Source organism: Oenanthe melanoleuca, chromosome 1 (genome assembly GCF_029582105.1).
Source record: "Oenanthe melanoleuca isolate GR-GAL-2019-014 chromosome 1, OMel1.0, whole genome shotgun sequence".
In the NCBI taxonomy this organism is placed as follows: Eukaryota; Metazoa; Chordata; class Aves; order Passeriformes; family Muscicapidae; genus Oenanthe; species Oenanthe melanoleuca.
The window spans coordinates 95,770,615-95,837,179 of NC_079333.1; the positions used below are offsets into that span (position 1 = coordinate 95,770,615).

Here is a 66,565-nt window from a genome sequence, read left to right on the forward strand (position 1 = left end):
GAGTATCTCCAGTGAGCCTCCCTGAGTGCAGATATTCCAGAACCGCGTGCTCTGGGACGGCCCTGCTGGAGCAGGTTGGACCAGGTGCCCCGCTGTGATCCCCTCCAGCCTGACGCACTCTGATTCTGCTGACCCTGGCCGTCCCGCCCCCTACCCCGTCAGGGATACGCCGCTGAGTTGGCCGCGACTTCAAAGCCATGACCAAGGCAGGATCGGAGAGGAGGGAGGCGGGATGCAGCGGGGCAGGGAAGGGACCGGCCGCCACCGACGCTGTCCGCCCGGGGCCATGCCGTGCCCCTCTCCTCGACGGCAAGACTACAGCTCCCGACACGCCCCGCGGCAGGGAGGGCGCGGGCCTCCCACGTGAGCTCGACGATTGGCTGGAACCGGGAGGGAGGCGGGCCCCCGGGAGCACTTCCGGTGCCCCGAGCTCGGCACTTGTTTGGATGCTGCCGTCACATCATGGCGACGCGCGGGGGCGGCGGCGCGGCGGGACCGACCCGGCGGAGCCCAAGCCTCAGCGGCGGCGGAGACGAGGCGGCGGAGGCCCCGAGCTGCAGCCCCGAGGTGAGGCGGCGGCCCGGTCGGGCTCGGCGGGAAGGAGGAGCTCCACCCTCCTCACCGGCTCGCGGCGCCGCGTTGCCCGCCCGCCCTGTCCCCACGCGGCCGCCCGGCCCGGGCGCACGGGGTAGGGGCGCGCAGTGCCCGCGCCGCCTGCGCCGCTCGCGGGCGCCTGGATCTCGGGCTGCCCCGAGGCCCGGCCGCCGGGGCACCGCGCCCGTGTGCCGGCGGTGGGTCCCGGCGCGGCCCCGGGAGCCGCGCTCGCCCCGCGGGTCGGGCGGCCCCTCGGCGCTGCCGCTCGGCTCTGCCCGGGGTCGCGGCGCGGTCCTGCCGAGCGCCGCCCGGGGCGGCCGCACGTGGCGGGCCCGGGCCGCGGGGGCGGGAGCGGCGGGGCCGGGGGCTCCCCGCGATCCCCCCGTACCCCTCGGCACGGCCAGGAAAGAGGCGGGAGCGGACGGTGGCTCTGCCCGCGGCGGTGGCGGGAGCCACTATTTCTTAACCTCCGAAATAGTAAGAAAAAAACAAAAGGCATTTTTTTTTCCGTTTTCCACCGAAACCACACTGAAAGCTGGGCTGTTCCCGGTGATTTTACAATAATTTCTGGTTGCAGGTCTGTGTGGGAAAAGCTTAAAATACCTGTGCTTGGTCAGCCAACGGCAAAGACTTAAAATACGCTGTAATTCCGCTCCTATATGTAAAATCAGCAGCTCGGTGTTTTATGTGACAGAGCTGCCTCGCTAATCTCATGTGCTCCTGAAGTATCTCATCCTGTGCCCTTACATAAATATAAGTGGCTTTTTAGTGGTAACTTTTTTCCATGGTGCAAAGGATAACATCTCAGAAATAGTGACTTGGTGGTAGTGGTTTATTTTGGCTGTTAAAAAGGTCTAGGAAGCTATGGAGCTAAGTTTTCTTCACTTAAAAGCACCATCCTCTGCAGTATATTTTTTTTTTTGTCTTTACTAAGAAGTAACTTGTAAGTAACTTCAGTGTCTACTATGAAAGCAGATGATGATGATGTTAAAAAAAAACAAACCTGCATTCCATATTATTTTAAATACAGACAAAAGGAATTTAATTATTTTAAAGAGGTAAAATATGGCAGACAATGTTAAGCAAATTCTACTTTGAACTTTTTTTTTTTTTTTTTTAATTAAAAATTGTTCAGCACTCTCTTGTAGATTTCCCTCCCCCTGCCTGGATATTATTTTTAGATTCCTTGTGACCTGTTTGTGTTGGGAATTCAGAACTTGTCTACCCTGCTTTTTCCAGAATCCTACTGTGGGTGACTACAAAACTATTAAGTTTATAGTAAAGAGGAAGTGAAACCTCATTGGTGGAAGTGATTCATGCTATATTAAATGTTTTCTTAATTAGCACCTGTCTCAGATGCATATATTAAAAAAAGGTCTCATTAGGTGTGCAGCACTTTGTGCTGTGGGTAAATGACCTGAAATCTTTCATGTAAGCGTTGGGTTCCTGCAGTGAATTTTTTGCAAGAATTACAGAAGGTGTTTGTCATGAATTTTTTAGGTTGTTTAAAGAATCACTGGCAAAAGCAGATTTTATATAAAAGCAAAATCATGATTGAGTTGCTTGGCGAGGTTCACTCTGCTACTTACCACGTGGTTAAAGCATGCAGAGAAAGAATTGCAATAAAACCACTCGATCTAAACTAAAATCAACCAAAATGATCAGCGTGGAGGCCGGGATGGGAAAAGGGTAAGGATAGGAAGGGGTAAGGATGAAAAGAAATGAGGGGGAGCCTCCTGTAGAGTCACAGGGTTCAGAGTGAATCCCCCCTGCCAAACTTAGCCCCAGGCTTGCCTGGTAGTTTAGGCACAAAAGCACTTGAATTGATGCCTCCAGTTAACCAATAAGTTAACAAAAGATCCTGTAGAATTTACTGTCAGTACAACAAGTCACTTACAGGCCTCACAAGTGTAAAGCATTTAAAAATCTGGGAGAGCAGCATTCACAGTACATTTGCTGTAGCATATCCACACTGCACAGACACAGACTTGAAGAGTATGCACCAGGTACATACCTGTGAAAAATTCCCCTCAGATCCACGGAAATGCTCATGGAGTACATGAAATTGGGTGCCTTTCTGTCTTCTCAAGGAGCAAAGAGTTGAGCCTTGAGGAGTGGTATCAGCCCAGGCTGCATCACCAGCATTTGGCAGTGGTCCTTCAAGAGCAGCAAATTTGGGGTTTTGCTGGGTCTGAGAGCTGCTCCCCCAGAGAGAGTTGCTGGCCACAGCAACTCCAGGAGAGCTCAAGACTGCTGTCTGAAGGGTTGCAGGAGAGAAGGCTTTAGGCACAATAATTTTTCATCCTGGCTCAAATTTGAGTTGGTAACTTTCCTTAAAAGGCCCTTAACAAATATGTTGTTCTACTTGTGTCGTTATTCATATAAAAAAGAAAGTTTTCAAGGATGTTTGTTAAAAGCCATGAGCTTGTTAACCATCACAGTTTCCTGGGAGCAGGCAGTGTTTCTGATAAGCTCTGGGTGAGCTTATTCCTGGGTGCTGCTTGTCGAGGCCAAGGCCTAACCAGTAGGCCTTGGGATTGTAGTGTGACTTGGGCTGGTGCTGTGAGAGATGCACCACCACTGTTTTAATGTCTTAAGCTAAATGAGGGAAGAAATGGGGCTTTTTTTCCCCCTTGTGTTTAAGGTAAATTAAAAAGCTTTTCTTAAAAGCAGGCATGTCGTCTGTGTCATGAAGCCACTGAAAGAGCAAAAAATCCCAGTGTGGTTAGGGGGATCAGGAAAAAGTAGGAACTATAAGCAGGAGTCATGTGAGAATGTTTCTGAGCCAGTATCGAAGACCAGGTGTTGAATTATATGACCATGAAACTTCATGGTGGAATTCTGCTAACAAAGAGTCTGTCTTGACTTTTAGTGAAGGTAAAGTACAAATTTAGCAAGTAGGTGTTTCTTAGTAGTCATCCTGCTGTGTTGGAACTTCTAACCTTGGAGTGCTTTGAAACTAATGATGAGCAATGCTGCAGGTTCCTCAGTCCGGTGTTTTGAAAGTAGATAAATGAGTGCATAGAACATAGTTGTTAATGTAATGACAGAACATGGTGAAATGTTTGTTGAAATGACTTTCAGATCTCACAGCTAAGATCCTTGTTCGGTGGGGAAGCCACCTCAGTACCCATTAGGTTTGAGAAAGGTGTAATTAGACTGTGTGATCATTCAGGTCAGTGAGCACAGTGTAGAAAAGTATTGCATGGAGAAATAACCGTAATAAGCTTGTCTTGTGGTCAGAAGCATCTGAATAATTGTGTGCAGACCAGTGGATGAATGTGCATCTGCTGTAAAATTCAAACCCAAATTTTGTGGCATCCTAAAACGGTAGTTTTCATGCAGGAGTTGTAAATAAAATTACCAAAAATGATGATTTTATTTTATGTAACGGTTTGTTGAAAAATCAATTTGAGGAAAAGTGTATTACATCCATGTTTTCAAAAGAAGTTTCTCTGTGTTAACAGAAAAAAGTAAATTGCTGGGATGCAGGAAGCTTAATATTGGTTATGAACCATACACATTTGTGATAAATATGACTTAACCTGTTTTGCCACAATATTTTTTTTTGTACTGCAGTGGGTCAGGATAAGGAGTATAAGGCTTTTATGACAGTTGCAGGTGAAGTAAGTTTGAAAATGTAGCCAGCTGAACAGTGTTATTCAAATTATCTCTTTTGGAGTCTCATGTTGAGGACTTGATTATATATTTACTTATATAATTAGATTGTCTTTAAAATTGTGAAAATCTGGTTTATGTACATATGTTTGTTCCAAAGTTTCTCGCATATTTTTTGAAAGTATTGGCAATTCCAAAGGCTGAGGGTGAAAGTCTTTTCACAGCACAGTCCAACTGCTACTATGGGCTATGTAGGAGTTGTTTTCATAGATTAATGCTAGTGCTTATGCTTTGTAGGATAATTAGCTAACATACAAGAGAAAATGGATTCTGGTGCACCCTAATTATGTTTTTTTTTTTTTATTAAAAGGTACAGAGAAGTATTTTCAAGTGATTTAGGGAAAGATTGCTTATGTGTATGCACAGAAGTGTGGAATACAGATAAACATGGTACTGGTAATAAGTACAGTATATTTTAGGCAGCATTGTGTGCTGTAGACTTGTGTAGGTAGTAGAAGAAAAAAATTAGTGGGTTTGTGATAGATTTTGGCGTGGTGATATGACAGGTTCTGTAGGGCAAGTGTCTGTTCTGTCCTTGTGTCCAGTGCATGTTCCTGAAGCCGTACTGTTTGAAGGAGAGCTGTCTTAGGCTCTTGTGATCATAGCCATTTTCACATATGGGATCTCTGTCTTGTATGCTGATGATCTTTTAGGTATGAAATAAGGTATGGTTTTCTTGATGTTCATCTTTTTTTGATTGAGGTATAAGTTGAAAAAACAGAGCAGAAGACTGAATGAAAACTTTGGGATGAGCAGGAGCAGTGTTGCCAGTAATTTTCCTACAGTCATCTTCAAGTGGTTTGTCCTGTAACTCTTAAGTAGCTTGAAGATTACATGCTTATCAGAAATGTCAGTATCTTGTAATAACTGGTTTCACAGCTAGGTGGGTTACACATATCTTAGAGTTTTGATAAATTTGTGGTCTTATGAATTTGCATGTTACCTGTGCAACATACTCTTTTTGCCTCTCTGTAAATCTTTCTAGGCATGTAGTAGTTGACTCTGGGTTGTCAGATCATAAACAACCTGTGGCAGAAGATGGCTGGAAGCTGAGAGGGCATGGTAGCAGCTAGAAAAGGTGGCAGCGATTTGAGTAGAAGGTCTTTGCTGGAGTAGTTGTGTTTTGGTTTTATTCAGCCAGTACTGAATCAGCACTATTATACAATGTGCTGTGGGAAGTACTCTGTTCTGGCTGGAATGTTCAACTGAGAAGTTCACTAGTCTGATGAGCACACATTTGAAAAGATGAGAAGTAAGAGTTAGGATTGTTCTCACCATTGCCTCAGTGAGGATGGAGTAAGTTCAGTGATTAATATGGGTTAGCACTTAATGTTCTCAATGAATTCCTTATTATTCCTATACTCCAGCTTGATACAGGCCAAATCTGAAACTACCCGTAGTTAAAGTGTTTTAAGAATGGCATTGAGTATATAAAGGCTGTTAAGACTTTTGGCTAATGTTTTTAATATCTAAAGTTACAGCTAATGTAGAAAATCCTTTGTTAGTCATAATCAAGAAATCATCTAGATATTTGTGTTTGTGGCCTCTGTCAGGCAATAGCGGACCTGTGGTTTTTAAAATGAAAACACTTTCTATTTTAGGTTAAATAAGTTAGAATTTTAATATATCATGCCAATACTGTCAGATTTGCTAGAACTTACAAGCTACAACTTGACAGTCTTAACTAAGAAGGGGTTTTGTTTTGGGGATTTTTTCTGTGTGTATGCTGTCAGATTGTTCTAGCTGCTGGTAGAACCACTTTTTTGAACACAGTATTTTAGTCTGTGGTCAACAATTTGTAATTGTATTTAAGATAAGAAAACTGGATATTTTACAAAGCCTGCCTACTGCTGCATCGAGCTTTGATTTTGCAGGGAGCATACTTGCTTGTCAATAAGCTTGGATTTGTTCCATGTTCACTGGAAAACCAAAAGAAGGTTGACAAGTTTTGTGTATTTTCACCATCTTTATAATCTTCAAATGTGTTGGAGACATACAGGACACTTGTACACAAACCTTTTTCTTCAATTCAGTATTCTGATAAGTTATTTCTGCCTTTTCTGTTAGAGTTTGGAGAATTACTCTGAAATTCTAAAAGTCCTTGTGGCTTTTTTGACAAAGAATAGCGAATAGTCAGAGTTTAGAAATTATTATTGTCAGTAAAAAATTGAACTGACACCTAATTTGACTTCAACAAAAAGCTCTGCTGAATTAATGAGGTGGTGATGTTCACTTCGTGAAACTTCCAGATGCTTTAGAATATGCATGTGAATTGCCAGCTCTGAATTGATGTTTAGGTTACTATGATGGTTTGCTCAAAAAGAGATTGTCATTTCATGACTTACTGGTCACATATATGCCCCTGCTAGTAGCTGTTCTTTTTATCACTGGAAACTACAGAATTTTCTCAGATATAAGCCAGTGAAAAATTTTCAGATGACTAGGTTTGAAGCAGTCACAAACTTATACAGACTGCTCACAAACATGGCCTTGTTGACGTTCCAGTCCTTCAGTATCCACTGTTAAGTGTGTACCTGTGGTGGGAATAAGGTATTGTGTGTTTAGTTCCTTGTGCTCTGACTTCAATTAGATTGACTTTTATTTTTTAGAGCCTCTTGTGCTTTGGCTCCTTTCCAGTCATCCTGCTTCCACTTCTGTTGGCAGGATTGCCTATTGGTGTGCAGTGAAGTGGGTTGAGGAACCGATCTGGCTGTAAACTGTGTTAGAACAAGTTGCACAAATGTTATTGCTAGCCTGGGAAGCTTGGGCACTTCTGCTGTTCAATATGTGACTGCAGCTAGTCCGCCCTTCCCAGCTCCTGTTGGAGCTGCTGGCAATTTTACGCTCTGCTTCCAAGAAACCCCTCCAAAGTCTCTTTATGGATATCAGACAGTCTGGAAATGCTTAATGCTTTTGAGCGCCAAACCCATGAGTTTAAAGCAGACTCTCTGTTTTGCAAGACTACTTGGGTACAAGTATCTGAATCAGAAGTTCATGTTCTATACAAATAAAAAACTGCAAGTTTCAGCTGTTCTGTTGGTACTGCAGGTACTCTTATTATTGTGTTAGAATAATCTGACCTTTCTTGTCTTGTCAGTTTAATGTGACACAGTGTCTTCAGCTTCTGTATGAATCCTGGGTTTTAGACAGCATCTGTGCCATGGTTTCAGCCATTGGTACATACAGAGAGGTGACATGAGTTGTTCTTTTGTGTTTATTTGGCTGAGCCTAGAGGTGTAAACCTTTGCTGGAAGACCCGAAATTTAAGTCAAGCCAAGGGGAAAAAATGCGCATTTTACAGATGACTTTAGAGGTGTAAAATGTTATAATTGGTTGGTTGGTCCAGCAATTCAGTTACTGCATGACCTTTGTAGGCATTTATCAGTATGTTGTCTGACATGGTTGGAGAATAAAACTGCAGTGCATTTATATTTGTTTATAAAGCATGTGCATCATTTCCACACTTATAAAGAGCTGTGCAATGTCAATCTTCCTTGGTGAGTCAAAAGTTGCTTCTTAATGTCTATAGAGATTATTTGCAGTTAAAAAGCTTATTATCCTTTGAGAAAGACACTGTGTGAATTTCATCTCCTTAAGAATGAATCTACCTTGAGATAAGGTCTAAACAAAGGGACTTGCTTTAAGAATAGAGAGCAGCAAAGCTGTTATGCATGAATATTGAAAAAAAAAAAGATATATTTGTTTAATGATTTTTAAATAACCTTTTCAAGCGTGCTGAACAAATTTGGAGTTGAAATACTCTCACAATATATTATTAGTGTTGGCTGCATTCCTTTGATGTTGGCTAATTCCTTTTGAAGAGGAAAAACAGTCCTGTGCAGAATATCAAACCCGGTGCAAACCCCTGGCTTTAAGAATTAGCACATTTTTTAATATGAAAATGTAAGGTAATCTGAAATTAATTTGTACTTTAACAGCATAACTGTGTATAAACAAGCTCTGTTTTTGTAATTCCTTGTGATTTTAAGGAAACTTACCTTCAGTTCACTGAAAATAAATCAGCAAGAATTTTGGCAGTGAGTTCAGCTCTGCTTGTCCTGCTTCTAACTATCCATGCATGCTGTGTAGTGGGATTGCAAATAGACAGCAAAAAAGCACCCAACCACCTTCAGGTATTGTCCTGAGTCCCAGCCTTTGCAGGATAACGAAATGACCAAAACAAGAACACCACCTGACCAAACACCTTCAATTCTCACAGCCTGAAATGCTTCTAGAAATTGAGAATGTTGTTCAGGTGATGGAGAGAGAAGTCTGGAGTTGCTTAATGAGCTATAGAGTGTTATATAGAGAACATTGGGTATTCTGCTCTAAAATATGACCATGTCACAGGAGTGTTATAGAACAACTGGTGATGTTTAACGTTTTGGTTGTGATTAAACATTTAGCATTTTAGGATCTCTTTAGAGAAAGTTCTGTTTAATTGAGCAGAAAGAATGTATTCTTAAAAAATCACAGGCAGTAGGAGTCCAAGCCTGAAGCCAGTTAATAATCAGTTTTTTGGATAATTTCATTGATCTGAATTTTACCATTGCAAAAGCGCTTCTGGTCCTGTTTATCATTCTTGTTACAACAACCAGTCTTCTCCAGTTAGGAGCTGACAGTTATGTTTGGCATTTTGATTGAAGTAGTTCAAGCTCTTGCTCTATGCCATTGAAACAATGTATTTATGTAGATTTGATTTGATGTCTTGCCAGGTTTTCTATTTTGTATTTTGCCCTTATTTCTTCATGCGAAGAAGGGGTGGAAGTTGTAATTTTAAAGACATTTGCTTGACTGTTTACATCACTTCTTGCTTTCCATTCTGAAGGTGGTTGGTGGTGCCATGGGAGAAGCAGCTGGATCTGGTGAGATGGGAATGAATAACCAGGATCAGCTGGTGAGGAGCAAGTGCACTGAGTTGTCGGATACAGCGTTGCAGTATCCGCAGTCCAACTGTTGCAGCCTGGAGAACGCCAGCCCCTTGGAAGAAGGCGAGTGTATCGCAAAGAGCAGAAAGCAGCCGGGCTCCTCGTGCTGTGCCCAGGAGTCCCGGGAGGAGACTCCTGGCAGAGAAGCCCGTACTGATCCACCTGATGGCCAGCAAGATCCAGAGAGTGAAAAACACAAGGAGAAAACTTTGGGTGTGTTCTCTTTGACGTTTTAATTTTTAAATGGCTTTAATATTTTTATAGATTTGTTCTTTGTCTCAAATTTACTCTGTAGCCAAAAACTTGTCACCCGTTACAGGATATTTTGAGAAGCTGTGTGTGCACTTCTACTTGGGAAAGGCAGTTCTTAATGCATATGTAAGACTCCTTCAGCTGGCAATGCTATTTTTACATGAACTTTAATAATAATAACGTGGTAATTGCTAATCAACTTTTTTAACTTTCTAGTTTAAATCTGGGATTGCAGTGTTCAATGCTGCCAAAGCACGGCTGATAATTAAATTCTAAATGCTTATTAAGAATATATCTGCCAATACTTAATCTAGCTGTCATGTTTTCAGATTTTTCTTTTTATCTATGTAATTATAAAACAAAAATATTTGTGTTTTTATATTAAAGTAATTTTTTGCTATCCTAGCTGTTGAATGGCACATAGGGCAAGACAAATATATTCTTGCTGATGACATCTTGTGATGACTTCCCATTTATCATCTGTTAGGATTATGCAGCTGTCAAACCAGGAACAGCTTAGGCTAATTTCTCATGGATCTATATTTTATTTCTAAAGACAGGCTGCTTTTTTGGTATATGATTTTTCTTCCTCAGTATCATTGTCTATCATCCATTTCATAGGAAAAGAAGTGTTGTTATTAATGCAAGCCTTGAACACACTTTCTACCCCAGAAGAAAAGCTGGCAGCCTTGTGCAAGAAGTATGCTGATCTGGTAAGTAATTTGTAAAGATAGCAGAAGTTATTAATGTGTTAATTATGGAATGCAAGAATAACTAATGAAGGGCAGTTAATGATTTTGAGTATTTTACAGTGTTGGTAAAAAAGACACTCAGGCTGACTAAGTATTGCTCCAGCCAAACTTTCTTATAGTCATTTCACTTCTACATGACTGCCCAAATCCAAAGAAAAAACAGGTTTTGATAACTTGGTGTTGAAGCATAATACTAGGATTAACAGAAAAGTTGAGTTCTTTTGGGAGTAATTATTTTCCTAGCTCTTGATAATGCTTTTGTGCTAGTGTTTTATCATTGTAGGATAAAGAATATACTGTCATACAGAGATTCAAAGAGGGGGAGTGTTAAGTTATATTTAACTCTTTAGTGATTTTGGGAAATGTGCAAAGTTGGAACGATCTGGATTTAATTTTGCTTTCTGATCATGTAAAGGAACAGAAAGGAAGGGTTGCATTTCTTCAGTAGCAAACCAAAAAGAAGCAGTTTGTGAAGTGCATTCCTGCCTCAAGTAGGCTAAATGGTAATTTATACTCTAAAATAATGGGTCACAAAATTGGGGGGTTAGAGAAGAGGGTTCATAAGTTCATTTACTTTCCAGAGTGTTCCTGGAGATAACAACACTTGACTAATATTTTTTTTAGACAGGGACAGACAGGAATGGAAGGACTGGAAACCTTGTGTGTATGTCTTCCCACTGTATTTGTAGGAATAAAACAAATGCAAACTAAAGAGATTACAAAAGCATAAGTTTACTCTCTATAGCTGTCAAGTGTATCATTTGCAAATATTTCTGAAAATGACATAATGGCTGCACGACGTGGCATAACTCTTCTGAAATTTTTTTTCCTTTGAAATTTTTACTGTCTCCAGAACTTTGAGGATGATCTAGCAGGTGGTCTTTTTGCTCAGAGGCAATGTTGATTACTTAACAGGCTTAGATTAGTTCTGCTATGGAAATCCTGAGTCCTCTCTGGAGGTCTGTTATATTTTTGCTTTTTTTTTTCTTGCTGTCTCTCAAGTGCTCTTGGTTCATGTGAGCGCATTTCCTTTAAAACCAGCAGCTTCTCTCGGAAGTCACTTTCATTGAAATGAGAAACAATAATAGTTTTGAATTGTAACTCAAGGATGGGGAACCTAAAAATGAGCTTTGATATTGTGAGAGAAAAATGCAGTCAGCTAATTGTTCCTTATGAGCAATTGCTCATGCATGTGATGCCTTTTCTGTTTAAGCAAACAGCTCCCATGTCACATCACAGGGTGGTGAGGGCCTGCATGAGGAGCTAGGCCAGTATGAATCCCTCAATTCTGCAGAAAGAAAAGAGTCTTCCCTATTTCACTTTGAGTTTTATTATTGATGGAAAGATCTCAGAACAATTAAGGAGCAGCTAGACCAAATAAACTGTAATCTCCTTCAAGAAGCTTGGTAGTCAGAAGAGATGTGTCCTTCTTAATGGTTTTTGTCCTCTTGGGAGGGGATCAATAGCCTGTAGGCAGAGTAAGCATTCAGAGTTGCCTTCCTAGAAAACCACTTGCTTTCCTCATGGTGCTCAGAATGGCTGAAGAGTTGGGTGGGAGCTTGTCTGGGTGTAACAATAGGTCTGTTTCAGCTAAATGAGTTTGAGGGATGCTCCTGTTCCACGTAAAATGTTTAGGTTGGATCTGATTGTGTTCCCTTTAAGATGCATTCTTTTCTTCATGATAGTGGTGGAGAACCACTGGCATAGGTGTCAGCTTTAATGCCAGCAGAGGTTTGAACTGTTATGACAGTGCACCTACAATGCTTTTTTTCTTTTTTTAAAGATTCATCATCTTTAAAGCTCACTGTCAGGTTTTTCAGTGGTGTCTCATGAAAAGGACTGTACAATGAAGGTAGGAATGCCTCTCTCCTGACAAAAGATCTTCCACAATTTTTTTTTCCATAATTTGGAATCTATCAGGAGATCAGCCTGTGATGCAGGAAGGTTTGCATCCTTGGTAATATGTCTCACAGTGGCACAGTTTTACAGGCCTGAAGTTTCATAGGTGTGCAGACAGCACAACCACTTGAAGTGGTTTTCTGACCATGCAAGGAAAGGGCTTTTTATATTTGGATGTGAAAATACTCCCTTAATATTCCATTTCCCTAAATTGCATTAAATACATGTTTAATTTACTGTTGTCATGGAGGTCCTTAACTTTTTTCTTTCTTTTGTGCTTCAGCATTATTTTGAGCTCTTTCAGAAAACCAGCATTGTATTATTTTCCTGTCACGGCAGTGTTCTTCATTGCCAGCCCTCTTTTCCTGTGGTGTCCCAAGGCTGAGGCAACATTTAATAAGGAGCAGTGTAACACTTAACATTGTTGCCTTCTTTGCAAAGAAGCAGCCTCTACATAAGATGGTTTCTCAGGGAGCCCAAAAACCACGTACAATAGAACATACTCTGAGATATTAATGCCATACATTTCTCTTCACTGGATATTCACAGAATAGATTTTTAAATATGTATACGGAGCTTAAGTGTGTCATCTACCATGTAAACAGCCTAAAGGAAATAGAATAACAAATTTGCTTCCAATGGTTGAGTCTGCAGATCTCTTAAGTCTGGATTAAGTAGTTGTAATAGTAACTGACCTGATTTGTCAGGGCTGCTAGTTTTGTCTGTTCTTTTCTGAAATACCACAGCATTTTACAAACTTGTGTCAATTATTGCTTCCCTTGGTAGGAGCTCCTGCTGACAAAGAGCTCTATACAGTTGTGTGGTTTTTCTTTTTGATAGCAAAAACAAGACCTGTTGGATAAACGGTTGTGTGTACTTTCAAGATAAGAGTGGGAAAAGTTGTGACTTGTTGAAAAGCCAGTCTCAGTTGGCTTTTAATTGTATCTGCCACATCTTCCTTGCAGAGGGCTACTCTTACCCCTGTAGATGAAAGCAGGCTGATAGCTCATAGTCAACGACAGGTCCATCCATGCTGCCTGCTCCTCGAAGATAAATGTTAAGTTGGAGTTTGTATATTTTCATTTTCTGTCCTTATACATTTAGAATTGTCTGGATGCATGATGGCAGTTTCTCTTTAAGATCAGCTTGGGGTTTTAATGAAAGTTTACTTCCTTGTTTTCATCCAAAATGTTCAAAAGTTTCTTCAAGTGTGCTCATCTACTTGCATAAAGATAGTTTCACCTATGTTTATTTAACAAATTTACTCTTTAACTATAGTTGGAGGAGAGCCGGAATGTTCAAAAGCAAATGAAAATACTGCAGAAGAAGCAAGCACAAGTTGTGAAGGAGAAAGTGCACTTGCAGAGTGAGCATAGCAAGGCCATTTTGGCACGTAGCAAACTGGAATCTCTCTGTCGGGAGCTTCAGCGTCATAACAAAACTTTGAAGGTTAGTTTATGTAAATAAGTTACAGTGCTGCTGGTGATGGAAATCTTGCAGATCACTGCTTAAAATTGGGACTGCTGCTTTTTTCCTTGTCACTTTGCCCGTTACCTGGATGTGTAGGAGATGAGTGGCATATAGTGTAAGTGTAGCTGATTTTAAGGTAAGGAATACAGGGATAGTTAACTTGCTTCCCCTTTCCCCCCTCAAACCAATTCATATTACTTGCTGTATTTGATCTTGTCATATTTGTTTCTAGAAGCAGTGCTGGTAACTGCTGGAAAAATAGCACAAGTGAAATAATAGCAGCATGTAATGGCAGGGTAACCAAAAAGCTTAATTCTGTCAGAATATACTTGATGGGAGTGAAATGGAAGAGAGCCAAGATAAAACAAGAATCTGTGATTGCTGTAGAAAATTGAATTATAGTGTCAGTGCTGGTTTTCACATCTGGATAATGCTGACACTTGCAAAAGTACTTGTGTAGCATCTTAATACCAGCCTTTAGGCAATTTTGGTAGTGGTAAAGACAAAAGTTTCTAAAAGTTGTACAGTGTCTAGATTCCTTTTTCTGCACACTTCCCATGGGTAGTCAGCATGGCATATTATGACTGTGGCTTATGTTAGTTCTAGCACTCCAGAAATTAAAACTGTACAGAATTGAGTTGCTGCCATTGTTTCTGACTCAAAAAGGGCATGGTTTGACCTGAACACTTTTAATATTTTATATTTAAATATTTTATTAATATCTTTTCATAAAAGGAAGAAAACATGCAACAAGCACGTGAAGAAGAAGAAAGACGGAAAGAGGCAACTGCACACTTCCAGATCACACTGAATGAAATTCAGGCTCAACTGGAACAGCATGATATACATAATGCCAAGCTCCGGCAGGAAAATATTGAACTGGGGGAAAAGCTGAAGAAACTCATTGAACAGTATGCATTGCGAGAAGAGGTGATTACAGTACACTTCTGGTGGGATTTTATTAGTTCCTTGGCTATAAGGGTCAGATAATTACTGAAAAGGGAGAAAAACCCCTCATGATTTACAGCCATTTTATATATAATTTTTTAAATTATTCTTTTTACTTCGCTATTGAGAGAAATTTAGTAGCTATTTGGCTCACTGTCTGCCCTTCCTGACTGGTTTTGAATATCTAAGTTCAAGATGTGTTGGAGAGTCTTTCACTCTCCAGTAATCAAATAGAAATAAGTTGTCCAGACATTGTCAAACCTCTGCTTTTAGACATCTTCAGAGCTCAGCTGGGCAAGGTGTGAGTAACCAGATCAGGCTTTGAAGTTGACCCTGGTCTGAGTGAATTGAATGGCCTCCAAAGATTAAATATGTATTAATAGTTGAAGTTGTTCAGAATTATAGTTTCACATTATAATGGGAGGGGATATAAGAGTTATTCTGTCTTATTTCTTCTGTTTCATTAAGGTTGGGGTCTTTTGGGGAAGCTCCTTTGTGTACATAGCTGCTCTTTTTGGCACAGAATCGAAGTAAGCAATCATGCTTTAAGAACATATTTGGCAGGGTGTCATGGAAATGTCTCTACTGTAGGGCTAACTGAGCTCTCTTTAATTGGCACCAGGATGTGAGCTAGCTGCTCCAAGCTACAGTGATGGAAAACAGCCAATTCTCCTTGTCCAAGAAAGAACTGAGCTGCATAGAGTTCTACAGCTAAGATTAGTTGTCTAGGCACAGGAGGTTTGGAGTATAATTTCTCAGCTGTTTCTTGAAGGGTATTTTTTTGTTTTGTTTTTAAACTGGATCAGTTAATTAGAAAGCTCTCTGTGAGGTAATTCCCTAACTTTTTCACTCATGGAATATTTGTATCTACCTTGAGACTATATGGAGAAAAGATAGTAAGTTGCCTTGTGCTACTTTATGGCTTGCAAAATGCAATGATTTGTGGGATTTCATGAGCTGAATAAAACTTGTTGCAAACTTTGCTCATTTTGATCTTTTTAATTATGAAGACTAGAGCTTTTAGAAGTAACACAATGAGGATTAGAAGTAGATAAACCAACTTTAGAAGCAATGATGTATGAATGCTTATTACAGGATTTTTGAAATGTCTGGTGTGAAGTGACTGGCAGTATTGTACCAACTTAGTGAAACAGACACCTGGTTTCCATGAAAAACAAAAAAGGATAATTACTGTGTATGTAGATAAAGGGGGAAAAAGAAGGCATGTAAAACAGTCTTTCATCACTTTCTCTTTTGCATGAAACTTTTAACAATGTGCATCTCCCTGAACAGCACCTTGTCTTCACTGACCAGCAGACTATCTGTGTTTGACTATTAAGATTTTCTTTTTTCCTTTAGCATATTGATCAAGTGTTCAAACATAAGGAACTGCAGCAGCAACTTGTGGATGCCAAACTTCAGCAAACTACCCAGCTTATTAAAGAAGCAGAGGAAAAACATCAGCGAGAGCGGGAGTTTGTAAGTGAGCTCTATATGTGTTAAGAGAAATAAAATCTGCCAAACCAAACTTTGCCTGATTTAAAGCAGATACAGCAGGTTGAGAGGGCTGTCTTTTGAAAGTTAGAGTAGATTTCAACAAGTAGACTGAGATTTAAGTTTTGTATATGATGTCTAAAATATTTATATGGATGCTAAAAAGCATGTAATGTTACTTGTTTGCATTTCCACAACAAATACACTACGTATCATTTAAATTTCTATTAGGCTGGGGAACATGCTGTTAAACACCAAAGGTACTTTCTGCAGTCAAGAGTGTAACCTCTGGTTGTATGCTATAAGAAATAACAAATACAGAATAAAACACATATGATTCCTCACTATTTGCTCCCCAAATTGTGTGTGATGTTTTATTTGTATGTTGATAGTCAGCAATATACTTGCATTCCTCTGAGAAGTTTTCTTCCTATGAAACTGTACTTTGACTGAACTTCTAGACCAAACCCCTTGTTTTTTTCTGTATAATCTTAAAATTAACATCTAGTGTTGGATTCTTCTGGGTTTTTTGAACATAATTTCTGAGTTGTAAGCAGGTGAAAATTTCTTCAAACATGAACCTACAAAATGGTGTCAAATTGAAGTAAAATTGGTTTGAGCTAGTCTGCAGAGATAATATGATGACTGGAGAAATTTAAGTGGAAAATAAATTAGAGAGGTTACAAACCAGTTATAAATTACATAAAGTTTGTTAATTAATGATTTATAATTTAACAGTTCAAACTTGCTAGAGAAATAGAAATATTGATTTATGTTACCAGTTAGAGAAATGTGTCAATAAAACTGTCTGCATGCCATTTCATGCTTTAAATTGTATATATGAAAATACAGTGTAGTAATAAAAAAAGCCTGTGTGAGAAAACGTGGTTGAGTAGCCCTTAGGTGATGTTAATGTTTGTTTATTTTTAATCATAGGTTGAGTTAAGCCTTTTTTGGGAGTACTTTTTTTTTAATTATATGGCTTTTTGCATTGGTTTTTAGCTGCTAAAAGAAGCTACAGAATCCAGACACAAATGTGAACAGATGAAGCAACAGGAAGCTCAGCTGAAGCAGCAGGTATCTTTTTATTTAATGGAGAGATCTTCAGTAACAGTTTCAAAAAGAAAATACCAAGAGATTTGTGACTGTAGTGAGCATAAGGCAACATCTGAAAAAACTTAGTATTCATCAGATGCTTGTGAAGAGTACTTTGTATTTTTTAAATTAAATCTTAAATTTAATTTTCAATAGGTGACTCTTCTGTAGTGCAGCATGAAACATAAATTGTAAATAACTGATGTTTTGTACTTGCTGTTTAATACATCTGGAGAGCACTATTCCTGGAAGGTGATCAACACTGAATTCCTGGAGTTAGTGCTCTTCTAAATTAATAGTGTTAATACTACAAAGACTAGAATGTAGGAAAGCTTAAGAAGAAAAGCTTAGGAAACATGGATTCTCTGAAAATACTGTTATTCTTTTTACTCAGGTGGGTTTTAGAATCTGTTTCTTACTGTTTCCATCACCACCTCTTGTGGAGGATTAGGAGCAAGCAACGTCCCTTTTATCCCTGTAGTTATTCAGATTTAGTAACCTGACTATCTGTCCACAGACCCTGCTGTCTTCAAATTATTTGCTTGTTGTAATGTAAATGCTACAGCAAAATCCCCTCAGAGAGGGGAGATGGTCTCCAGCTTTTGTGCCTTGGTTCTGGATCACCTTCAGTCATTGACTGTGCTTGAGCTCAGCATGAGGCACAGGGAAATGGTAGTTTCAGCCAATACCAGAGCAGTGGGAAGCAGTAGCTATTCTCTTCACTGCCTGTTACTCTCTTACTGCTTCCTTTGAGGTTTTGTATGAAGTCTCTGTCCTGGTTTCAGCTGGAATAGAGTAAATTTCTCTTTATTCTGTGTTTCGGATTCACTGTAAGAAAAACATTGGTAGCACACATGTTTTGGCTGTTTCTAAATTGTGATTAGTTAAAGTCAAGGGCTATTTTATGTCTCAAGCTCTGCTAATGAGGAGGTACACAAAAAACCCCAAGAACAGAGCACAGCTGGGACAGGTGACCCTGGCCAAAAGGCCAGAGGGGTATTCCAGACCAGAATATAATCATTCCCAGTATATAGCCTGGAGGAGTTACCCAGAAAGGGAGCTGATGTGGGCTTGGGAATGGGATCTGGCATTATGCAGTAGGTGGTGAGCAGCTGTGTTATGCATCACTTATTCTTTCTTTTCTATTGTCATCTATTATTATTGTGTTTTACTTTGTTTCAGTTACTAAACTGGTCTTATGTCAACCTACACTTTTGATTCTCCTCCCCATCCCACTGGGCTGGGGAGTGGGGATGAGTGAGCACCTATGTGCTGCTTAGTTGCCAGCTGGGCTTAACCCATGGCAGTGTCTTTGAGAGCTGTTCCATGCCCTTTTTTCACACTCACTGTACCAAATTCTTTTCTAGGCTTTCCAGGAGTTAGGTTTGAAGTGTGTGTGTATATGTGTACTTAAATGCAATCACACACATCTCCACTGGACTTGAACACAGGAATATCCAGATAGGTTTTTAACCATGCTTGGTCTTTGATTTTTTTTTTTCCAGGTTGATTACTCTTTATTTAAAATCTGCCTCTCTTGTTTTTAATAGTTACAATGGGTATAGTTAGTGATTTCTTGGGGCCAACAGATTTTTTTGTAGAATAAGATGAACTAGAAAGTTCAGTGACAATAATAGCAAAGAGTCATGATGTACTGCTGACAAGTTAGACTAATTCCTATTATGAAATTCCTTTTACTAATAGAGCAAACCACAATATTTCTGTTCTGAATCATGTTGTCCTGCAACCCCCAGTGTAAGAATTGAGAGAACCTACTACTCTTCACTGGTAGTAAGAAGTTACTCTGAAATGGCCATGTATTCTTAGAGCATCAAATCACACACTGATTAGGAATTACATTTTTTGAAACTATATTGTTAAACATATTTTGCAGTTCTTTCTTGGTGATCTACCTTGTGGTGCAGGGCAAGGAAATTTTCTGTCATTGAATGTTAATGCTCTTGACTTTTTAAAGTGTAATACTTTTCCCTGTTATACGAATTTCTTTTTAATATTCACTTCCCATGATTTTTGTTCACTGGGCAGATTACACTGGTTGTGAATGTGTATTTTGATTTCTGAAATCAATCCTGCTTATTTTGTCCCAGCCTTGGTTATTAGCTTTGGCTGGTTAAGGTGGAAAGGCAGGTAATTCCTAAGTTTTAATTTTACCAGCCAGGTGCTGAATTTCCTGTATATATTTATGTCCACCAAATTTTTTTTTCAAGTGGGGAAGTAAAAATGAGGTAGTGAGGAACTGTGATGTCTTCCAGCATTTTATTAAGCATAATATTCTTTTTACTTCAGAATATATTGCTGTTCTGTAGACACAGGACTCTACTTCACATATAATTTGAGTAACATGTTTTCAGGCAAGGTCTGTGTATTTCTCAAATGGAAATTGTAGTATAGTTTAAAAAAAAAAAGTAACTTCATGTTTTACTATTTATAGTTTCATTTTGCTGAGTACCTACATATTTTTGTATTTGTATACACTGTTCAGATTAATGTCCCTGCCTCTTTTCCAATAGCTTTCTCTTTACATGGATAAGTTTGAAGAATTCCAGACCACCATGGCAAAAAGTAATGAGCTCTTTACAACTTTCAGGCAAGAAATGGAGAAGGTATTTATAAGATTACCTAGTTTCATAAAAAGTAATATAGAAATGCATGCTGTTAGCAGGTTGCATTTTAGATTTTAAGTATTTTCCTTTTCCTTCTAAAAATATAAAGAGTATTTTGATAATTTAATGTGGATCATAAGATAGGGTATAAGAATTACAGAAGAGAAATATAATTTTTTGCTGTATTTTGACATACTGAAGTAATACCTAAATGGTAATTTCAGTGTTTTACCAAATATTGGTTCTCATTCTCTTTGGCTGTGTTTGTTTTAAAACTTCTTTTTTTATTACTTGTACTTGAAAGTTGGTAGTCTGTTTCTTTTTAGACTTAATATTGTTTTCTTTGAATGCAGATTCTGTATTTGTGGGGTTGATTCTGTGCAGAAGCACTTTTCCAAAATAACTTGTTCCAACTGGACTTGGAAAGTAATGCTAAAAAGTCTAATTACTCATGTAAAAGCACCTATGTTGCAACACAAGCCACAAAATTAAATCTCTTATTTATCTTTTGTAGATGACAAAGAAGATTAAGAAACTGGAAAAGGAAACCATTGTGTGGCGTACAAAATGGGAAAACAACAACAAGGCTCTTCTGCAAATGGCTGAAGAGGTAATCATCTTTTGAGCAGCAGTGTAGTTCAGCTAGAGCCTGAGTCCTAGGGAATGTCATCTAGTTTTTCAGTTTTAGAGAACTGGAAGTAAGCCTCTTCTTGGATTGTCTGCATTATGTTTCCTGTTACTTAAGTTATTGTTGTCCTCAGGCATGGAATATGGAAGGCTGCTGTGTTAATCTAAGCTGATGGCACAAAAGTAAAAAATGGAGCCTCAGCATTGCACACTGTTTAATTGGTGGGATAATGTGTACAAAATCATACAAGCTCAAGGAATTGACTGTATTTCAATATGCTGGGCAAAGTTCAACGAGTGCTGTGATACAAATCTGTTTGAAATGCACAAGACTGACATGAAGTAACCCCCGTGCAAGAGATGGATTGCTTTCTTGCATTGCTGCTGCTTTTGAGGTCACCAAATGCCATTACTTACTTGTAGTCTGGCAGGAGCTGTGCAGTGCAGCTGTGCCTGCACTGTCTGGGGCCTGGCTCAGGTGTGTGAGGTCTGGCCTTGGCAAACTGCTTGGTTGAATAGGATCTGCTGTAATGCTGTTTATCTTTCCCTCCTTACAAGGAGCTAGTTAGGAGAGCCATGAGTATGGTGCACTCAGGCCTGGATTCTGGTGGTGGATTGTGGATTCCTTACTTCTTTGCCCTTCTCGTCTCTATAGTTGCCATTATTTGGGTTATAGTTGACAGCATTATGGGATTCCCTATTAGGGTCCTGGTTGATGCCCAGACCTAACTTACAGTTAGCATTAAGTGGTTATGTAGTTCTCATTGCTTGTTTTGAAAGACATCTATTGGCACTCCAGCTCATGGCCAGTGAAGTATTCTGAGGAAATTGGCTCTAGTTCAGCTGGAATTTGGCCTACAGGATTAATTAAGACTTAATATTCAGGATTAAATAGTGGTGATTCTTTTAATTAATTTAAGGAGAGAAAACGGTTGTGTCTCAGAGTTTTTATTTCCTTTGTCCTTCAGAAAACAGTAAGAGATAAAGAATACAAAGGCTTTCAAATAAAACTGGAGCGTTTGGAGAAGCTCTGCAGGGCCCTTCAGACGGAAAGGAACGAGCTGAATGAGAAGGTGGAAGTGCTCAAGGAGCAGGTTTCCCTTAGAGAAGCAGACGTGGATCTGGCTGTGCAGGTGTTGCAGTCCTGCACACTCAATTCCCACGAGGAGCTGGGAACTCCCATTGACACGGAACCAGGAATCCAACCCGGTGCGGAATCACGTGCGGGAAATAGCTCAGAAAAGACTGTCTCAACAAGTCCTGTTCCTGGCACTGAATCTGTAGACTAAAATGAAGTGTAAACACTGTATTGAGAGATATATTTTGTGTATAACTTTCTCTGTTGGTGGTAACTATTTGGTTTTGTGGTGAAAATTTTCTTACTTTTTCTACCATATCTGTATTTTCTTAGAACTACTGGACTTATGTGGTACAGGAAGCTGCATAGCAGCTTTAAATAGCTTAAACTATAAATTTTCCACAACTGTGTTGCACATCTGCCTCATTTTTTAAAAGAAAATATTTTTCCATAAAAGGATGCATGTGCGTTTCCTCCCCACAACACAAATCACTGTCATGGAAGACTGTGTACAGATCTAATATTGTTTGGGGACAACGGTGACAGCAGGTCACTTTTGTTTTAAAGAACAGCACTCTGGTTTCGTTCATTGATTTGCCACTCAGTATATGAAAGATTATCAGTTTTTCCAGTAAATTTATCTACATAAGGATGTCTAATGGCCAGTAAAAAAGTCAGCTTTCCCCTTATATATGTTTTCATATATATGAATGAAAAAGTAAAGGTCCAGAATATAGTAAAAGCTAAGTTTAAAGGGTTTTATGTACTTCGTGGTATGAAAAAACAGCTTTGAAATACATTAATTTGCAGCTGGTGAAACAGGGTGTACAGCTTTTTGCAGATGTCTCAGGGTTGTGTTGTAAAGGTCAGTTTGGACTATTTGCCCTACCTGTGAACATGTTAAATATAAATGTGTGGGAAGATGTACAGTGATGCTATCAAATGGGATTTTGCAGCTATGGAGCCTATTGCACAGGTATTGGTCATATCCTTCCCTCTTAGCTGCAGTGTGTCCACCACATGGTTATCCTGATTAAAGAAATCCATTCATGTCTGAGCAAACCTCTGGATTATCTGAAGAGCTGGTAAATAAGACACTCACTGTTGGAGTTGTGGAAGACAGGAGTCTGGCATATAGACTTGGTCTAATAGCCAGATATGCAACGTGTTTAAGTGTTAGTTAAGGCTGTACTGGTTATAATTGAACATAAAGATTCAGATACATCTCCTGAAGTAGAACATGGAATTTCCTGCACGTTCAACCTCAAAGCTGCACCAGTTGGCAGAGTGCTTTCCCAGTCAGGTTGTCTGGTAAAGATGGTACTTCACAATCTTACACTAGCATACCACAAGCAAAGACTCCTTGTTAACCTTAAAGCATACTGTATTTTCCTAGAAAATTTGATATCCACATTGTGACTTCTTTTCTAGAAAGGAGCTAGGACCAGCATTTATTTTTTGGCAAGGCAATGTGATCTAACTACAAGTTACCCCTAACTTTAGTTCTCTTGTATTTACCTTCTAGTTTTGGTTGCTGACATTTTAAGAAATATGAACATGTGTAGCCTTTTCTGGTACTTAAAGTTTTTTGCACTTACTTGGGAGGGGATTTCTGAATCAAGCACATCTCAAGGAGCTTCCCACCCCCATTGCCCTTGGCAGTTCAGTGGCTAAATTACTTGAATGTTCAGGCTGCACTGAGGTCCCAGTCCTTTTTCTGTAGTCATGCACGTTGAAATAACTTAGCTGTCTCGGAGAGGAAGGTTATATAAGGCCTAATACATGTGTTTTAGCTCATACCACTAAAAGGAACTGTGCAAAACTTACATTTCTGACATGGAGTAAATGGGAAGCTGGCCATCTTTCTCTTAGATTGTGTGGGTTTGGTGTTTGTGGTCCAAGCACAATGCAGGAATGAAAAGAAGGTATCAATGAGCAGTCAGTTAGGTTAGATTCAGAGCTTTGAATATATCAACCATATAGCATAAAAATAACTGGAAAGAAATATTTCAGACTGGCTGTTCAAATTGCTTGCTTTATAGAATCAAGCTTGAAAAAACAGTGTTGTGAGAACTGGTTTTCAGCTAACACTAAGTATGATGTAATTTTTCTGAGGAAGAGCGAAAGACTGTATCTGATGCATCATACCCTTGGCAAGGTAGGACATGCAATTCTCTGTTTTTACAATTTATTATTGGGACATTTGTATTCTGAAAAATTCCTTCTGTAGAGCTTGTTTTACATGGAGGCAAGAGGGAGTGTTTGGATCCTGCTGCAAGAATAAATTAAAGGGCTTTTTGAGAAACAACAGATGTATAGAACAGCAATACAAGTATCTGTCACTGGCTAAATATGTAAATGAAGCAGAATGCCCCAAGTGAAAGGCTTTTAGAACGGGGATATTTTCTCTGTTTTCTACCCTAAACATACCCTTATCATAGCAACTTATCTGGCCAAGGCAAGCTGTACTTTGCTTCCTGAAACCATTCAGCCAAGTTTCATGCATTGATTGGAAAGTATTGTTTTTAAAAAGAAATGCAAACCCGTGCTAGGGGTAAGCTCAGCACTGTCACTGATCTGCCATACTGCAGGCTATTGCACTGCCAGGCTGCAGCCAAAGGGGCTCCAGTTGGGTTTTTAAGTAACCTTGTATTACTGCCTTTCTCCCACTACTACAAACCATTTAACTTGGGATGTAAACTGATGTAGCCTGAGATGAGTGTGTCTGGTTGTCAAAACTGGGGCCTGATGGACAGTTTCACCATGATTAAGCAGCAAAAAGCTAAATTGTATGTGATTCAAGACCCAGATACATGTATACATACACACATGAGTTAGGGCTGTATCTGTATTGTTTTGTCCTTCCTTTCATTACACCTGGTTATGTTACAGTTCAATTCTCAGGTGTTGCAGAAAATCTACCTCTTTGGACTGTAGATGGAAATAACTGTGAAAAAAGTGATGCAGAAATCTAGTTTGTGCTAAACACACTGCTTTATTTTTACAACCCATGTCTGCTTTCATGAGGAAAAGTGATAAATGAACAGGCAGTCTTTGTTTTGCTTTTCAAAAACATTTTGTAGAGATTTTTCACTAATGTGAATCTGAAATTTTATCTACTCAATTCTGTATAGATTAAGTAAATAAGTATGCTTAATATATTGGACTCTGAGTTTTTCTTTAACATCACACTCATGTCTTCTAACTGCATCTGCTGAAACTGTATTTATTTGAGAAGTCAAGAGTGAAAATTAAAAGATGTGAAATTTGATTTCAAGCGTATTGTTGGAGTGAGCTGCCCTGGGAGGGGGCTGCTCTGGGGTCGTGGCAGTGCCTTGCACATTCCTGGTGGGAGCAGGGGGTGAGTAAGTGCTGCCCTCTGCTCACCTCACTTAAGGTGAGGGTCACTTGGGCCATGAAGGGCAGGAGATCTGGCTGAACCTGAGCCTGTTTTGAATTCTGCTCATGCCTTCTCTCTCCAAAAATGTATCCATCAAAGTTCAGTTGGGTGCACTGTAAAAAATGTGGGGATTTATGCTAAAAAATAAGGTTTCCTAGTAAGTTCATCAAGTGCTCCACTTTCTGTCATATTCCATGGGGTCATTTGTTCCTAATGGACACTCCCTTCTGGTTTCCTAATACTGAAAAGTATTCTATTTGCCTTTTTTGGTATATACTCTAACATGTGGCAACTTCCCTAAACTGAGTTTTGTTTTGGAACTAGTTTTGAGTTCAGTTTTCCTTTGTGTCTGTTTTTTCTAGGTAGCATTTGGAACTGCTCTACAACATAGTCAGATGTGCTCTATGACTCTTTGAAGATAGTATTAATTTTTTAATTTTAAATCTCAAACTTGTCTCCTCAAAGGTGCTGCCTCTGCTCCTGTGTAAGCACCTCTTTCTCTCCTTTCTTCCAGTGCATGCTGATACAGAGAACAAATCTGTTATTATTTCCTTGGATCTTCCCAATCTTCCTAAGTTCCTTTCAAAAACTGGTCAGAATTGCATGCTTTTGCTAGAGGGAAACTTGGTTGCAGTTAATAGCTGGGGATTTTAGCTTTTTCCTTTCTTTAATCAAGTGCTAAGTCTCTCCTGCTAATGCACATGCAAACGTATGCACACATTTGAGCTGTGCTTGTCTAGTGAAGAGCAGGTCTGAGGGAAGAACCTCTTTTCCCAGCAGCATTCTGAGCCCTCAAGGCAGGGCTCAAAATTGTGTTTGTAGTCTGAGATACTTTGTTTCAGACCTTTAGAAAGTTACTCCTCAGATATTTTTTGTTCCTTTCTTGTTTGGCTGGGTTGGTTTGTTTTTTGGTTTTTTGGGGTTTTTTTTAAGTTTTACATTTAAATTTTGATAATTCCACCTTTTTCTCCTTGTTTAGACATTCCTTCTTGAAGGAAGGTTGTATTTCCTTCTAACAGCCTAACTCAGCTTCATCTAACTGTGCTAGCTTTTACAGACCTTGCTGACTCTGGCACCCATTGAGACTGAGCTTTAAAGTAATTTAAGAATGCTGTGGTGCCCATGAAGACTTTATTTTAATTTCCTTTAGAACTGTTTGTTATCTTTTAGCTTTGGGGTTGCACATTGTTTTGGATTTCTTGTTTGAACAGGGATCTGGGCTGGGCTATCTCATGGACTGGGACACTTGAAACAGGCCTTTGTGTATTTCTAGATTATGCCAGAACACTGCTCCTAAAGCTCTACTTCAAGAAAGTAACCACATAGAGCCTTTACAAATTTAAATACCCAGTTGCATCTCATTTTCAAGCTGAGGAAATGAACTTAAGTCACTAATTTTTTTAACTTAATCTGAACACAGCCATGTGACAATGTAGTTCACTATTTATGTCCTGGTGTTAAGGGTCAAAATAACTACCTCAGTTCTGCCAAATCCATGATGATACTGGTATTTAATCTGTGTAATTTGTTGGAGTTGTTGGGTTGGTTTCTACCTTTTATGCCTATATTCATATAAAATCATTTGATCTTGGTTGTGCTGCCTGTTTTTTAAATCCTGCTCATCAAAGCTTTTGCTGGCTTTGTGCATCTGATGTTTCCTGCTGGGTGGTTACTGACTCTTCTCCTAACCCATTTCTCCAGAATATGGATTTTATGCACTGTTGATATTTTAAAAGAGCAACCATTGCCTTTTAAAGGGGAAGAATAGTTGAATTCTTAAAACATTGTTATCCATGTTTGACTCTGCTTGAACTGGGGGAAGCTTTGGGTTTGAAATTCACAGGACAGCAGCTGATGTTTAAAGAACTATGGAGAATCTACCCCACCAAACCTCTCAGTAGCCATAAAGCAGCATGTCAAACTGGGTGTTAGACTTAAATATTTGTTCCCTGTAGAGAGTTTACACAACTTTGTTCAGCTGGTGCTGTGCTGAAGTGAAGAGGCATCACATACACATGGAGGACAATAAAGTATAGTATGGATAATGGCATAAACTGTGTGGTTACCTAGGAAAAATTACCTGTTATCACACAGTTTATGTTCTCAAGAGTCTTGCATTTTACAATAAAACCAAATGCAGTTTTTTGTACACAGTAAAGGAAAACCCCAAACTTGCTTTTTCCACAATGAAGCAAAATGCAGCAATGTTATATGCCCTCTCATGTTTGTTGTTGTACAGTATCAGTCTTCCAAAATATTTCAATATCAGTTACACTTAATGCCTTGCAGCTCCTCACAAATACTGAGGAGTTGATAACCATCCCATTCTTAGGGAAAAGTGGGAACAAAAATTTGTGGTGCCCCTTGGCTTTATTGGCAATAAAAGACCACTCTGCCACAGTGCTGCTGCTCTCCAAAAGTGCTGGTGTGGTCTGACAAGAGCCTGGCTGAAGATTTTTATCATTCAACTTCCAGAAAACATGTCTGTTGAAATAAAACAGCTGGTTTAAAATACGGTTATACAGTTTCAGTGTCATTCATGCTGTATTTCAGTACAAAGAGGAAAGAATTTAGATTCTTTAGTGTAGGCTGAAAAGCTTTGAGAGAACAATACTGCAAAATTGCATCAAATACATAGGTGTTGAGAAGGAGGAAGTCATTCTAAACTGGCATTTTTTCACTTTAGATTCCCTTTTATAGTTTTCATTATACTTGGTCTTCTGGGAACAGCCAATCCAAAAAAGGTAAGTCTCAAAACTGTACACAGTTCCCTTGAAAAGAAAGGCCAATGAATGGAAAGCCTGATGCTAGTTCCTTTCCTCAGCATATAGAAACCTGCAGGAATAACACACTGAACTGAGTATATTGCATAAGTACACCTAAAAAGTAACTCTTGTCTAATGCAATAAATAAATATCTTGCTGGGGCCATTGTTTAGATTGACTGCTCTATTGCTTCTTTTTTTTTTTTTTTTTCAACTTCAACTTCCATTATATTTACTGCCACCAAAAAAGCAGTGCATAAGCAGTTATCTAGTTCCTGTGGGAGGCAACAGCTTTTAAAATCAAAATCTTATGGCATTCAGATAAATAGACTTCAATGTGATCATCTTCCAATGTTTCAGAACATGCTACTCAGGCATTAAAAAAATATTTTAAAAGAAACCTACTTGCAAATTAAAAACCATATCAGTTCCAGCACTGCATTCTCTGTAACAAAACTCTTTTAGCCAATAAGAGTTGACTCTCCTAATTAAATACTGGCTGCAGGCCTGAGCCATCTTAGAGCTGCCTAAAAAATATTGGTATGAGGTTGCTGCTACTGAGGGAAGCTGTTTTGGACTGAACACAGGTTTTGGAGAAAGAATCCAGACTTGGGGAAGAGAAAGCAGTGCAGGGGTTGGGTTTACAGCTGCACTTTGAAATGCAGGTACAGTTAATGAAATTTCGGTCTCATTTTGTTCCCTTATTAATTATCCCATCCTTTCAGCTGTAAGAGAGCAGATACTGACTGCATCTCTAGGCTCCAGGTGGCTGCTCCTCTGTGCTCTAGAGGGTATTAGGGCATGTGGGACATTCAAGGTACCACCAGTCACTGACCCTACAGATCCAGATCTGAGCTCTTAGCGATTCAGTAAAGAAAATCAAGAAGTGGCAAACTTTTCACATCAGTGTCAAAGAGGGACTTTTCACAAGTGCAGGGAGTGGTAATGCGTAATTTAGATTAGATATTAGGAAGAAAATCTTTGCTGTGTGGGTCATGAGGTAGGGGAACAGGTTGCCCAGAGAAGCTGTGGATGCCTTATCTTGAAGCCCCATCTGTGGAAGTGTCCAAGGACAGGGTGTATGGGGCTTGGAGCCCCAACCTGGTCTAGTGGAAGGTGTCCCTGCCCATGGCAGAGGGCTTGGCAAACCAAACCTATATTTAGAAAATGCATTAATTTCCATTTTCTGTGCATGGCATTTTAGGGTTTGTACACCCAGAATACCAGCAGGACCCAAGCACAGTCAATCAAGCAGTGGCCAAGTGTCCTTTGGCAGGTTTGACCTTTCATGCTGCTTAGCAAATCTGATCCACTTGTCACCTCTCTGCTGAAGTCAGCCTTCCAGAGGCATACTCAAGCTCTTTTGCACCTACCTGCATCACTTTAACAGGAACCATTATTGGAAAAGGTGTGGAGAGAAGTCTGTGCATGGTGACCCAGTGACTCCAAAGCAGGGGGATGCCCTGCTAACAGCAGGCAGGGAATTAAGAAGAAGTAGCATAAGAAAAACAAGAAGAACAATGGAGTTGCTACACTCCACTTTCCCTCTCCCATTCAGTTAGTTAAGGCAGTAAAAAGACTGTAGTGAACAGCCCCAATCATATTTCACACACAAATCTGGAATCACCAATTCTAGGGATGAGCTGTACTCTGTGTTGGTACCAAGCAGCCAGGAGGTCTCCTTGAAGTGAGCACTGAAGAGAACCTGCAGCAGAGAGGGGTCATGTCACAGAGCACTGCTCTATCTGCACCAGGAGGAGCCACCACCTTGCTCTCAGGGAAGTATTTCTGTTTTTCCAGAAAGCTGGGCCACTGCCATCTTCATTTCCTGCTTTTCAAGAGCTGTGTGTGTCAGAATGATAGTCAAAAAATGTAGGGCCTGACCAGAAACCACTTCTGAATTCAGTGTTTAATGCTTATCATGTGCTGTCACTTGCACTTCCCCAGCAGGACAGGGGAGAGAACAGGAAGAAAATCTCCTGGTACAGCTGGAGGAGTTTGAGAAGTGCTTGCCCCCTCCCTGACACAGGCCAATGCCCTGCCACCATCCCAGCAATGGCCACCACAAAAGGCCCTCTTCACCTTCCTCCACCCATTTTATTTATTGCTCACATGGCTGAAGTAAGGAATATCCCCTTGGCCAGTTGGGGTCAGCTGTCCCAGCTCATGCCCCTTCCCCCTAGCCAACAGTGTGCAAGCACTGCCCAGCAAGAGCCAAAGCACAGGTGCCTTATCAGCACCATTCCAGCCATGAATCCAAACCACAGCCCCGACACCACATCACTGCTTGGATGGACCTGCACTCATCCCAGCCAGAGCCAGCACAGGCAGCTGCAGATACACAGCTTGAGCCCAGTAATCTACTACTTGTTACAGTTCCAGTGGAGAGCAAGGTACCACATTTTCAGTATCAGCCACCACCATAATCTCCTTTTTTTTTTTTCAGCTTGAGAAGAAAGATCAGTACAGCCAGCAATTAATTTAATTAAGGTCTTAGGTAGCTAAGAGCTATAAACTCCACTTAGACACTCAGATTTGTCAGACTGCTCCAAATGTAATCCATCTGCTGTCTAGATCCATGATGAATATGGTGAAATTTTACTTCTATACAAGTAAAATTCTTGAGCTTTTCAGTCAGTCCAAGGTTTAGAAGCAAACAGTATATTTGTCTATTACTTGTTCAGACACTAATGCATTTTAGACAACTGCCCAATTGCACCACTTAACTAAAAAATGCAACAAGAAGGCTCTAACCATACACAATTCATTGAGAGGGCACTGGAGCCTTGGCACTTCAGAAAATGATAAAGGACAGTGCTTTTACCACCACCCAAAAAAATACCCCACAACACACAAACCCCACCAAAACAAACAAATAAAATCCAACCATTAATCACCCAAACACAAAGAAGTTACTTGAGTCTGCTCAAGATTAACTGGCTCTCCTCTTCCTATATCCATTTGCTTTGTGAAGAAGTCAAGTTATCTAGTCCAGGTTTTTTCTGCATGAAGACAACTCTCATCTTCCCAAACTTTGAACTGTTATAAACTAAAAAATACATAACTTTAGCACCAGGGAGCAATTACATTTATTCTATTACTGAATGCAAGAAGGTATTCAACAGTGCACATTAACCAAACCAAGCTTTTTTTTTTTTTTTTGCAATATAATTTATTTATGCAAAACCAATCCAAAACTGGTGTGTAAAAGTGAAAAGCTCTTCTTACCCATTAATAAAAAGTGGGGGGCTTTATACAGTTTCTATGTGTGAAGAGTGAGGATATGACCATTTTATTTACAGGAACACACTAAGTTGATTTACAAATATAGACAGAGGTATTAAGTCATCTTATTTTCTCTTAAGCTAATTGCTGTACAGTATGTAGCAGCTTAAAGTGCCCACAGATCCAAGGGTATCCCATGACAACTTGATTATACAAGTTTTTTGCTTAATTTGATTAGGAATATTCTTGTTTTGCTGTAATGCTTCTGCCCAGTGATTGGGAGGTTTTGGTTTGGTATTTGGGTTATTTTTTTTCCAGGGCTTTATGTATACAGTAATAATAGAATTTGACTATGTCATTTCCAGTAGTTCCTTAAAGAAGTTACATTCCTTAAGCTTCCAGTTCAGCTGCTGTTATCTCTAGTTCTTCATCACTATAAATGTTTTCTGCCTGAAGAAACAAAACATTACATTACAAATGATGCACACAACTGCTTAAAAGCAATCTTCTACACTTCATATAGAAGAAAACCTTGATAATGCCAATGTGGCACAGCCATCATCCCCACCTTGAAGGGATTTTTCTCCCTGCCCTTTCTTAAAGGCCTTCCAAACTTAGGAATGTGGCTACATACACAGTGTCTACATTTTGGCAGCTGCCTTCTTGCATTGCTCCATTTCAACAGCAAAAGCAGTAGCCATTTAACCACCAGCCCTTTTATGAGCATTTTATTTAGAATTATTTCAACCACAGTCTAAACACACAAAACAAGCACAGGCACTAAAAAAAGAAGCCTGACCTGTGAAACACATTTAAAGTCTGTTAGAGATTTTAAGTCAATTTATTCCCAAATTACTTTATTCCACATTTCTAAAGATAGCTGATCAATTTCCTGTAATGTAAAGTAATATGAACTAACTGGGGATTTAAAAGACATCCTGCTTTACAGCCAATATATGGGGGAGGGAGGGGCCATGAGTAAGTCCTGGCTAATATAGGATATAAGTTTGCAACTGCTTTATTAAGAATAAATCTTAATATTAATTAGCACCTAGGACTTGGAATCAAGGATTAACTAGCAGTTGATTTTATTCAAGTTGTTTTAGTCTTGGTTTTCTTTTTCAAGTCTTGCACTTTTTGATTAGATTAAGAAGTATATGGCACAGACAACTTTCAGGCCTTGAAGGCACAAGCTGCCCTAAGAAGAACAAGCCTTCTCAGTTTCATTTATACAACAAGCTTCAGAGTAACCCAAGAGCTGCTGTGACACTCACCACCTGCCAGATCTGCATTATGTTGTCCTCTGATACAGAACAGATTACCCAAGGCTCATTAGGATTCCAACTGAAGTCTGAGATTTTGGCAGTGTGTCCTCCATGAATAAACTGTTAAAAAAACCCCAGAACCTTCAGTAAGCCATTTCAACTCTAGAGAAATCTGTTAAAACTCAGGATTCTTAAGTTAAATTCATCATGCTAACAACTACTCAAAGAAAAACTTGCTACTAGAGATTCACAACAGACATAAGAAAGCTGTGTTCAACTGCTTCCCATTCACTGCTTAGGGACACAGATGCAGTTGCTGAGACAGCTTTTGAGATAAGAGTTCCTATTAATACAGCAACAACTGACATCCTCAAAATGGTCTCCTTACACACAGGGCTGGGCTGTGAAATCCAGCCATATTTCATTCTGATTATCTCTAAGAGCACTCACACAAGAAATTGGGAAACCTTCAGAACTGAAGGGAAGAAGTCTACAGCAAATTAGAGCAATGGATTGGAAAGCAGGAAGGTAAAAAGATTTATGAAGAGCTGCAGTTTTAGCAGAACAGTGACAATGATGCCTGGAAAGGCATCATCAAGACATCTCACTGCCACACAGCATGTCAGTACACTGAAACCTGAACAAAAGGTACCTACCAGCAGCTCAGGAGGCCCATCTTCTGCATCCTCTGCAGACTGCTCTTCTCCAATTTTGCTGTAAGAAAGTAAGTTTACTTTTTACTAAAATGATAGTTGCATTCTCTGTCAGCTTAACTGAACAGTTCCTGGCCTTTGTTTCCCATATTTGCAATTGGTGTGAAATTGGTGTGCACTGTGAAATATCTATAAGCACCAGGTATAAAACATCAAGTACATGGAGGCAAAAATCACTTACTGATGTGATGCCTAAAGATTTTTAGCCTTTTGCACATTTGAAGCTTAGTAGATTTTTAATATATAGTTGCATGATTTCCAGTGCTTTTCTTGCCCTTACTCACATTTTAGAATAATTAGTTAACTCTCCCTAACACATTCCTGAAATTCTTATTTTTAAGAACAATTTCTGACAAGGACACTTTGTTTTCCACCAGAAATTGAGAGACATAACAAGAAACAGGTCAAAGAAATTCCTGAACCAACATCAAAGGGGCAGACACAAGGGTGCTTTACTGGCCAATTGATCTCCTATTGGATGTACTGCTAGAGAAACTAATTAACCTTTTAAAAATTGCAGAAATTCTTTGTCATGCATACACAGCCATACTTGTGCACCTAAAAGCTTTCATTAAAGAACTGCTTTTTATCCTACCACTTTAACACTGTTGCAGCTTTTGTCTTGACTCTAGGCAACAAGTGGACAACAGAAAACAATCCTGTTAACAAGAAATCCAGATTGAAAAGTAACTTTAGATGTACTGTTTCTATTTATACCCAAAAGACTAGGCCTGAGGTAAGCAAGGAAAGTTAGAGAACAACACAAATTAAATCTTCCAAATAAAGCAGGCCTGCAGCCTTTTTTTAAACCATCTGTTGATACATACTAACAGAAAGGAATTGTTCCTCACCTTAGATCCCATATAATAAGGCGAGGATCAGTACCACTTGAAGCAAGAATGGTTTCATTGTGAGGGGACCAGTAAACCTATTGAAAGAAAACTTCAGTTGAGCAGTTACTGATTTCTAAAGCATATCCTGAATAACCAGCCCCTGGCCACTAATTTTTAACTCTACTATGTAAATCAGTTTCTTCCAGCATACAGGCCACCCAATAGTTCAAACAAACTGCTTTAGTCTGAAGTTTTTTCATACTGAACAGTCAACATTATTTCACTGTTACAGATTTACCATGTTTCATGACATGTGTCTAAAAATGACTCTTACTTGCACTTAATTAAATAGGCACAAAATTAGGTTTGAATCCAAATCCCCTCTACAGCACATTATTTTAGATAAACCTTCTACTTTTACTTAAAGTACTCATGAACATCCAGTATCTTTTTATCAGCAAGTTGTTGACTACTTAATTCAAAGTCAAGTGAGGAAAGGAAGAAATAAACTACACAGCACTGTCTGTAATTGTCAAACTCAACACAGTGAATTTTGGTTCAACAGATTCATTTGTGTTGCAAGAACACAAATCTACATGTTCTTGTCCAAACAGTACTCACTCCTCTTGGTTTTTTCTACAGGTTGTAAGTAGGTTGCCCACCTGAAAAATCTCATCCTTGTGAGACTCAAAAGAATGGAGTTTCAGCTTTAAGTTCCGAAGATCCCACAGAGCCACTGTCTGGGAGACACAAGCAACAAGAAACTGGTTTTACTATAATGGCTTTCACCTGCACTACTTAGGAATGTAAAGTATACACAAGTGAAAACCTTGTCAGCAGAGCCAGTTGCCAGAATGAACTCGCTGTAAGGATTGAAGGACAGACAGTTGACCTCGGCGGTGTGAGCATCTACTGCGTGACTCGGCCTGGACGTGGTGTTAGATCTTGTGTCCCAACTGTGGCAGTGAAGGGTTTGGGGAAGGGTTGGGGGCAAGGAGGAAAGAGGGGAAGCAAACAAACTTAAGTTTTTATAGAAAATTCTTTTTCACTACAGCTTTTATTACTAAGGTCAACACAACTCCCAAGCTAGTTTTCATTCCAAAACCTTCAGTATTTTGTGTCTGTTGTACATGAACAGCTTGCACCACGAAGCTGATGTACATATTAGTTACATCTTCTTTTCAAGTGCTGTGAACACATTAAATGGCATGTAGATTTCAGTGAATCTGCACCATCACCGATTGCCAAGAAGAGCTACATTAAATCACCCCAAAATTCAGACCTTTTTTTTTTATCCAAGTGCTGTGGACTAGGTCCATTGGCAGTTATGCTGTTTTGGTTTTTATCTTTTTTCTTTTGTATATTCTCTAATTTTTACACATACATTTGTAGCCTATTAGTGGCTAGTTTTCCTAGTAGTATTCCATGCCCTTTTCCTAGCCTAGGCAGGAAGACAAAACATATTCCAAGGGCCTCTATCCTATCTTGGTTTTCTCTGGCTACCAAGGTTGAAAACAGCTCATGGAGATACATTTTCATAATGAAAGTACAGCCACTACCAAGGCTGGTACTTGCCCCAGAGAAGGGGCTTGACCTGGGGTAATTGCACCAGCACTTGTGCTCCTACTTGGAGCTTTTTTTGCCAATTATACTAATTTACTAAACTTATAAAACTGTATCCGCCCCTATGGGGAGGTGGGCTTTTGTGGACATTCTTCCATAACTGCCCCAGAGGCCTCCAATAAAGATCCACTTTTATTTTACCCCCCATACTAAAATTATCTCAAAAGTGTATGTAATTTCATTTCTAGGTTGAAAAAAAAGCATCAGCAGGACACATCAGGCCCTACCCAAAAGTCTCCTAACTTACATCATAAGCTTCTGATCATCTGCCACGGATCCAAACAGAGACTCATGGAGCAGGTGCCATGCCACATCTTCCGCTACTGCAGAGTGCCCAGTAAAGATGGATTTTGCATCAACAATCTTGCCCTCTTTGGGTCCAGCACTTACATCCCATAAACACACCGTCTGTAAATAAGCCACATTCTGTTGAAATGCAGACTCTCTATCATCTTTCAAATAAATAATCAATCACATTCTACATAAAGAGACACTCCTGAAGCAGTTCTTTTCTTTTGAAAAAGAAGACTTCTTATGTTGGAGAAGATGAAACTGAGGAATCTTGCAAATATGAATGCTCAGATTCAGGGAATATAGAAACCATGAATGAAATTGAAATGAAAGCCACGTTTGAGATATCAAGCCCTAGTTACTAAATAACCAGGTACAAAATAGGATGGCTCACTGAAGCTAATCCACTCTTAATTAAACAATGCTTTTGGCCAGAGGGCAAGGCCAAAAGACACAAAAGACTAGCCAACAACACCCAAGGATTAGATCTTAGAGTTTAGAATGTCACATGCTATGCTAATGTGAGAATTCCTATAGGCTACATGCAAATGCTATAGAATTAGTATTTTGTACTAGATTGGTTCTTAAGGGATTAGAATATTCATGATGAAAATGGATTTATTGTGTTACAAACGGGAAGTCTCTCTCTTTCTCTTCCTTCTCTTTACTCCTTGCTCTTCTTCTCCCACTTCTCCTCTCCCTCTTCCATTACCCCAATACCCTTTTATCCCATTGCTCTCTTCTCCTCTTCTTCCTCTCTTTTCCTCTTCTCTTCCCCTCTTTACCTTCTTTACTCTCTCTCTCTACCCTCCCTCTTCTCTCTGTCTTTCCGTCCCTTTATCTCTTTAATCTGCACGTGGCTGTGCCGAGCAGCTCCTTGCAGACTCTCTTATAATAAACTGCAACTGTAGCTTTTAGCATTTACAGAGCGTCTGAGTCTTGTTCCACACATCCACCCTGATACAAAGAATCCAGGAGTCTCCCGCATTCTTATGCCATTAATGAGAGCTAAATTATCTGCAAGTTCAAGGCCCAAGGATTATTTAGAAGCAATTTACACTTTTAAAGTCCACAAAGAAATTTATGAACAATTAGTTATCAATCTTTGAGAGTCTTACTAATTTTTGTTCTTGGCCCAAACCAGGTTAAAGGACTTCTTCCAGCAAACAACTATAAAAACATCCATTCTTACAGCAAGAACCTTAAAAGGAACTCATGGTTGACTACAGCCTAAAGCCATCTCACAGCCTTTAGAAATGTAATTACAACACATGAGAGCCTTCCCACATAACACACAGCTGCACTAGGACAGATTTTCTCCAATTTTCTACTACAGCATAAATTAGGAAGAGTTGGGCTTTTTTAAACAGGGAAACAGATGTGGTTTTTACATGATCATCCGATGCACTGAGAAGATGTCCACTCAAATTTGAGTTCCATGATAAGCCATAGCCTTCCTTCTGGTGTCCTCTTAATCTAAGGTCAGGATTACACTCCCCACTTGGGTCTGCAAGATAAAAAATTCCTTTCATTTAGCATCTCCTTGCACATCAATCCATAGGAGGATCATTATCACCCAAAAATTTTGTTTCTGCTGCAATAATTATATTTTATAAATGAACCTCTTCAGAGAGTTCTGCTTCTTCCAAGATTCTTTTATGAAAGTGAGCATAACCAGGCAGTTAAAGTCATTGAAGATGTGGGCCTTCTCCTTTGGGTCCCAGAGCCCAGCAACTCTCTCCCCATCACAGTTAAAACACTAGTTTAGCCCTCTTTGACATGAGGCATTTTGCTCAGCTCCAAGGAGCCTGACCCACCTGGTTTTGAAGGCTGTTTAGTGTAGTCAAACAGCAGCACATCAGCAGAGGGTGTTTTTGTTGCAATGATGTGGGGGTTCTGTGGCATGTAACGGGCACGGTTCACTTCACCCTCGTGGTTAATTTTAATCTCCATCTCAATTTTGCCAGTCGCAGATCCAAAGCCACCAAATGCTACAGCTGTCAGAAAAATGTCAGTTTATCCCATCCGTTATTTTAGACTACTGTAGCAGCATTCCACAGCATCTTCCCTACTCTAAGAAACAGTTGTAGAACCTTACCAAACACAAGCAAAGTCTAGGAAAGACTCACATCGTGTAACACAACAGCATTAACGCTTTTGATATTTGGAATCATCTTTCAGAGCTTTAGTCCTAATTTGAGGTAGATGTGTACCAGTTTTCACCACAACTGAGAGCTGGTAGAAATTCTAGTAAGGATTGTGTATCAACGTTACCTAAGCACTTCTGAAACAAAGTTTCCTCTTTTTAGTTGTCTAGAATTAGTGTGGGCTGGTAAGTATAGGCCCACTTTTTGTATTTAACAGAAAATAAGAGTATCATTATCAGAACAACTGAAAGCAGTAATGATACTGCACAAACAGAACCTAAGAATGCTGCATACCCACCTCCTTTCTTGTTGTCAGACTGCAAAGCATCAAACTGATCATTGTTGGGAATCTGGACTCTGGCAACGACCAGGTGGTTCTGCTCATCAGACGTGTGTGTTCCCAAAATCAGCCAGTGCAGAGCATAATCCTTTCCTTCTGGCCTGTTTAGAGTAATAAATGTTGGAATAAAATTATGTGCTCAGTTTCAAAAGTTCCATGGCTTGTATCAATAACCCTGAAAAGCCAAATCTCTTCAGGGATCTAGAAAAAGAGACTCCCCCTAAGAGATCTTCCCTTTTGCTGCAAAGACTTGTGCAATAATGCAAACTGGACTCTGCCATGGGCAAACCAAAGACACAACCAGCAAGGCTTGAGTGAAAATACAAGGCAGTAAACATTGCCACTGTGGCTTGAAAGGGACAGTTACAGTTTGCACAGCAGTTAAAGGTGATGCCAATACCTACTTCAGTCTAATTTCCCTAGAGTCTCACAGCATTGATTTAGGACACAATCAATACTCCTTCCATAAAACATAAATCCTGAGGGGACAACCTATTTTAGTTACTTCTCTTGGAAGCTTTTATCAGTTATCCTAATTAGAATCAAATTTCTCATCTGGTGGTTGAATGCAACATCTAGTTAAAAGTGAACAGCTGGATGGATAGTGCCATTTATCTCTGAAAGGACAAATTTGAGCAGTAAAAACCAAGCAACCTCTGCATCCTGTAATGCAACAAGCTAATTATGTTGCCTCAATCCAAGCAATCCAGAATCATTTGGGAAATCATAAACTACCACAGTATTACTACACCACTTCCAAATGTAGAGGGGAAAAAAATACAGAGCCAAACAAGAAAGACAATACACATGCACTTACTTGCATCAGGAACAGGTGTCCCATCATGTCAGATGACAGACAAAGAAGCAGTCCTTGCCTTAAATGGCTTACATATTTTGACACTGGATAACTGGAAATACCAGGTTTTAAACTGAACATTAAGTCAATCTGCAAAATACGAGGCAAGCAGAAGTGTTCCTCATAAGGGCTCTACACCCTCAAACCCCCTCTGCATTTTCTCCATGCCATGATGAGTCAGCTCACATCTCTAAACATCATTCCCAAACATTCTGGTACACAAAATGAAGTGATCATCTAACCAACATATAAAACATTCCATATGCAAAGTGGAACTTTACATAAGAAGAAGACTGTCCTCTGATAACTGCATGAAGCTCACACATATTTTAAAATCTATCTAAATCCATGTTAGACCAGTCCTTGTCCACTACCTCAGTGGAGCCCTGAGTTGTTACTGCAACAATTTAAGTTCTGTAGTAGTTGTCACATGAACAGATTCTATCCCCATCTTCCTGATTCTTTAAGAAATTAAACTGAGCCCACAGTTTTTTCATAGGGGGTGGAAGAATGGAAAACTTCATCATGTGAATTCATCAATGAACCAAGGACAAAACCAGGATGCAAAGAACCAGTTTTAGAATATTCTCTTAAATAAGACCAGACTTAAAAGATACTGAGCTTATACCATACTATAGATACTGTAGCTTAGGCAGAAGCATATATATAGTGCATATGAGGATAAACAGTCTTAAAGAATGAGCTAATTCAGTAGATTTCTCGATCAGAATTAACTATAGATGAGGCCTAGATCTCTTATTTAGAAGCAAATTGAGAAATCTTTCTGTGCTCACACCTCACACCACCTTCTCCTCCTGCTAGGCTAATCTAGACTTCGGTTAAGTATCAACTTGTGACTTTTTTCCTCGATGCTTATGCACACCTGAAGCATTTTTAAAGCTGCAAGCAAAATGAGGAGCTACAAGATAACAAAGAGAAGTCTAACCCCAATTATTCACGTCTTGCATGGTTTTCATGCTCAAGTTACTCGGCCCACGCGGTTAACAGGGAAGGAGCCGTGGGCTCCACCCGTGTCTCACCTGGTCACTTCAGGCAGCCACTGCACCGTGAGGCTGGGCCACTCCAGGGCGTGCATCATCATCAGGTCGTACAGGAAGGGGGTGTTCTTCCTCCAGATCTTGAACTCCTCGCTGATGACACGCTCCTCCACCGCGTCCGCCGGCACTGCGGGAAGGAAGGGAATGAACGGACGGTGGAGGGGGTGAAGGGGGAGCAGCCCCGGCCGGGGCCCCACCGGGGGGTTACGGGGCAGGAGCGGGGGTCCCGCAGGGCCCTGGGGGCGGCCGGCGGGACGGGAGCTGCAGCCGGCCATCCCCGCTCCCACCTCCCGCGGAAACTCCTGTGGGAGGAACCCCGGAGCGGCCCAGCTGCGCTCCGCCATCCCGGGCACACGCACCCGCACACCCCACTGCCCGGCCGGGCACAGGGGCAGGCAGGGCGCTCCTACCGTCCTTGCTCGCCATGTCGGGAGAGACGCGGCGCCGCGAGGGAGCGGAGAGGAGGCGGCAGGGAGAAACGGAGAAGGTGGGAGAGGAAGAAGGGAGCGCGCACAGGAGCCCCTGGAAAGGTGTGTGGGCGAGCGGGCGGGAGAGAAAAGGGGCGAGATGGCACAGGGAGCCCCGGAACTGCGGAACCTTCCCAGTTCTGAGGGCCCTCGGCCCTGAAAAGGCTGCGGGGCCAGGGCGGGGCGGGACGGGGCGGGGCGAGGAGGGGCGGGGGAAGGCGGAGGCGGTGCCGGTGCTGAGGGAAGGCGGAGGTGGTGCCTGGGGAAGGCGGAGGCGGTGCCGAGGGAAGGCGGAGGCGGTGCCGATGGAAGAGGAGGCGGTGCCGGTGGAAGGCGGAGGCGGTGCTGAGGGAAGGCGGAGGCGGTGCTGAGGGAAGGCGGAGGCGGTGCTGAGGGAAGGCGGAGGCGGTGCCGAGGGAAGGCGGAGGCGGTGCTGAGGGAAGGCGGAGGCGGTGCCGAGGGAAGGCGGAGGCGGTGCCGATGGAAGGCGGAGGTGGTGCCTGGGGAAGGCGGAGGCCGTGCCGAGGGAGGGCAGAGGCGGTGCCGATGGAAGGCGGAGGCGGTGCCGAGGGAAGGCGGAGGCGGTGCTGAGGGAAGGCAGAGGCGGTGCCGATGGAAGGCGGAGGCGGTGCCGAGGGAAGGCGGAGGGGGTGCCGGTGCCGAGGGAAGGCGGAGGCGGTGCCTGGGGAAGGCGGAGGCGGTGCCGAGGGAAGGCGGAGGCGGTGCCGAGGGAAGGCGGAGGCGGCTGGGCTGGGCTGGGCTGGGCTGGCTGGGCTGGGCTGGGCTGGGCTGGGCTGGCTGGGCTGGGCTGGGCTGAGCTGGGCTGGGCTGGGCTGGGCTGGGCTGAGCTGGGCTGGGCTGGGCTGGGCTAGGCTGGGCTGGGCTGGGCTGGGCTTGGCTGGGCTGGCTGGGCTGGGCTGGGCTGGGCTGGGCTGGGCTGGGCTGGGCTGGGCTGGGCTAGGCTGGGCTGGGCTGGGCTGGGCTGGGCTGGGCTGGGCTGGGCTGGGCTGGGCTGGCTGGGCTGTGCTGGGCTGAGCTGGGCTGGGCTGGGCTGGGCTGGGCTGGGCTGGGCTGGGCTGCGCTGCGCTGCGCTGTGGCCGCGAGGTGGGGCTGTGGGTAAAGCAGCGCCTCCGAGGACACCTCTGTTAAGTATGTCTTACCTAAGGAGCCGTAAATCACCTTAAAAACTTGGGTATTAATCTTCCTTCGCAACTAGAAATGATAGAATCATTGAATGGTTTGGGTTGGAAGGGACCTTAAGGATCAGCTCGTTCCTATTTCCCTGTTGGGCAGGGATGCCTTCCACCAGACCAGGTAAATAAATCTGTAAGTAAAAATGGTTACAGTGGCCACAGCTGAATAGTTGCTGTTTTTTCAGCAATGGTGCAGAATATTGCTTAATTTTCTAGAAGAAATGTATGTTTGAACTATTTTTCGTTGTAGTTTTGGCATGGAAGGCACTGAACTGTATTTCGAACTGTCCGACACACAGGATCAGTGTTACCAGAGTTTTAAATTCTATCACTCTCTGATGGGGTCCGTGGTGGTGTCTCATACCTTGGCTTTGTTTGAGCAGCCACGTACAAATCAAACATATGGCCCTACCACCATCCAAATCAAACATTCAGCCTTACCACCATGCCTGCCCAGCCCTGCTGATCTCTCCTTTCAGCTGTCAGGAGACAAAATATTGTTTAAGGCCAACTTGATGGAGCTCTGAGCGACCTGTTCTAGTGGAAGGTGTCCTTGCCCTGGTCAGGGGCATTGTAACATTAATCCTTAAGGTCCCTTCCAACTCAAACCATTCTATGATTCTATGATTTGATTTAACTTCTTTCCATGAACAGCGCTTGCCTTAACCAGGGCAGATCTTTCTGGCAGCTAATAACATTTTCCAGAACAATAATGGAAATAGAGGCAGTTAAGAATCAGGTTGGATTCTCCCAAATGCCTTTAAATATTCAAAGGAACTTTTCGTCTTCAAATAGCATGTGTTTCCTGGCCATGTTGTGATTTACAGTCTTAAGATGAATCCTTGCTTCAGTGTTAACTCACAGAGATGAATCACTAAGGCTCATATGTCTGGAGTCCCAGAAGGGAAGGAAATCAACTCTGAAGTGGAGCTCACTGTGCTCAGCTATAGATGATGGCAGGAGAGAGAGGGAAACAGCCAAATAATAGCTGGCATTTAATTTTAATTTCCCCTCTGTGAGGATACTCTTCATAGACTGAGCCCTTTAGGGTCTGGACCCCAGTTTTTCAAGGAAGGAATCCAGTTCTGGAAAATGTTTATGTCTAGCAAAGGCAGGAGACTCCAAGGCTGGTAACAGCAGCCAAAGGTTGTAGCATGGGAATCAGGGAATAAGATTGAGGAAGACAGCCAGCTCTTCCAACTGGAAGCTTTTCCTAATAAACCATTGCCTTTCTGATCAGAGTGGTAAAAAACAGAAATCTTTTGGGAAGTTAAATAAGTATATATTAATCTTCTCCTTAACCTGCACAGATTGGAATTGTACCTATGCATGGCTTACTTATTTAAAATGGGAATCCTGTTCAATTGCATGGGAGCTGTACAGTAGTCATCTCCATAGGAGTGCATGAGTTAACACAGACACAGGGCCTTGTTCTGCCAGATGTGGCACCAGCTTCCCTTTGGCACTGCTTACTCGATGCTTTGGTGGTTGCTGCCAAGTATGTGTCTACTCCTACGAAGTGCTGAGGCCTTCCTAAAATTTTTCAGAGTGAAGACTGAACCTTTCAGAGCCTGTGTGTTGTTACAGAGCATTGATCACTTAAACTTCAGATAATGGATAAAGGAAATCTCTGTCAGGCTTCCTGGCTTTAAGTGACCTCTGTTAGCTCTCCCAGAAGGGTGATTATGTGTCCCCTTGAAAGATGAAGCACGTCTACACATTTGGCTGTGATGCTCTTCGTGATTTTGCTGTAAACAGCAGTATTTGTGGCCACAGCTTACCTGGAATATGATAGGGAAAATGTGAATAAGTTTTTAAAAATGATGGACAAAATTCTTCTTCAATGATGTCATGTAGGGCTTGGCTGAACTATAAATGAAGAATTGCTCCCCAACCCTCCACAAATTTTGGCCAACTCTGTTTAGGATCTGGAAATCAAGTTGGATTGTAATAGGTTCCAGAACTAGTACTAGCTTTGGTGGACAAAGCCTGTTACATCTAGATATCAAAATAGTTGGTAAGTGACCAGCACAGTTGTCTTCTCCTTGTTAACAATTACACTTGCACACAACCACATTTTCTTTTCATTTAAATCTGTGCACCAAAAATCCTGTTATTAAGTACTCTTCTCCCATTGAGATTTGTCATGGAAGAGACAATTTATAACACTACATCTATCAAAGACAGCACATCATTGCCTCTCATGTCTGCTATTTGCAATTCATTGGTATGGTCATGTCTGTGGCCACACATCTAAAAATGTATCCTTTGATTCCCACACTTTGTAAGGAAAGCAATTACCCGAGGCTGTTGTTCATCATTTACAGTATGTGTAAAATGCACCATAAATTAGTTCTGAAGTGAAAGAGTGACTTGAATCATAAGCTTCATTTTTATTAAGCTATACTTCTTTCAAACCTAAGCATCAAATATTGCATCTTCATTTCAGTAAAAAAAACAGTCTCCTGCATTCTCAATTGTATGTGCTGCATTGTGCTTCAAATTGCAGATATATTTATGAAGAATTATATGCCCTTGTTAATTTTAGCTTGAAGACATGTATGCTGATTTATTATTCTGCAAAGAATTAGCTGCCTTGCTGTTGCTTCTGTCTCTTATACATTATGCAGAGATGGTGGATGTTCTTAGCATAACTCAGCAAGTAGGTGTTGGTATTACTGTGAATGACCATCTCAGTCAGAAAATTGTGTAGAGTAAAACAAGTTTGCACAAAACCCCAAAACTTCTCATTGAAAGAGTAAAATAGATCCCCCAACAGTTACTATACTCTAATATATTTGCTCTCATTAAATAGTCTCAGTAGCCTGTTTGGAATAAGACATCATTTTTTAAAAACATGTAGATGAGAAAAGCACACTTCATTTTAATTGATGCAAACATTTACTCAGAATTTCTTGGAATGTGACCATACTTATTTTCCCCACTGCTCATCCAATATTTTTTTTTTATTTACCCAGCAATTATTATCTCCCCAGTATCAATCACACCTAACCAATATCCTGCTGTCACAAAAAATCTTGAGCTGCAGCCATATCTTGGACATGTTCTCTGTGACATGCACGTTGGGATTTGTCTAACGACAGCACGTCTCCGATAGTTCACAGCCGCGACTGTGTTTTACCCTGATGTGCAACATCTGTGTGCTGCACAGCCATGTGCAAATGGCAGCTTTATTTGCATTATTATTTATTTGCATTAAATAAAAAGCATTTATGGGCATGTCAGTACTTAGGAGAAAGCATTACTCACTGGGATTATATCCAGTGTTGTAGACAAATACTCCTCTTGCACCTTCTAGGTGGCATTGTTCCCACCATTGGGATGCTGTATGAGCTCAGGGTTTGGATAACTAGCACTGTTTGTCACACTTTCAGCTAACTGCTGTAGATTGTATTGAATTTCAAGCTGCAAATGAGAGGAAATCCTATAGCAGTCTTGTGGATTCCTTCAGTATTCAGGAATATAGAGTGTTTTACCTTTGAAGTGGAATATGTTTATTCTGTAAGGTACAAACCAAGCTTGTTCTATAACAAGTCCCTCATTCACCTCCCAAAGTAGCACTGCACTGAGCTAAGACTAATCCAACCCTGCTGAACGCTTTTTTGTTGCTTACATGGACATGGCAATATTCCCTCAACAACTAAGCTTGCTGGACTATTTCTGTGCTCTGTGATATTTGTTTAGCATTTTCTACACTTTTTTTTTTTTTAATAATTCCATGTAGAATAGCAGGTAGATTATCTGAGAAATAGATATCAATGTTTATGTAACTGGCTTGGTACACTTTTATTAATTTTGCAGAGTACTGAAACTGGTTGAATTACAGAAGAGCAGGGAAATGTAGTTTTTAACAAGTCATCTTATGAAACAGTGCTGCAATATGTGCTGTTTTTCATGCTATATTATTTCCAATATGTGTTTTCATTGTATAGTCTGCTGTAGCTGTGCAGTCTCTGGCCTGGACAGGTTATTACCCATATGTGGAGTTGCAGACCTGTAGGGATATTAAAAGAAATGGCAGAAAATATTTTGCTCAGCAGAAAATACTTTGGCTTTTTGATAGACGTAGCAGATATGCAAATTTTTATAACAAACAATCTATTTTATTAGAAGTACAAATGCCAACTGGGAAATTTTCAATGAAATTGAAGGAGAATTCTGACTTCTGAAGCTTCCAGCACTTGGCTTAATGGAGTTCCTTGTTGTTTGTTGCCTTGGCCTCTCTCTTTGTGATCTTGGAAGAACTTGGGGAGCACAAATTGGGTAGTTCCAAGTCTGTGTCTGGGTCACAGGAATCAGAGGAGACTGTAATCCAGACACTGCTGTTTTCAGTTATATGGAAAGGAGTCAAGGCAAACTGCTGCTCTCAATGATATGCACAGGAAAGTCTCAGCCTTTCATGCCAAAGAAGGTGAAAGGGAGTTGTATATTATAATCCATTTCCTTTTCAACTTCCACTCTAGGGCTTAAAAGCCTCTGCAAGTATTCAAGTATGCAAGTATTCAGTGAAGGAAAGTGATCTCTGCTCTTGCCTTCTAATCTTTGGGAATGTCTCTCCCCACCTGAGCTGCCTGGCCTTCTTTTTCAGATACTTCTCTGAGGTCACCATATGGTTTCTCTCTGTATTCTTCACTCTTACTCTTTTGAGATTTGAAGCAATTAATAACAGAATTATCTTCAAGGTTCAGAATATCTCAGAGGTGAATCCATTGAGACAGGAACCATGCCAAGTTGTTTCAGCTCACTGATCCTGTTTTTTGTGGCAATGAAGATTTCTGTTTATGCTGTTTGATTTACTCAGTCATTATGGCAGAACACCCTCACGTGCAGTCTTTGGAAGCTCTAGAGATCTTGATTTTTATATTGTCTTCTTTCCAAGGGTTTGAAATACCAAGAACTACAGTCCTGTACACAGGTGCAGCTTTTTACTTTGAGAGGCGGAGGCTGGGGCCAGAGGAACTATGGATTCACAGTGTAGACATCATGTAAGGGAAGAAGGAACAGGCAGACAGATCTGCTGAGACCAGGCTGGTGGCTATTTATATTTCTGTAGTCAGTTCTAAAAGTGGTGGGTACCCAAGCAAATAAATGTTACTGCTGTTTCTGCTAGTTACTCCCAGTGGTGACTCAGCTGAAGTGGTGTAGCCACATATTCAGAAATGGGAGAAAAGGGGATTGTGGCATGGCCTTATTGTACCAGTACTTGACACATTCTTATATTCCCTGTGCACCAGTTCAATGTGCCTAATGCCATTTTGCTAAATATTTCAGAGGATATTTTTATGAACAGTTTGAGTCAAAGACCATAATAATATTAGCTGGTCTTCCCTCTTACTCACCACTCTTCTGCTCTGCCCAGTACTAATATTCACAAGATCAATGAGGAGCTGAATCAGATCCCCAGGGTAGCTGACTTTTGGGTTTTTTGCAGAGTTGATTTCAAGTCAGATGATCAGACTGGGCATACTCATTGCATATCTTCCTGGTTTTAAACCTAGCACCAAGGGGAGGACATGGCCATGGGCAAGAGCAGGGATGGTTCATTCAGATTCTGGTTTCAGATGATTGTGCACCAATTGTGAGACTGCACCATGGGCTATGCAAGTCAATAGTTGTAGCACTCTACTGCTGGTTCACTGCCAAGTCTGGAGTGTTCAGTTCTGTGAAACACCCAGCTAGGAGTATTGTCTCTCTGCCACTTGTCTGTCTTCTGCAGATGTAGAACCTGAGAAAGAAGGTGAAAACACCATTCACATGCTTTCATTTGCTGGCATGAGAGAAAAGTTTTAAAATTCCTAGTTAATTACTGGTATAAGCAGGATATATAATTAGGACTTCAGTGGGAGACAGCTGAGCTAAATACAAGTACAGGAACTCACATTATCATGGGACATCATTGAGACCTTATTTGACATGCATTTAAAATATTCTTCAAAGAAGTTTTCTTAAAGGAAAAGGGTTTAACAAAATTGCTGCTTTGCTGAGAGGCAGCACAACTGGATCAAATTTAAAACAACCTGAATTTTAAAAGCATCTTGTGATTTGAGATATTGCAGAGAGCCTCTTTAAAAGGTATCTGAGACTAAGAATCCATCAGCTGAGGAAATCCCTAGCACTAGGGGCTTTAGAAAAATCTAAGCTTTCATATTTGAATTATTTCTCCATACAGATGGAAACTAATGTAAACAAGGCCTAAGCAACTTGGCCAAAGTAATTTAGGAAATCAGAACTGCTGACTGCTAATACTAGCTCAGATTTCTAGCCCCATGCCCAGAATGCTAACGTTTGGCTTTAGTGTTTTGTCTTTCCATGATTCTCTGCTGTGAGTGCAGTGGGGCAGTGAGGGCAGAGCAGTGATAACTGTTAATATAACACCTCTGCCCTGTTTCTTAGGAAGGATCTGCTTTCTGCTGAGGCTTAGGGAGACCAGTATAGACTATATGATAACATATTTCTGTGTGAAAAGTCATTTTTGGCTATTTCTTACTTTAAAAACCATTGCACATGGGAAGTTCAGGAGGGTGTGAATAACCTCATTTTGTGTTTGTAGGAGTGACGCAGATGCAGTAGGTTGGATGTCAGAATGTCTCTGTTGTTAGTTATGTGTTACTGTTACATCTCCATGCCACAGGCACAGGGCAGCACCTCATTCTGTCAGCACTCTGCAGACACCAAAGGGAGATGCCAGTTATTGACCTGAAGATCTGTCCTTCTCTTGGATTCTGACAACAAGACATTTGGATACAGGAAGACGGGGCAGTGCAAGGTGGCAATTTTTAGTGAGCAAAATAAGCAGTTCTCATGGTTGCAACCTCCATGGCAGCAAAGAAAATATAGAAAGAGAGTTGAAATTTGAATTTGAAAGAGACACAATGTGGCTTTGTGAATACTTATGGGACAGCTGTGTCTGGATGAAACAAGCAAGTAAGAAAAAGGGGTAGATAACTTTTGAGATAAGTCTGGGTTGGTCAAATCTGGTAATTTGGTTGCCTCTCAAAGGAGTTGTTTCAGAACCCTGACTGCAAGTCTTGTGGGATTAACATTAACATTTTACTTTAGACCAGGAGTGAACTTTGAAGCAAACCTTGTGATTATCCCCACTTAGATCACTATGGTTTCCACTGCAGACTGGTCACAGAGCACTGATCACTGAATCCTTCTTCAGAGAAACTAAATCAGAGATATGTCCCACCTGCCAATGAAGGAGTCAGATATACAGAACCAGACAAAAGAGAATCTAAAATTATTAACACCCCCATCAAATATATTTAGCATGGAGTCAAGGTCCTCAAAAACAATTGTTTTACTCTACAGATCCACCTCTATTCCATGGTACTATTTGCAAGTGTTAGACATAAAGTACCTTGTTTTTTTGATATTTTTTGTTGAAAGGAATATAGATAGCTTTTTGGTAGACCTTTAAATGCTCTTTGCTTATATTTGTTAAACATGTTGGTATCTAATCATCTGTAATTCCTCAGTGGCATTTGCTTAGGTAGCATTATGTGCTCTGCAGTATTTGCAGTGAAATTGCACCAATTTCAGAGCAAAATATCTGGATTCACAGTAAGCATCTTCTAAGTTAAAATGATGTACTGAAGGTATATCTCCAATGCCTACTCAGCATTTTGGCAGTGGCACATATGGAAACACACAGTTAAAGATAGTGAAGGTCAGAAATTCTGTCTCAGGGGATTTTGACTTGAAATGTGAGAGTTTTAAAAAATATGTTACAGGTTTTAACACAACATTTGGAAATACTTTTCTCTCTTTCCCATGTGTGGCTATGGAGTCATTCATCAGTCTCTTCTCTCCACTTACTTGGCTCAGCAGTGGAAATATCTAGGGGCAGTATACTGTTGATCTTGTATGTGTTTTATTAAGGCCTAGCATGCTTTCAGATCCCACAGAAGAGTTCAGAAGAGATATATTCTGGTAACATGTTGAACACAAGAAGTTGAAGTGGGCTGAAATGTGGAAACACTCCCCAGTCTCCATACACTTAGAGAAAGTGAAGGGAAGAAATTACCACAGGTTGTTAAGGGGTAATGTAGCACATTCTCACAATCAACCACAGGGAAAAGGAGGGCCCCAGAGAAGTGAAACCTGGTTCTTCCCTCAGACTTTTCCTTGGCTGGTACAGCTACCCACAGCCTCTCCTGCAGTGAGGCATTTGTGTCTCTTAAGGCTTATGTATGGTCAGAGAGGGTGGGTCACAGAATAATCCCAGTTTCATTGGGACTGAACTGCTACAAGAATTAAGGATAATAAATTTCCCCCCCTTTCACCACAAATCCCAGGCACATTTATTTAACAAAGCTTTTGTAATGCAGTACAAGTAAGTAGCAACATGAGCATTTAGTAGCAAGGGGGAAAAAAAGTAATTCCAAAACTGAAAGCACAAAACTCACCTCCTAAGAAGGGATAAAAGAATACTAAACCCCATCAGGGTCAGGTCACACTTGTAATTCATTCTTAAGACTCAAAAATATGCCATGAAGACAATAAAGCTTTTTTAATATAACAGAATCCTTGAAATACATTTTATTTAAGTAGCATTTTTCTAAGTAACTGATAATGGCATTTACGTGTTGTTCACATAACAATGCAAAATCAAGTCTGTTGTCAAGACCTGTTCTGAATGGGGTAGGACAGCATGTAATAATAAGCCATGATGCCTGGGGTTTTTTTCAGACATCAGCTTGCCCCTCTTTTTTCTGGGATAACAGCAGCTTACAGGAAGCCTGAAGAAGTGCCAAAGTAGGTACTGTCTCAGAGGAAAATGAGAAATCAGCTGCTGCCATTCAAATCTTGCAAGGGTTGGGCAATAGAGAGGGTTTGGGAGCTGGTGCCGTACAGGAGGTCAAAGTTTTATTCAGGATTCTCATTTATTTGTGTTTAGAATGCAGCAGGACTTTGATAATGCCCATTAGGTGATCTTTCAGCACAAGACACAGACTACCAATGCATCTTTGACCCTTTCTGCTAAAAGAATCATGTTTGATCACTTCAGAAATTCTTACTGGCAGAGAGAACTTGTGTTAAAAGAGGACCAAAACCAATCCTTTTTTGGCACAGGTGTTGCTGCCAAGCAAAGTGAAAAGCAAAATAAGAGACTCCATGAAAATTGCTGAATATACTGCATAGCAACTAACATTTGGCTTATTGCATAGAGTAATGCTGAAATACGCACAGGGCTTACACAATTCTACAAACGAATTTTCTCATGGGAAAGTGAGGGCTAGAAGCAGCAGATATCTGTGCCATCAGCTGGGTAAGCCATGTCTAACTAAGCTTTACACCAGCAAGTGCTGTGGAGTTCTGTGCAAGTGGGCTATTGGCTATATTTCTAGATTTTTTTGAAGACAAGAAATGTTTGTGTTTGCGTGCATGTGCACATTGCTTTCCACCAAAATTGTCCTTTTCTCCCCAAAATGAAGCAGATTTGGAAAGAACAAGCAAAGGAATGTGGAAAAACACATCTCTCATAGCTAAAATGTGGTGCTTCTTGTGATGTCCTGCTTGTTTGCTGAAGGGTAAACTGAGAGAAAACGTCTGGGCCATTTTGCTCTACGCAGCTGTATGAAAATAGCATCTGCACTGACCACACCAATTCAGGATATTGATTTGCAAGAGTTTAACAGAGTTACCAGAGCCAGCTCTTTCTCTGCATAAGCAATCACGCCATAAATTTCCACCAAACTTGTCCGATTTCACTTTCAAAACCATTAACTAAGTCTGACTTGCTGTATATATTGGAAAATTCCATTCCACAATTACCCAAACTTGAAATTTCTGAAGGAAGTGTTGTGAGAACAGAATCAGAATTTGTGATCCATTCAGCTCAAGACCACAGCAAGTCCACAGCAAAGTATTACATAACTAGAGATAAATAGTCCTCATATGTTGTTAGTGCAATGAAAGACAATACAAGACCATAGGCAGACATGATTTTAATTTACAATTCCCTAAGTAAATTGATTTTACCCACTCACAATCCCATGCTCACATACTTGCAAGCACTAAGACGTGCATGCCTGACCAGTTTTGCCAGGATCACCTGTATGCCATGTAAGGCAGCAGCAAATAGCTTTCAGGTCCTCACTACATCTCTTGGGTTCCTCTCTGTGGATGGGTTTGGATAGTTTTTTAAACTCTCTAGGAATCAACTGTTATTATGGAACAATATTTTTGCTGAACAACCTTGTTTATTATTATCCCCCATAAATATTCAATAGGATTGCTACCTGTTCTGTTCTTTTTGACTATGGTCTGTGTCAGTGCTGAGATAACAGGGAGGGGAATGGCTCTTCCACTGTGCTGCAGCTTTGCTGCTTTGCTTTGTTGTTTCTTCTGGTGCTGTTGTGGATTTCCACCCAGACCAATTCTAGTATTTCTGTTACCTAGCTTTATACACTATAATGGCAAAAAAAAGTTTTTCCACCTTTTCCTGTAAAGAAACTTGCAATACATCTGAGCATACTTGGCTGAGGATCCGAGGCTATGACCCCAGAAAACTTTGAGCTGCATGCCAGATTTGGTCTCAAGTGCACTACCTCAAGGGACATAATTTGAGTGTAACTAATTATCACTCTGCAGTGAAGTCAACTGAACATCTTTTTAAATGCCTGGATACCTGCCTTTGACCCAAGTCTACTACTCCTGCTTTCTAACCAGTATTTCTCCTAATATCCCAAAGAAGAAGGTGGGTGAATGTTTCACAGCTTATATGAAAATACAAAGCTTATATGAAAAAATAATATGTTTAATTGTCAAAACTGAAACTCCCCCTCTCCCCAAACCAAGCATTCAAACTCAGTTCTTTCAGCAGGTCACTCAGGGTGCAAAAACATTTTAATGATGACTTGTAAATACATATTTCAATCTGTTTCTTCTTGCTGCATATATTCTGGGATGCAGATATGCTATGTCAGGTCAGCTGCAGATTAAAATGGAACATTTCATACATTGTCCCAAGTTCTCAATTTTTAGTGCACATGAAGAAATTTTGATAAAGACCTTTTAAAATCTATACTTCATTATTTTCTCCTAAGATTAGGCACACTAGGGTTTGACATTTTTTCAGTTATAGCAGGTTATTGATAATTTCAAACTGACATTCATTGTCTCTGAAAATATAGAGTATTCAGTTTAAATTGCAATAAATTTTAGTCACAAGACAGGAATTGTCAATATAAGAGACTTGCCTCTGAAAGATAGCCTGATGGAAAATGTTTTGTCATCTGGAATATGGGATTTGTTATCCTGGCTTGAATCAGTCTAGTGGAGCTCTGTCTCAACAAATGCATCTAGCCAAGCCAAAGGGAATAGTTTTTCTTTTATGATTCTTAGAAAGTTTTGGTTTATTTGATTAGATTTATATAAGTGACTTGCAAGCAATTAGTAGCCAACAAAATTATACAGCTGTTAAAAAGTGTTTTGCTGCAGCTAACTTGGCGATCAGCTGCAGAGTTTAACTCTGTATTTGTTCTCTTTGGTTTTGCAAAATTGTAGCTTAGGTCTTGGAAACACATTCAGTAAAGAAATAGCTGCAACAATGTAAATTGTTACTGACCAACTCCTAGTTGTCCTCCTGCCAGAGGCGAACAAAATCACATTTTCAATGTTCTCCTTTTTGGAATCAGTAGAGCAAAATGGTTCTTCAGCTACTTTACTGTGAAATCTAGTAGTTTAGTAAGAGAACCCAAATTACTGTGAGAGGCAGTTGATCCTGAGTTGCTAGATTTCATATGATATTGGCTTAGAATCACATAAATGTTACTTGTAAAAAATTTGGAAAATATAACTGGGCCTGGGCAGTGAGAAGAGTAAGGATTGGCAGCATCTTAAATCACTGCAACTGTTTCTGAAATGGAAAAACCCCACAATCCTTGGAATTCTAATCTGCCATCAGTAATTTCTGTACCACAGCTTTTTGTCATCCTTTACAAACCCCTTGAAAATGGTGATAAGAGTGTTCAGAATAGATACAATGCTCACTTACATCTGCTCCAGAAGTATGGCCATTAGTCACTCAGGAGATAAACTGGGGAAAAGCATTTCTCTTTTCCACCATATGGAAAAGGAGATACTATTTGATTTTTGCTTTGAAGTGCAGCTTTCAAAATACTGCATTAGAAAGTCTGCATGAAGAATAAAAGGCTAGAAGTTCACTGATTCTAAAATTTAACAGATGTTATGTTTTTGTCCCATAAATTGTCAGTTGTCCTCAATAAGAGGTATAAACATGTGTAAATCCCTAGGATTTAATAATTTGTAATTACTAGCATGTGAGGGCCATGAAACATCTTCACAGCAATGCAGCTAGGAGCAAAAAAGGTACCAGACCAAAGAAGCTTTGAGCTTCAGTGAAAAAATGAGGTGCTCTATTTCCCATTCAGCACCGTATATGCACAGCATAAAAGTCACAGAAAACTGAAGAGGAAAACTCTGAAAAGACTAGCAGTTATCTTCCACTGTATTTTTAGCATGGGATCATCGCCAGACAGCATCACTCAGCAGCCTCCCATAGTGTTCCTTGGTTCAGCCAGACAATCTGAAAGCCCAAAGAATGACTTTGCACTTGTGCTTGTACCAAGCAAGCTGCAGGAGGCTTTCCATCCTTGCTTAGCACAGTCAGTGGTACTAAGAGCTGTATTTGTCAACAGCTTTGTATTGCTCTCGGTATCATGCCAGTTATCCTTGCTCCTGAGGTTTCTGCTGGCAGCACTGTCCGTGCTAATGCTGCTAACAGCACTGCAGCTGAATCACTGACAGCAAAATCCTTCACAGTGCACCAAACTCAGGCTGACTCAAAATAGCAGAGATGCACTGTCATCAAAAAGTGCCTGCAAGTAGAAGAACTCTCATTAAACCTGGTCAAAAGCTTCCCAGTGGGACCAGCTCTGCATCTTGTATTTAACTTTGGTAGACAGTAAATTTATTTTTTTAATATAGTAGTTTTGTCTAGAAGGCTGCAGCTATTTGCAATATTCACAAATATACACAGTTGAGGGTGGAAATGTGAAAAAATTCTTAGTGGGAGATTTTTAGTGATGCTATAGTCAGACTATTCACCTTTCTGTCACCAGCTGTGGCATCATGGTCAAGTCACAGATCTCATGGCATCTTTTTCCTAAGACAAAGACAGAGGTATAACCTAAGTAAATGTACTGAAGGTAGTTTGAGACTAGCTAGACTATAGGAGATCATACACATAGATCAATAAAGGCTCCAAAGCCCATTTGAAAATTCAGGTAAACATTCAATGTGCTGGCCACCCCGAGATGCTGCAGCATCTTTTTCCAAACCACCTGCTGCCCATAAGTTCACTCTGGAGCGTCTCTGCAGGCTGCAGTCACACACTGATTGCAGTATGGACACATCATCAGTACTTTTAGTGGTCAAGTTCTCCACATAGGGGTGACTGGAAATCAGAAAGTATTTGTTAACATGGATTTTACATCCTCTGCCCAGGGGACTCTACTGACACATAACTGTTCTCAAATGTGTGGAATAACCGTGCCTTCTTCTGCTTTAGTATATTCAAATTTTCTAGTGAGTAATACACTAACAAACATTCTTAATTCTGTAGCAGTAGTTGTGCTGGAGTCCCTCTGAAGAACTAGGCTGCAAATTCTCACTCTGTTTTACTCCAGTCTTGTTTGCAGGTTCCCTGGTTAGAAGGAGGTAGTTCACTGTTATTTCTAGAATAGCCCCCAAAAAAATTTTAAATACCTTGACATGGCTTCTTCCACTTATCTCCCTCTCGAGAGACCCTGACTGAAGGCCTGTGGCTCTTCTGCTGGTAATTCAGGATCTTCTTTGCTGTAAGCCCTATCCCAGCTTTCCTGTCTGTGCAATTCATTAAATGCAGTGTTTACTACCCGATTAAGACATTTGCCTGCTTTCTCACACCCACCATTAGTAATATTTACATGCTGTGTGAGCTTTAGGGGCTTGCTTGAAAGCTGAGATGTTACTGGATCAGAGCAGACAGGTATTTTGGAGGAGAGCTGCAGGCTCTAACCTTGCTTCAGATCCCTGCAGTCTTCTCTACCAACAGAGAAGGAATCCATGCTTCCATCCACATCCTGCACTAGCCAGAGCCAAATTGGCACTCCTGCTCTGCAGCAATTAACCAAAGTGGCATCTCTTATGATGCTGCCAGTGAGACAGCAAAAGGATGTTAAATGCCTGCAGTTTATGCTCTGCCTCGGGGGTATGTGTTTGTGTGGGGAAGAATGCCAAGGATCTGCCTGGATCTTAATAAAACCATGCTCCAGCAGGTGTTTGGAACCACAGATAAGGTGTAGAACCACCCCAGGACACCAGCCCAGCTCATCCAGCTCTGAGGGGAACCCCAGTTACTCTCAGGAACACTCAGGAGAGTGTCCAGCACCACCTCATACTAAAAAATGGATAAAACACCTTGTATGTTGCAGTATGCAATTATAGCCATAGGTGTAAACAGGCATAATCTACTCTTTTTCACTGGCCACAAGCATCTGTGATCTATATACCCACAGAACTTTTTTACTTTGCATTATTTTTCAGAGTACTGAACTCAGGTGATTTTTATGTTGAAATTATTTAAAGAGTAAAAATAAACAAAAAGTTTTTAAAAATTATACTGAGCATTCTCTGGGTCTCAAATGGAAACAACATTGCTTTCCTCCCAAAACCCTCTCACTGCCCTTGACAGGAGGCAATTTGGTTTAATGAAGACACCCATACTTCAGTATAAAGGTGTCAAGTGAATTATTCATGAGCTCCTTTTTCTCCAAAGCATTTCAGCTACTTCATCTCATTGTAAAATTGCAAAAGAAAATTAAAGTTTTTTGTGAAAGTGCAGATGTTGCTTTGAAAAGCATGTGTTTAACAACTATTACTGGGAGGCAGTAACATCCTCAGCTTTTGCTGGTAAGTAGCAGAAGCAAAAGATCAACAGAATTGGGTAAAAAGATACACTGGAGAGAAATGAGCACAACTAATAGCATCAGCACTGTGAGGAAATCAATATTCAGATATTTTTTAGGTGCTTCATGTTCATAATATCTTGAGTATTGGAAAAAAGGAAGCAGCTGAGCTTTTATTTTCCTTCTGTATTCCTATTTCTTTTAACATGCAACTGTCCTTTACTGTGAGGAATTTTGTTACAGACCATCCCTGTCATTAGTGCAGTACGTTGATAGGTATCTTTACTCATGAGGAAACCAATACAGTCACCACTGCAATAGGCAAACACAACAGCCTACATTTCATCTGATTTGAGAGCTGAGATCCACACGGGCTGATTCAATTACAGAGTAGAATTCCCTCCAGCAGCCATGGGCCTTATTCGTGCCTCAGTGGCTACATAGTTACTTAAATTTCCACAGATGTGTAAAAGTGTTGCAAAAGAAAAGATAACTTTTTTTTCTTGGTGATATTTTAGTACTGTCAAAGTAGAAGCAAGCTGTATTTTGAAATATGGTTTAAAAATCACCATATCCTTAGAAGTCAGATCAGACTGCATATATCTGTGCCTATGCATATTCATACAGAGTAAGGCCACATCTACCACATTGCAGATAATCTGGTAAATGCCATCACTATTTAGCAAATATGGCTGAAAATTAAGGAACTTATTTTACCTTTCACTTTTCAACCTCTGTGCCCATAAAAGACTAGAAGTACATTGTGTAGTCTTTTTTTGATTGTGATATTTCCTAATTGTGAGGCTCTTTATTTCTTAAACTCTTTATTTTTAAATTTTTTTAGATGTTTTATCTAGAACAATATTAATACAATGGCATCTATTGTCAGATACAATTTTCAGTTATCAAACCAAAGCAACATATGCAAATGTGATCATAATCTTAAAGGTTCAAACTTAAAGATAAGAAAATATATATTCATAAAAAAATTACTCTCTTCAATGCGGAAGTAGATTTCAATTACTCCTAATTAATTCAGATACTGCTGAGATTGGTATTTGGTTTAATATAGCTGCCTTGCCAACTGCATGCTACTTTCTTCTTCCTGACCATGAATATTTTTCTCAGTATTAATTTAACTTATAGTGCAGAGTTTGGCTAATAGCTGCTGTGGAGGCTATAGTGCTTTCTCTCCCTGTAGCATAGAATGCTGAATTTCATAGATGATCCAGAGAAGCTACAAGCAAATGCTTTTTGAATTTGAGCAATATACATCTGCCCAGGATAAAACTTAAGGAAAGGAAAGAAGGATCAACAAGCTGATTCTTTTCCATCAGTAACCACTGAACTGCAGAAAGCAAGAAAAAAAAAACAAACCCTGAAAGTTCTGTAAAGGAAGAAGAAAACATTTCATTAATGTTATGAGATTGCCGTGCACTGGCTTGAGTGACTGCTGCATATAAGACCTAATGCTGGCATCTTCAAGCCTTCAGAAGAGAAGAACCTTTTTGATTAAAGCTTTCTGTCAATCTTGTGAAGACCAAAATTAGTGCTCCTATTGGTGAAAGTCTGCCAGCACCCAGGTATCCAGAAAAGAAAGAAGGGAAGCCACACTTGAAAATTTTGCTTCTGAAAATTCTTGGGTTTCTTGGGAGTTGGTTGGTTGGTTTGGTTTGATTTTTTTTTTTTTTTTTAAGCACGAGGAATGCTGATAACTGAATTACTTTCCATTTTCATATCTCTGCTGAGTTTTCTCAGGATAAGATAATTGGATTTTTCTGAATCTACAGGATCAAAGATTAATATAGTTGACATTAAAAAAATCCAGAAAGGAGAATCTGTCCTTCTTGCAGACTTCAGCATGTATAATATTTCTCACACAGTTTTGATTTGTAACTACTCCAAGCAGCAGACTCTCTGAACATCTGTTCACTGAATGTCCCAGAAGGACTGGTTTTCTATTGTGAATTTCAAGCATCTCTGATATTACCCTGCAATACCATAATCGTTTCTCTCCTTGCTGAAATGCCTTTAATGTGAATATCTTAGAAGATATATACTTGTCTGGAAGCTGATAATTACCTCTATGTTTTTTTAATTCTTACAAATCTTTTAAATATTGAAGGATTTTGCAGAATTCATACCCAGTCATCCTGCTTAGTTATTCTTTTTAGCTTTCCCTTTTGTTTGTATTTAATTTTCTTTCCATGGCATCTCTTATAACTGGAAAAGTTGTTTGACTTTTTAGATGATGACTTTTCATTTAGATGCCTGCTCAGAATGCACTGTTCCATGAAAGCCTCAATGACAATTCACTAAAATAGAAAATCATACTGAGATCAGGCCTCATCTGGCATGGTCATTTATTGCAAATCTATTACAGTGCTATCTATCTTACAGTAAATTTTTAGACCATTAACCAGCACATGCTTAACTTAGCAGCTGTGTGTAGCCCCATGTAAATTCAGTATTCTTTCATGGATTTTAAAGGTAAGCAAATGCAAAAAGATCTTGCTCAGGATTACCTGACTGTGTTTAAGTACCATGAGTTAGCACAAGAAACACGCAGTTGTGCTATAAAGCACAATATAATTTCTCTCCCCCTGCAAACCTCCCCCTCCATGCCATACTAGAAATAAGTGGTCTCTTCTGTAACTATATCAGAACATACATTTCATAAAATTGTATCTTATTTACCTTGAAAGGAAAAAAAACCAAACAAAAACTTAGCAAAGAAACCTCCAAAAGCCCTCCTACCAAAAAAAACCAACCAACCAACCAACCAACCAAAAAATCAAACCCCCTCAAGAAACAAAACCAAAAACCACCAAACCAGGATATATGAACAATTCTTACTCCTTCAAATTAACTACACTGCATGTTCATTAAATTATAACCAACATGTTGGAAATATTCCTCCCTTAAAATATGCACAGTTCTAAAAACTGCAAGTCTTGCCAAATGTTTATTATTTAAACTAAGTGCAAAGTACAACAGTGTTCAGAAATACAACTGTTCAAAAATGCTTGTCTGCTTGCTAGGAAAGAGGGTGCATATTTACTACAAATCCAGGGATTCCAGGAGCATGGGCTTTGCTTTTGAGCCGTGCTAGTTTGAAATGCTTCACCTGTGGCTTCTGCAGATCCCTTTGAGGTTTCCACAAGGCTACAAGGCATGGACACTTTTAATAGCTTGATATGCAAAAACATATCAAAAAACACCAGACATCCCTAGAAAATTTAATGTAGAACGGCAATCTTTCGTAAAACTTTTTGTCTCTAGCTTTGCTTTTTCAGAACAGGACTAATCCTGAGTTTCACTGCAGTGTTCCTACACCTGAACATAAGGGATTGAAATATTAATTATGAGCAGAATTGGAACGGTATTGTAGGAAATATTTGTAAACATCTAACTGACCAAGCACAAGAGAGTAGCTACACATCCTGTGGCCCAATTCCAATTGTCTTGCTAATATTAGGGCCAGGAGCAGTTGAGGTACCACACCCAGAGTAGTAAACAGGAAAGGCTACATCTATTGCTTTGTCCTGCAGTGCTGCGTGACAAGGGGAGACACAGGACATGTCCAGGAGAATCCATGCAGGCAAGGGGAGACACAGGATATGTCCAGGCAGATCCATGCATGCAAACCTGAGCTCTTCAGTGCTAATGCTCAGACAGGAGAAAGGTTGCACCAGTGGAGAGAGCTTAAACTCTGCCTAGCAGACATGTCTTTCTTTTTTTCTTTTTCTTTTTCTTTTCTTTTTATTTGGTCCCCCTCACCCTTTCAGAACATCTCAATACCCAACAATCTCACAAGAGATTGCCTGTATCTCACAGGAGATTGTCTGTATCTCACAAGACTGTATGATTTCAGTATGATTGTAGAATGCAGTATGATTGGAAAATGTTTTCTTCTACTACTACTAAAGGATGTCTGCAGGGTTGCACAGCAAATGTAGCAGAGGTAGAAGCAGTACCACACTTCTGAGTCTCACTAAGATATACTTCTCAGTCACAAGACTAATTTATCTTTCTTGCACACATCTCTCTTCACCATGATGAGATTTAATATCTCATCTCTGTACTGAATAATAATATGTCAGCTGTCAACTGCCTGGAATTCTTACACTGAAAAAATGCTGAATGTATATAAATGACAAATCAAATGGTACTCTAACAATATTTAGTCTTTGCCAGTACTGGCAATAAGAACATGTGTAACTAAAAGTATAAGATTTTTATAATAATTGACATGATATTGCTCAATAACACAAAAAGTATACATACACAGACTAGCCTTTATTTCAGGCCTGATTCTATTCCTGTTTTAAATTGTGGCTTTAGGTACCTCAGTATTAAACCTATGAAAGACTTTAAACATATTGCAAAGAATAGAAGCCATTTCTTTTCTCACATTGCTGTAAATTAGGAATACCTTCAGTGAAGTTGGTCTAGAGTGAGGAAGCAAGCTGGCAGTACTCTGTGGAGAGTGGGTCAGCCAGCCCTATTCCTTCCTGGAGTCTGCAAGCAGGAGACATGGTCTGAAGAGGGGTTTGGGGAGACTGTTGTGCTCTGTGCTGCAAGAGGCTCCCAGGAGAAAGCTGTTCCTGTGACCATGCCGTAAACCATTTGTGTTCTGTCTTCACTGGGGCCCAGGTCAAGTTAGGTAATCCATGTGAACCTCTCGGGTTCAACTCTGCAGTTCTGCCTTCCACATGGGAGAGAGGCACTGAATTGCCTCTCTGGTACCTTCCCCTGCTTGCTGGCTGCTGACCATGAACAGGCTGCTGATGTTTGGGCTGGCAGAGACATTGAGAGGCAAGATGTGGTCTGTGTTATTTTTTCTGTGTATCTCCTGTTCGTGGCTCTGACTGTCTGATGCTGTCCCTGCTATGGGAGGGCTTTACAAGAAAATGAGAAGACCTTCTCCTGTGCTGCAGAGAAAAAAAGCCTGATCCAAACCAACACCACTCAGGTCTCCCAGGTTTCTTATCTGAGAAAACAATATCCCAAGTATCTGTTGTGGACTTAGAGGGGTGGGAGAAGGGAAAGGAGGCTCCTACATGACGGTGTCAGAGTGGTTCTGCAGCCGGGCTGTGGCTGCACATCTCGGAGCTGCCCCACCAGCCCGTCGGTGCTCCTGAGCCCTGCCCCGCTGCCCTGCACCAGGCACAGCTGCCCAGCTCCGACAAACCCCACGCTGTGAGAGGCTGTGAAGAGGGGCTGGGGCATGGTGCCGTGGGTGAGGGAGATGCAGCTCTGGCTGCTGGGGAATATGAACCGGCTGTGGCTTTCTCCACCTTTGCATGAGGGATTTGAGAGCTGGAGGTTGCTATCAGATTGCAGCCCTGGCTGCTCTTACAGGGCCTTTTGCATAAAGAGCCACGCAGTGACAGTACAGCCCTTCTCAGGCTGATGCTGAATGAAAAGCTTTGTCATGTGCAGGTTACAAGCTTTACAGCACAGTGCACACTCCTGCTAAAGTGCCTGCCACGATACTTTCTGCAGCTGCAATGGTGTTGTTGTAGCTAGTTTTAGTCTGGGAAAATGAGTCATAAATAGAATTTATTGTTGATTTATTTCCACTGCCTGTACTAACAGCAGAAGCCAGAGTGAATTGCAGCTGATTTGTTTCTGTTTTATATTGAGTTCATGAATTAACTGAAGGACAAGGTGGACCGCTTGCTATGTTAAAATGTAACCAGGAAAATGGCATAAGGGCATATACTATTTGCCCAAAAGGAACTTATTTAGGTCGAAACTACATAGGAAACTTGAGACTGCAGTAGCAGCACTGAAAGCCCTTTATGATTGATAGGTTATCTCCTAACTGAGCACTTATTAGAATTTGTTTCCAAATCTGAAGGCAAAATTTTGAGTGGCACATTAGCTGCAGGACACACAGATGAGTAAAAAGTACAGTGATTTTTTACTTGTTATTTCTTCAAATGGAAAAAAATGCATTTTGCTTTGCATTCATGGCTTCATTGCAGTGATTAATGTCTCTATGCCTTTCTGTGATTATTTTTCACTTAGGAATGTGGTTACCAATAACAGATAGTTAAAAGAAACAAGCAATGATACATGACCTGCCACAAAAAGCACTAAGAAATTTTCTTTAATTATCGTCTGTGGTCTTATAATAGCCTGTTCTGCCTAACTTGTGTTTCTCTCCTTGTCCATGAGAATAGAGTTAACTTTCAGAATATATTGCAAGTTCTACATTTTATCCTGTGTGTGTGGGAGCAGACATTAATAAGTCTCCCTTTTATTTTTTTATGTATTTTGTAATTTTTATTTTTATCGTGTGGGACTTCCAGGATCACATAGGTTTTCCCTTGGCAGCATTTCTTGGTTCAGGCATCCAAGTGTCTGACGATAGGACCTTTAGAAATGATAACCCTGCAAAGTAAGGTTTGGTGTGTTCTGGTTGATACCTGGTGTTTGAATAGTTGCTGAAGACTTCGTGAATTTCCTAAGTTAAAACACAAGAGGAACGACTTGTTCAAGTGCTTGGTTTGTTGAGTGACTTTTGCTTCTATTGAATACAAAAGTAAGTGGATATTTCAAAACTAAAACTAAAAGAAAAACAAACATGCACCTAAAATGTTTCTCAATTTCACATGAAGCCATTATTTTAAAAGAAATAAACTGGAGGCACTATGATGGAAATCAATGGAAATGCAGCTGTACTTTTATGGAAAGTTACCTAAAAAGCACTGTACTTTTTTTGTCCTTGCTCTTGCAAAAATGTGTGCATGGGCTTTGTCTTCTGCCACTAAAGCTCACACTACAGGCATAAATCTTCATAAAAGGACATTATAAAAAGACTCTCTAAACACAACTAGTTGTGATATCATTTTGAATTACAAAGTGTTCCTGGAACCAAAAAACTGTACATACCAGTAAATCAAAACAATTCAAGTATTTATTGTTTGCTAGAAAAAATAATGTCAGTTATATAAACTGGATTGAAATTTGACTTATGAAAGTATAGCTTAGATCTGTGTGTGGTCCTCTTTCCCTCCTTCCCTCCTCTTCTCCCAACTAAGTAATATATGGATATTTGTCAAATACTTTATGATACAAACTCTAAGTCTCGATTATGTACTCAGTAGCTTACAGAAAGCAAACAGTTGCATCTTCCACAATGTACAGTTTATGCTGCCATCTAATTTTTGAAAACAATGAATTGTCAGAGTTGAAAACAGTTACTATTTCTGAGTCTTTTTCACTGAAGGTGTTAACAAGCAGAATAGGGAATCAAATTTTACAGTTCATTAAGCATTTCTCCTGTTTTTCTTAGAAACAAGATCTCTTCAAGTAAGCAACAATGCAAAGAAGAATATGAGTATTTGCATGCTGAATGTATACACTAAACAGCAAGCTTGCCAAGTATATTCCAAGCATGTCTGATATTATGGTCAGGAAACATGCCCCACCAGTTGCTTGCCCCATCAAAGTCTTCTTTGATTTTGCAAAGCAAGAAATAAAATGAATTGTTATGAGGAACAATGGGTGAGATTTACTTGAGCTGGTTTGGAAAAAGCTAATCACAGTTTTCCAGCCAACCATTTGCATGAGTTTCCAAAGCTTTACTTAGCGATATATGGAGTGTTTCCACTGTCAATGGAAAGCAGCTGCCAGCCAGATCTCATGGCTTCTGGACCAAGACAAGTCTGACATGATCTCAACCCTAAGACATGAGAAACAACACATGAATTTGAGTGACTAGTGTTTGGTTTTACTGTGCAAATAAAAATTCCCAGAATCTTCTAAATACTAAAATATTGGGAGAGTTTTTTTACTGGAGGTTATGTATTATGCCATATTATACATGACAATTTATACCAGTTTATATCCTGAACAAAAATGTACCTATTGTCCATATTACTGTTATTTCCATTAGCACATCTTTGGAAGTAGTATTTATTTTGTTGTTTTTTTTTTTTTTTCACTACGACCTCTGTCTCCCTCCCACACGTGATCACACAATTGTTTGCAGGACTGCTGCTGGCTGACTTCAGAGTAAGTAATTGCATTACTAGTTGGGTGGGGAGGGAAGGAGGACCACACACAGATCTAAGCCATATTTTGATAAGTCAGATTTCAAATCAGTTTACATTACTGACTATTTTCTCCAGCAAAAAATAAATACTTGGATTGTTCAGAGTCTGATACTGATATGTAGCATTTCTTAGTTGTAGGGAAGCTTTATAGCCTGAAATGATGGCACAGCTTCCATGTAAACAGGAAGGTTGAATCTCTCTTCCTATGATATTTGTATGGCTTTTGTTATCATTAAGTGCCTCTTAGTCTGAACTAATGTACCCTCACAAGAACTTTAAAGCACACAAAGGCCATAAATGTCATTGCACAAGGCGCACTGGACTGTACAGAAAGTGGCTCTGGCCCATGGGAGGGCATTCAAACTCCCCATAAGGAGTGGGTGCAGCAGAGTAAGTTGGTGTGGTTGGCACTGCTGAGTGCAGAACACCTGCAGGGAGCAGGCAGACACCTGAGCACCCCCTGTATTCCCCAAAGGGAATACAAACAGGGTGGTCAGCTCACACCTGGTGCAGCTCTAGGCTCACTTACTTTGCAGGCACAAGAGGCATGGATGTCCCTGCCTCCTCCCTCAGCTTATGGTGGTTCACTTCTTTCAGGTCTTGGAGACAACATGCTGGAGATAACACTGGGGTAGACTGGTTGTGAACACAGCCACTGTGTCATTTCTGATGAGAGTGGGCAGTATGGAGAGAGGAATGCAAGTTTTAAAGGTCCAGGAAGAAGATTAAATTGTCCAAACGAGAAAAAAAAAGTAGGTGTGTGTATTGGCAGTAAGAGGTGTGGCTGGTGAGACAGACTATTGTTTTCAGAACGGTGTGTGTTTCCAAAATCTTCCTGCCAGGGTCCACCTTAGAAACACTTTGAAGAATTGGTTGACATATCAACAAGGATCAAATGGTGTCTGCTGGAGTGTTGGCAAAGGGTGGATTTGTTGTGATGAGGCGTCACAAGTATTGAGCTGGTCAACTACAAAGGAGCATCTTCAGGCACAGGAAAATGCACAATTAGCACAAATCATTGACAGTGTTTTCTTTTGCTTGTGAGGATAACACCCCTGTTCAAGTTCAGCTGGAAGCCAGCTGTTCTTTCATAAGCTAGGTTGAAGATATTTTATCATGAGAGTCATATAGTTAAATTGGCAATAATTTGGTATGGCCCTCCATCCTCTCCACACGGCTGGCACCATTTCCTCAGAGCAGTACCTTGTACCTGGCTGGAGATACAGAAAAAGGCCAGTGACATCTTAGGACTCTCCAGGTGATGTACCTTGCAGTTGAGGGGTCATTCACGCTCTGATCTGCAGAGCCTTCTCTAGAGGACTTGCTTAATTTTTTTGAGCTACTACAGATACTTGTTATTTTAAGTTAGGCTACAAGACTCAGTTGCTGAAATAGTCTTGCCCTCCTGCATAACAATATGCTTTAAAATGAGAACATACCATAATAATCTTCTGTCCCTAAAAGAAAAAAATATTTCTCCATGACACTCCATCTTTAAACACAAGTATCAATTATTCACCTGCAATAGCTGTTATCTAACAACCCATACAGTGTTCTACACATTGAGAAGGCACAAACAGATCTTCATTTTTGATTAGAGGACTTAGAAGTTTGCATGTTTTGTGCAAGTGAGAAGAAGGCACAGATATGTGGTGTGAAGATGATAAAGTAGCTTAAAAAGTGATTTTAAAAAGAGGTAACAATGTTCAGTTAACAAGAACAGAAGTGATGAGGTAGTAATATTTTTTTTACTTTACAGGCCACAAATTAAACTATTTTCTAGTAAAAGTGTTATGTAAAATTATTACATCTGGATTTCATTTTTTTTTTCTGAATTAATAGTAAAGGAGCATATAAAAATTAAACCACATTGACTTCCCAAATGTTTTGCATTCAGGAACACAGGTCATAGCACTGGCCCGACATTGCTAATTGTACAGGAT

The 66,565-nt window shown here is 40.3% G+C and overlaps 2 protein-coding genes and 1 long non-coding RNA gene across 3 annotated transcripts; 2 read left to right on the forward strand and 1 right to left on the reverse strand.

Annotated features, from left to right (window-relative positions):
- Nucleotides 1–285: 285 nt before the first annotated feature.
- TXLNG (taxilin gamma) lies at nt 286–24,598 on the forward strand (the record flags this gene model as incomplete). The annotated part of the gene is given in 12 exon segments (XM_056491919.1): nt 286–365; nt 367–404; nt 407–567; nt 9,101–9,413; nt 10,074–10,165; nt 13,382–13,552; nt 14,309–14,503; nt 15,881–16,000; nt 17,018–17,092; nt 19,642–19,734; nt 20,249–20,344; nt 21,330–24,598. Coding segments are annotated over 12 exon segments (1,755 nt in total), but the record flags the coding sequence as incomplete, so codon positions are not given.
- A 6,153-nt stretch (nt 24,599–30,751) lies between these two features.
- On the reverse strand, nt 30,752–40,600 carry RBBP7 (RB binding protein 7, chromatin remodeling factor). The gene is made up of 12 exons (XM_056502144.1): nt 40,365–40,600; nt 39,937–40,081; nt 37,999–38,141; nt 37,371–37,544; nt 36,945–37,060; nt 35,510–35,670; nt 34,469–34,595; nt 34,302–34,379; nt 33,658–33,734; nt 32,750–32,807; nt 32,103–32,213; nt 30,752–31,278 (listed from the first exon to the last, which is right to left on the reverse strand). The coding sequence occupies exons 1-12, from the start codon at nt 40,378–40,380 to the stop codon at nt 31,219–31,221; spliced, it is 1,266 nt and encodes a 421-aa protein (XP_056358119.1). The 5' UTR covers nt 40,381–40,600; the 3' UTR covers nt 30,752–31,218.
- Nucleotides 40,601–41,582: 982 nt separating this feature from the next.
- Nucleotides 41,583–56,142, forward strand: LOC130258098 (uncharacterized). Its single transcript, XR_008841435.1, has 3 exons — nt 41,583–41,735; nt 48,267–48,414; nt 55,924–56,142. It is a non-coding gene; the product is annotated as an uncharacterized LOC130258098 (long non-coding RNA).
- The last annotated feature ends 10,423 nt before the right edge of the window (nt 56,143–66,565 follow it).

Excerpts from the sequence above, each read along its gene's own strand:
- RBBP7 (XM_056502144.1), bottom strand. Across the intron at positions 37,061-37,370 it reads TAAACAGCCTTCAAAACCAG|ACCCAAGTGGGGAGTGTAAT; the intron begins GTGGGTCAGGCT and ends TTTATCTTGCAG. Across the intron at positions 35,671-36,944 it reads TCAGTGCATCGGATGATCAT|ACGGTGTGTTTATGGGATGT; the intron begins GTAAAAACCACA and ends GCTTATTTACAG.